The 72,089-nt window shown below is 42.1% G+C and overlaps 1 protein-coding gene across 1 annotated transcript; it reads left to right on the forward strand.

The window, feature by feature from the left end:
* The first annotated feature begins 14,975 nt into the window (after positions 1 to 14,975).
* Positions 14,976 to 35,517, forward strand: LOC116420285. Its single transcript, XM_031944695.1, has 4 exons — positions 14,976 to 15,008; positions 15,553 to 15,679; positions 15,920 to 16,416; positions 33,299 to 35,517. The coding sequence occupies exons 1-4, from the start codon at positions 14,976 to 14,978 to the stop codon at positions 33,485 to 33,487; spliced, it is 846 nt and encodes a 281-aa protein (XP_031800555.1). The 3' UTR covers positions 33,488 to 35,517.
* The last annotated feature ends 36,572 nt before the right edge of the window (positions 35,518 to 72,089 follow it).

Here is a 72,089-nt window from a genome sequence, read left to right on the forward strand (position 1 = left end):
CTTGCAAACAAGGTTATGATGTCAACCCCTGAGGTTATAATTACAATTTAATGAGGAATGTTGGAGGGGATGTGGGGAAAAAAGGGACACTGATACATTGTTGGTGAAATTGTGAATACATCCAGTCATTCTGGAGAGAAATTTGAAACTAAGCCCAAAAAGTTATCAAACTGTGCATACCCTTTGACCCAGCAGTGCTACAACTGGGCTTATACCCCAAAGAGATCATAAAGAAGGGAAAGGGACCTGTCTGTGCCAAAATGTTTGTGGCAGCCCTCTTTGTAGTGGCTAGAAACTGGAAACTGAGTGGATGCCCATCAGTGGGAGAATGGCTGAATAAATGGTGGTATATGAATGTTATGGAATATTACTGTTCTGTAAGAAATGACCAGCAGGAGGATTTCAGAAAGGCCTGGAGAGACTTACACGAACTGATGCTGAGTGAAATGAGCAGGACCAGGAGATCATTATATACTTCAACAACAATACTATATAAAGATCAATTCTGATGGACGTGTTCCTCTTCAACAAGGAGATGAACCAAATCATTTCCAATGGAGCAGTAATGAACTGAACCAGCTACACCCAGCGAAAGAACTCTGGGAGATGACTAAGAACCATTACATAGAATTCCCAAACCCTATATTTTTGCCCACCTGTATTTTTGATTTCCTTCACAGGCTAATTGTACACTATTTCAGAGTCCGAATTTTTTTGTACAGCAAAACAATGGTTTGGACATGTATACTTATTTTGTATTTAATTTATACTTTAACATATTTAACATGTATTGGTCAACTTGCTATCTAGGGGAGGAGTGGGGGGGAAGGAGGGGAAAAATTGGAACAAAAGCTTTGGCAATTGTCAATGCTGTAAAATTACCCATGCATATAACTTGTAAATAAAAAGCTATTTAAAAAAAAGAAAAGAAAATACTCACTTCCATCAGAATATATCTTCATACAATATTGTTGTTGTTGAAGTGTTAAAAAAAAAAAAAAAAAAAGAATGGAAAGCGGCCCGTATGTGTAAAAATGTTTGTGGCAACCCTTTTTATAGTGGCTAGAAACCGGAAATTGAATGGATGCCCATCAATTGGAGAACGGTTGGGTAAATTGTGGTATATGAACGTTATGGAATATTATTGTTCTGTACGAAATGACCAGCAGGATGATTTCAGAGAGGCTTGGAGAGACTTACGTGAACTGAAATGAGCAGAACCAGGAGGTCATTATATACTTCAACGATACTACATGATGATCAGTTCTTATAGATTTGGCTTTCTTCAACAATGAGAGGATCCAAATTAGTTCCAATTGATCTGTAATGAACAGAACCAGCTACACCCAGAAAGAACACTGGGAAATGAGTGTAGACCACAACATAGCATTTACACTCTTTCTGTTATTGTTTGCTTGCATTTTTTTTGTCTTCTCAGGTTATTTTTACTTTCTTTCTAAATCCGATCTTCCTTGTGCAACAAGGTAACGGTGTAAATATGTATACATATATTAAACATATACTTTATCATATTTAACATGTATTGGTCTATCTGCCATCTAGGAGAGGGGGTAGAGGGAAGGAGGGGAAAAGTTGAAACAAAAGTTTTTGCAAGGGTGCATGTTGAAAAATTAGCCGGCTAGACTGTTTGAGATGATAGTCTCGTCTAGCCCTGGGATCCATTGGTCCCAGTATTTCTCTCCATTTAATAAACTATTGAATTGGTCTCTAAAAAAAAAATTAGCCATGCATATGTTTTGTATATAAAAAGCTATAATGACAAAAGAAAAGAAATAAGGGGTGAGGGATAGATGGATGGAGAAGCAAAGGATAAGGGAAGAATGATAAGTGAAGAATCCCTGAGTAGGGAGAAGTTAAGGAATTGTAAATCAAAGTATAGAGCAGAATTTAATGAAAGAGTCAAAAGGGATAAGAAAGACATGTGTATCTGGGGATGGGGGAGAGGGAGAAGAGAAGGAAGGAAGGAAGGGAGGGAGGGAGGGAGGAAGGAAGGAAAGAAAGAAAGAAAGAGGGAAGGAGGTGTGTGTGAGTATGTGTGTGTATGTATATATCTACATATGTATACATTAATACATCTTTTTTTAACTGTAGCTTCCTTGGGTTTGGGGATGGGGGAATGAAAGGGAGATATATTATGTATCTATGTGTGTGTGTATGTATGAGCATCATATCCAGCATATATGTATAGATATGCTTTATGTATATATCTGCATATGCATATATAAATATATGCTTTCTTAATTGAAACCTGCTTGGAGGTGGTGGGGGAAGGATAGGAGGGGAAAAAGAATAAAATAAAGAAGGTGGGCAGCAGAGAACAAAACAATTTACAAGGAAAAAAAGAAAGACAGACTCTCACGAATATAATTTCTTATACTAATATATACATCACCTATACTTTCTTAAATTGGTATTTGTTGTCATATATTTTGATTCCTCCATGATGTTCTGCTGAGTACATAATAATGTTCTCTTTTGTTTCATTTTGGTTTTGCATTACTTTTCTGTCTTTCTGTTTTGATTATTCTGTTTCTTCAAACACAGTAAATTTGGGGGGAAATATTTTGACATACCATTCTGGTCTGAGTTATTGTTCAATTTTAGGATCCTTTTTTGTTCCAGTTTGGTTCAGTTATGGGAATGCTAATCTGACACAAACCTCAGTTCTATATTAGGAAAATCGGCAAGAGATCATTTTTCTTTGGGATCTGTCAGATTACTCTCTGATTCATCTTGTCAAATCGTTGTTTTGCTGTAACCACAGAACTTGGGGGGACAAGGGAGTGGATGGAGGATCCTTCTTTAACAAAGGACACAAAAATTTTTCCCTCATCAATCATCATTATTTGGTGGTGGGGAGGAATTCCTCAGACTAATTCTGGTGATTTCAGTACAGATATCCTTCTTTAGATTTTTCAGTTTCTAGTCCATTTTTCACCAGTTGAATTGGGATCTGGTCAGTCTACTCCTTTTTTTTTTAAATTGTAACTTTTTATTAACAGAACATATGCCTGGGTAATTTTTTACAACATTATCCCTTGCACTCACTTTTGTTCCGACTTTTACCTTCCCTCCCTTCACCCCCTCCCCCAGATGGCAAGCAGTCCTATACATGTTAAATATGTCATAGTATATCCTAGATACAATATATGTGTGCAGAACCGAACAGTTCTCTTGTTGCTCAAGGAGAATTGGATTCAGAAGGTAAAAATAACCCGGGAAGAGAAACACAAATGCAAACAGTTTACATTAATTTCCCAGTGTTCTTTCTTTAGGTATAGCTGCTTCTGTCCAGCATTGATCAATTGAAACCGAGTTAGATCTTCTCTTTGTCGAAGAAATCCACTTCCATCAGAATCCATCCTCATACAGTATCGTGGTCGAGGTATATAATGATCTCCTGGTTCTGCTCATTTCACTTAGCATCAGTTCATGTAAGTCTCTCAAGCCTCTCTGTATTCATCCTGCTGGTCATTTCTTACAGAACAATAATATTCCATAACATTCATATACCACAATTTACCCAACCATTCTCCAATTGATGGGCATCCACTCAGTTTCCAGTTTCTGGCCACTACAAACAGGGCTGCCACAAACATTTTGGCACATACAGGTCCCTTTCCCTTCTTTAGTATCTCTTTGAGGTATAAGCCCAGTAGCAACACTGCTGGATCAAAGGGTATGCACAGTTTGATAACTTTTTGAGCATAGTTCCAAATTGCTCTCCAGAATGGTTGGATGTGTTCACAATTCTACCAACAATGTATCAGTGTCCCTGTTTTCCCACATCCCCTCCAACATTCTGCATTATCTTTCCCTGTCATTCTGGCCAATCTGACAGCTGTGTAGTGGTATCTCAGAGTTATCTTAATTTGCATTTCTCTGATCAATAGTGATTTGGAACACTCTTTCATATGAGTAGTAATAGTTTTAATTTCATCATCTGAAAATTGTCTGTTCATATCCTTTGACCATTTATCAACTGGAGAATGGCTTGATTTCTTTCTTTTTTTCTTTTTTTTTATTATTTAATAGCCTTTTATTTACAGGATATATGCATGGGTAACTTTACAGCATTAACAATTGCCAAACCTCTTGTTCCAATTTTTCACCTCTTACCCCCCACCCCTCCCTAGATGGCAGGATGACCAGTAGATGTTAAGTACATTAAAATATAAATTAGATGCACCATAAGTATACATGACCAAAACGTTATTTTGCTGTACAAAAAGAATCAGACTCTGAAATATTGTACAATTAGCTTGTGAAGGAAATAAAAAATGCAGGTGGGCATAAATATAGGGATTGGGAATTCCATGTAATGGTTTTTAGTCATCTCCAGAGTTCTTTCTTGGGCGTAGCTGGTTCAGTTCATTACTGCTCCATTAGAAATGATTTGGTTGCTCTCGTTGCTGAGGATGGCCAGGTCCATCAGAACTGGTCATCATATAGTATTGTTGTTGAAGTATATAATGATCTCCTGGTCCTGCTCATTTCACTCAGCATCAGTTCGTGTAAGTCTCTCCAGGCCTTTCTGAAATCATCCTGTTGGTCATTTCTTACAGAACAGTAATATTCCATAATAATCATATACCACAATTGATTCAGCCATTCTCCAACTGATGGACATCCATTCAGTTTCCAGTTTTATAGCCACTACAAAAGGGCTGAATGGCTTGATTTCTATAAATAACAGTCAGTTCTCTATATATTTTGGAAATGAGGCCTTTATCAGGACCTTTGACTGTAAAATGTTTTCCCAGTTTGTTGTTTCCTTCTAATCTTGTCTGCATTAGTTTTGTTTGTACAAAAACTTTTCAATTTGATATAATCAAAATTTTCTATTTTGTAGTCAATAGTGATCTCTAGTTCTTCTTTGGTCATAAATTCCTTCCTCTTCCACAGGTCTGAGAGGTAAAGTATCCTATGCTCTTCCAATTTATTTTGATCTCATTCTTTATGCCTTAAATCATGAACCCATTTTGACCTTTATCTTGTGTGTATGGTCTTAAGTGTGGGTCAATGCCTAGTTTCTGCCATACTAATTTCCAATTTTCCCAGCAATTTTTGTCAAATAATGCACTCTTATCCCAAAAACTGGGGTCTTTGGGTTTGTCAAACACTAGATAATTAAAGTTATTGGCTATTTTGTCCTTTGAACCTAACTTATTCCATTGATCCCCTAGTCTATTTCTTAGTCAATACCAGATAGTTTTAGTAACCCTGCCTTATAATATAGTTTTAGATCTGGTACAGCTAGGCCACCTTCATTTGATTTTTTTTCATTAATTCCTTGACATTCTTGACCTTTTGTTTTTCCATATGAACTTTGTTTGTTATTTTTGTAGGTCATCAAATAGTTTTTGGGAGTCTGATTGGATAGCGCTAAATAAATAGATTAGGTTTAGGTAATATTGTCATCTTTATTATATTTGCTCGCCCAATCCAAGAGCATCTAATATTTTCCAGTTGAGTTAGATCAGACTTAATTTGTGTGGAAAGTGTTTTGTAGTTTTGCTCATAAAGTTTCTGATTTTCCTTGGCAGATAGATTCCCAAATATTTTATACTATCAGTAGTTACTTTAAATGGGATTTCTCTTTGTAACTCTGACTGTTGGATTTGTTAGTGATGTATAAGAATGCTGATGACTTATGTGTAACTCGGGCTATATTGAGGGACACAATAAAAGATCTTAACTTTTATCAGCTGGCTGCGATTTTGGGTGGTTATTTACTTATAACTGAAACTAAGGCTGCCTTCAGAAAACCTCCCAAGAAACCCTCTCCCAGAGAGAACCATTATATTTTAAAGAAGAAAAACACCAACAGAGGTTATCAGAGCTGTTGAGTTGTTTGATTCGCTGGGTAACTATCTGTGTGGGTCAGGATTGAAATGGGGTATCTTTCTTGTATGGTTGCGGGGTTGGGCAATGGTATTGTGTTGGAATCCTAGTGTCAACTCAACTTGAAACAAGGTGAAAACTCAAGGTGATGTCAGAATCCTGGTGTTAACTCAATAGAATTGCTACAGTGCTTATTGGTGAATCCTTACAAGGTGATAAGTTGCTAATACTGATGGAAACAATGCTTGTGTTCCATCTCTAGAGCTCATAATATCTAAGAACTCAATGGAGTTCACATGTTTGGGAGATTTCAGAGAGCATGCTGGAGATATCCCACAATCCCACTCTCAGAGAAGTAGCATAAATTCAGTTCCTATGAGCCACTGGAGGGAGTTCTAGGAAACTTCGACTGGGGTTGGAGACAGAGCACTCTGGGAGATACAGAAGGGTACTTGCCTCAGTTGGAGATTGAGAAGCCACGAGTCGGAGCTGGCTGGAGGCTGAAGAAAGCAGAGGCAGAAGCCAAGGACAAAGCTGCAAGATCTCCTGGAGCCAGGCAGAGAGATGGCCTCAACTAACTGGGCTAATTTTGTAAGGAGAAATAAACGCTTGCACTTTTATCAGCTGGCGTGATTTTGGAGTAATTATGTATTTCAACTGAGACTAAGGCTGCTTCCAAGAAACCACCACAGTATTGTTAGGTTGGATTTTATTTATTACTATTTTAGTAGTTTTGGAAGTTATTTGAGGTCTTTAATTATATGATTAGGAGAATTAATGTTATGGAGACTATGAAGGACAGGAAGTAAGACTTAATAAGCCCCTTTTGGGCAGAAGTAGAGGCTGAAGACATGGAACTGTGTCATCTGAGTCAATATGCAGGGAATGCCATTGGGCCATGAGAGACAGCCATGCTCCACAGATGGGTTTCAAGTGTTTTCAGATCTTCAAGCTGAAGGAGAAGTCCTCTCCGTTCTCTCCTGTCCATCTTCCCTCTCACACTAAATCTCCCAGCCTGATGGCTTGAACCCGATGCCATTGCGGTTCCCTTCTCCTAGGTAGGCTCGGGAAGCTGCACTTGACATTCACTTTTGCATCTCTCGGCCCAAGCTACTGCGCCATCTGTTTCCACCTCGAGCTCGTCAGATCGTCCAGAGCGTCCTGCCTGCCTTCCAGTCTCCGGCCTCCTCTCCTTCCTCTTTTAAAAGCGCCAAGGGCCTTTCCTAATGGTCTCTGCAGAAGTGACTGGAAGCGTCCCCCAGCCGGACACGCTGCTCCTGTTCCTTCTCCCTTAGAGATTTCTGAAGATTCCTGCAAACTCATAGAGGACCTGAAACTAGTCTTCCCCTGGACCCTGAAAACGCTTCCCTGAAAGGGAAGGAAGGTGAGAATTGTCTTGTCCTTCTTTCCTTCACTCTAGTTTTTCTTGCTTGGGACTTCCACTGGTTTTTTCAGGTGTTCTTTAACTAACACTGGATGAGAACTTAAGGCCTAGTATTTCCTTCCGGGTCTCTTTGTAACTCTGTGGGCCCCTGCCAGCGGGAGATAACTTCTCAGTCAGCCCACAGGCTACTCTGTGGGCAATGGGGGCATTCAGGATTGTTGGGTGTGCCTCGGCATCCTCAAGGCATCCACAGAGGTGCCCTGATGCGTCTTTGGAAAGGTCCCTTCCCAAATGCCACCAAATCTCCACCCCGCATGCCCCCCCATTTGTACTAGCTATCCCCAGGAGAAAGACTCTAACCTGACCACCCCTGTTTTCTCGCTGGAAAGGACCTCATAGCTATCTCTTCTCCACACCATTGTGACAGGGCAGTACTTGTCACTGTAGCCTCAAAGTCCCTGATGTGGGGACAATGGCTTGTACCAATGCTGTTGTTGCCAAGGAGTGGAACTCCTCTCACACCTGATGCACTTTCACCTCGGCACCATGTACTAGCTGGACAGGTGGGTCAAGGGTAGCAGTGCCTATGGCGATGGACCACCCTGAGCAGTGATTGGAGGGTCCCCATTTCAAGATGACCCTGGCATGCTCACTCTAGAAGAAAGGCTTCTAGATCACCTTCCTTGAAGCATCTTCCTCCTCCTGAGAACCAACCTGGCCAATGTCATGCCGTCCTCCTCATCCTTGGGGCAACTAACTTGGGGAGTTACTTCAAAACTTGACCTCAGGTACCATCTGTGCACCTAATAAGGGAGATGCTTTTCTTTGTGAAATGGGTTCTACTTCGGTGTTCCTGAGGGACCCGTTAAAAGGAGCGCCTCTGACCAGAGCCCTCGCCAGGCTGTAATTGTCTCTACTTTTTTAAACACTATGCTGTTTGCAGCACTCTAGGTCACCTGAGCGCCCCTTTCACTGTGTTTAACATGGTTGCTTCAAGTCCCTGGAGGAGATAAAAGGGGGCATTTGGGGGGAATGTTCTTTGGCATTTAAGGAAGGGCACAGCATTGCTAGTTCCCTCAGACCATGAGGAATATCCTCCAGCCTGACGGCCAACAAACCAGCTGGCCTATGGAAACTGCACCTCTCTCCGAGAGTGCCAAGAATCTCTGGACTCTCTTGCTCACAGGTTGCAGACAACAGGTTGGCCTTGGGTCCTCTTCTTGCCTCCAGGAGAGGTGTCTGTGCCCTTGTCAGTACCTCCTGAACTGCGTCCATGACAGCTCAGGGACAGCTGAGCTTCTACTGAGAGAATCTCAGAGAAAGCTGGCTGGATGCAAGACATTGATGAAAAATCTCATCATAACCAGGCTCCTCTCTCCACTCGCCCACCCCCCTCTGTCTTCCGCTAGATGGGGTTTCCGGCTATGGTCTCTACTAACCCTTATATGAGTCCCACTTTTAATCATTCCTGTCTGCTCATCTTGGGCCCCTGCGTTTTTAACCGACTTGTGAGACTTGTTTCCAGCAGGCTTCACGTGACCGACTTCCAACTTCTCGTTCAGGCTGAATGTCGAGGGTTGCCTGACTCAGACATGCCCTAAATGTTGCTGCTGCCATCTTCACATGGCGCATTTCCCCTCCCGGTCTGACCCCCACGAAGTAGGGCCAGCTCTAGGCGCCCTATCAGCATGAAGCAGCTCCACAAGATGAGCCCTCTGTCCCTTTGTCCCAAATGAATTTGGGGGGGTGACTGCTTGAGAGTGAAAAGGATGTAACATGATGTTGTGGTCCCCTGATTTTAACAGTAAGTCAGTAATCCTAAATCTTCTGGCTTTAGAGTCTGCCTCAGGGACTTGCCACAACTCCCACTCTGAGAACAACAAATCTTGTCTGATTTTGAATAGACTACACCCCAATTCATTGCTAACTGATAATCCTGTCGGAGGGAACCCAGTTACCAAGCCACGCCTCAGTGCGTGGCTGACCGATGATCTGGTCAATAATCATCTGGTCAGCAAGAGCCGAATTCCAGAGACCACTTTTCTGCCCTATCTCTGGGCCATGGAATTAGCGTGTCCAGGACAGAACGCTGGATAAAGTCGTCCTCTGCCTCTTAGCACTCTACCAATTCCTTTCTGGACCCTAGCCCACTGTTTTCAGTGATGATCTACCCCTTGCCATTAACTTTTCACCATAACTGCGACACCGCCCTGGGGACCTCCAAACACTGTTGGGGTGCCTCGTTCCTCAGCAGCTATAGATACATAGACACAGATATCTATGAAGCTACACATCCGTACTCATACACATGTAAGACCATATTATTGTGATTTCCAGTTGTCACCTGTTTCTCTGGAGTTGGATAGCATCTTCCTTTACAACTCCAAGTGTTTCCATATTTTTCTAAATCAACTGAGCTCATCATTTCCTACACCTCAGCAGGATCCCCACTCAATCACATTCCATCCGAGAGACAACAGTTCTTCCCCTCTTCCCCAACTCCAGTTTTCTGAATCCCTTCTATTGTTGACTGTCTTGGTTTTATTTATGTGAGAAAATTTTAGTTTTAGGTTATTGGGATTATCACTTTTTTACATATTAAGCATGTCCTTCCTATAATATAGTTGTCAGGTCTGATACTGATGATGAATCTCCTCCCTTTACGTGTTCTTCCACTAGTTTCTTTGAAGTTCTTGAGCTTTTGTTTTTCCAAGTGAACTTTATCATTTTTTCTAACTCTGTAAAATAATATTTAACTAGATGGCGTTTAATAAATAGATTTAGCTAAAATTTCCTGTACAAAATCATATTGGCTTTACCTCTCCATAAAGGATAAATATTTACATCAACCATTTAGATCTGAGTTTAATTATATAAAGATGTTCTGTGTTTTAGGCCCATATGGTTCCTGTGTCTATGTTGGCAAGGAGACGCTCTGGGATTTTATGCCGTCAAGGTGTTTACGTGATCTAAAGCAGTGCTGAATACCATTGCTGACACATACTGTAGTTCCCTTCCCCTCTTGCCTACTTGATTAAATCTATTTTAACTTTACCTCGGTCTGACATAACAGTAACTATCCTGCCTTTTCCCTACAGACTAAATTCTATCGCTGCCCTTTACTATATCTTTGTGTGGTCAAGATTAAAAGACACTCTGCTTTCCAGAGCTAAGGTCCAGCAAGCAAGCTGTGCCCTGAGCTTTGCGTAACAATAACCCTGAGCACTGACCTTCTGGAACTGATAGACTCTAAGGACCAACAGGCCCAGGCACAAAGCTCTGCTATGAACAGGATACTTTGTCACCAGACAGCCTTGACTCCCTGTTACTCTTGTGCCTCACGGCTATTGCTGCACTACACTGACTCTTGTCTACCCACAGGTAAAATCAAGAATCGGCCAACACCTGTCTCCTCTCCCTCTCACTTGCAAGCCATTTCCCTCAGAAATTAAACTCCTGTTTCATTCCTGACTCTCCTACTTCTAGCCTGAAATATTTGGCTCCCGCCACCCACAGGTTAAAGGCTGGTTCTGTCAGTTTGTTACGATGTAGCTCTGGTTTTTCCAGCGTTACCTGAAAGCAAGATACTACCGAATTCAACTTTTTACTCTGCTACCCTGTTTTGTGGGTAAATCCATCCCATTCACATTCTAAGCCGCAATCACTCCCTCTCTCCTAATTTTCCTCACTGTCTTTCTCATCCTGCAGATGAAGTGACCCTATCCCTCCTCATTCTTTGCTTTACTTCTGCCCTCTACATTACCTTCCTAGAGTCCTTCATCTACCCATCCCCATGGGAATCCCTCCCTTGTCCTCTCTCCTCACTCCATCAAGAGGCGAAGATCAACGATTAACAAGGGGGGAGATGCCACTAAGACAGAGGCAAGTCCCAGAAGAAGGGGAAAGACATGCTAAGATGGGCAGTATCTAATGAAGCTGTGACCCTTAGCAGGTGAGCTCACCCCGAAGGGGGCTGGCAGAGAAGTGGAGCTACCCACAGGTTCTTTTAGAGGAGGAAAAATAACCTCAGGGGTTGACATCATAACCTGGCCTTCTGACTGGACACAGTATCTATGGAGTCTGGATAATTTGGTTTGTCCGCAAGGAATTTTAAAAGATAATCCTGTCACTTCTCCTCCCTGCTTACATGGAGTAGCTGTGGAAATTCAACTAGCTAACCATGGTGTCCATGGCAACTAAGGTTCATTGAGGGGCAAGATAATCCCCACCCTCTGGCCCCATCAGCCAGCACCCTGAGATGCTCGCAGGGATATGCCCTTTTGCTGGGGTCTTATTCAGCCCCCCTAAATTTCATGACTAGGTACTCGAAGTTGGGTTTGCAATCCCCCACTTTCAGAATATACCCTCAAATGTGACATAATGCATCCTTTATCACGTATGCTTTAGGAAAATATTTTATCTAAAAAAGAAGATTGTATCTCCTGGTTTTGAATAAAGTTGCAACCTTTCCTGTATAAAACATACATTTGCTTGTCTATGTATTTATTCTGACTTCTGATGAGGAAATGAAAATAAACTTATGAGGAGCCAAACTTGCTTTGTTGTTGTTGTTGTTTTGTTTTGTTTGGATTTTTTTCCTATGACTTTGTCTTGAGCTGCCATATTTTCCAGAAAGAGTGAACATGCAGGAGGCCCTTGATGGGAAGCTCAAGCCAAGCTGTCCTCTCCCTAAAGCTTTTTAGATGAAGAAATTGAAACTATTTCTAGTCACATGAAAAGATGCTCCAAGTCATTATGAATCAGAGAAATGCAAATTAAGACAACTCTAAGATACCACTACACACCTGTCAGATTGGCTAAGTTGACAGGAAAAAATAATGATGATTGTTGGAGGGGATGCGGGAAAACTGGGACATTGATGCATTGTTGGTGGAGTTGTGAACGAATCCAACCATTCTGGAGAGCAGTTTGGAACTATGCTCAAAAAGTTACCAAACTGTGCATACCCTTTGACCCAGCAGTGTTGCTACTGGGCTTATACCCCAAGGAGATACTAAAGAAGGGAAAGGGACCAGTATGTGCCAAAATGTTTGTGGCAGCCCTGTTTGTAGTGGCTAGAAACTGGAAAATGAGTGGATGCCCATCAATTGGAGAATGGTGGGTAAATTGTGGTATATGTATGTTATGGAATTTTACTGTTCTGTAAGAAATGACCAGCAGGATGAATACAGAGAGGCTTGGAGAGAATTACATGAACTGATGCTAAGTGAAATGAGCAGAACCAAGAGATCATTATATACGTCATCAACGATACTGTATGAAGATGTATTCTGATGGAAGTGGATTTCTTTGACAGACCTAATTCAGTTTCCATTGATCAATGATGGACAGAAGCAGCTACACCCAAAGAAAAAAAAACACTGGGAAATGAATGTAAACTGTTTGCATTTTTGTTTTTCTTCCCGGGTTATTTCTACCTTCCGAATCCAATTCTCCCTGTGCAACAAGAGAACTGTTTGCATCTGCACACATACACTGTATCTAGGATATACTACGACATATTCAACATATATAGGACTGCTTGTCATCTAGGGGAGGGGGTGGAGGGTGGGAGGAAAAAATCGGAACAGAAGTGAGTGCAAGGGATAATGTTGTAAAAAAATTACCCTGGCATGGATTCTGTCAATTAAAAGTTATTATAATAAAAAAAAATTAGCTTGTGTTCTTGTTTTCAGTTTACAAACTTTACTGGCATTTAAGAGGCATGTTTGGTACCTGGATCCCCACTTTAGGCATAAAAAGGAAAGCACTACCCAAAAGAGGCTTCTGGGATTTCACCTAACTTCGGGAGCCTCATTTGACAGGCTGATCTCCACAGCCCCTTTTATTATGAGATGCTATGGGCATATATTGATGAATCAGTCGTCACTTTTATTATCTAGCCATACATCTTATCTCGACTTGCAGAATATATTAAGTACCTCTTTCCATACAGCTTCCTCTTACCCCAACCACTTGATTTTTTTTATGAATTCTAAAAAATATATATCATATACTTTTCAGTCTATTAAATTTTGTTTCTAAACATACGTTCTGGGGGTGGGGAGATGGACCATACAAATACATTTTACTTGAGGAGTTCAGCATCCTTCCTTGAAGGCTAAGTGATCTGAATGCTACTGAGGTGGGAGGGGAAGCTAAAACAAAACAAAACAAAACACCTCTTGTCTGCCGGTCTTAAAATAAGGAGAGAAAAGAATGGGAAAAAAAAAAAGGACACCAACCACATTCCAAGGCACATCAAAGCAGGTATGATTTGGTTTAATTTGGCAAGTGACTTCTGAACTTGCCTATAAAACTATGAAGACTCAGGTCTTAAGTATTTATTGCCATAAGTTAGCTTTTTAAAACAAGGCTTTGGATCAACACTTTCACTGTCATTTATTCCAAGTTAATTGTATTCACTGAATGTCTTTTCATCAATATTTTCAAGTATAAGAGACAGTGGGGAAAACTCTTTTCCCTTTCTCCCCATGTCTTATCTCCTCAGACAACAATTTCTAATTTGAAGTGAATCAATAGGCTCAAAACTCTTCAGGTTCCTATTGGAAAGAGAAGAAATCGAATTGTTTCTGACTAATTATCTTAATTCGCTTTAAGGTTTAATGAGGAAGACACTGAAAGTCTTGACTGAGTATTAAGCACAGCCACAAATTCTTTCCCGTCTTCTCCTGAATAGTCTGCATGGCCAAATTCTTCTGGCCTGGTAGTATGTAAACAGAGAAAACTTTCAAATAAAATAAAACCTTACACCTGCTTAAAGCTCAGAGCAGAGTAAAAGGCAACAGTGAGAGAGGAAAAGTAGAATTGCCAGGAAAAAGCTTCTAATAATCATATTAAATTTAACAAGTAGTTGTTTTTGGAGGGGTAGGGGAGGGAGAGTGTGTGTGTGGAAGAGAAGAATCCTGAGCTCAATTCAGCCATTCCTTCAAATGATGGCTGATCGTTTGGATAGTATTTCTTAAATTTGAGGAAATATCACGTTTGACTAAGATTTTACCAGTGTTAAATCAGACATGTAGATGAATGCTTGTTTACATGCCAAAGGCTTAAAAACATCTTAAGCTTAATTTTTTTTTGAATACTGCAGGATTCAAAGTCAGATAGTAAGTGAGGTTACTGCTGTAGACAATGTACTTTATAGTCAATCTGGGATTCTCTTTTGGTGCTTTGAACTTCACTGTGTAGATAGATAGAGATATATAGCTATAGATATATGTATATATAGAGACATAGAAATATATAGACAGACATAAATATAAACACAGATATATAAATATACATACATATGCACATATATACATGCATATACCCGTATAAATATATATGTACACACACATATATGTACATACACACATACACATATACCTGCATATACACACATGTATGGCTGATGTAGACAACAGCCACTAGGATTTTGATTAGGAAGTAGAGAGAAATTTCATTAGCCTTAAAGGAGGAAAGGTTATTTCACGATGGAAGTAGGGGGAGAGCCCGGACGTCCCAATAAAAGATTTCGCAGATCTTCCCCGGTATACAAAAGCAGAGCGTACCCTTTTGTACATGAAAGAGAACCTTGAAAGACGGCGGTGCAAGCACAGCTTTCAGATCAAACCGGGAGCTCGCCTCCACTAAAGGCATTTCACTCTAGGTTACATTCTCTCCAACCAGTAGTATTTCTTATAGGACACTTTCCAAAATCACAATGGAAGAAATCGAGCGCAATACTCTCATAATAGTGAGGATTTTAAACACGGAGCCCAAAGAAAACTTGTTGCCAGGCCAAGGGCCTTCATCTATCTATGTGAATGAGAGAGAAACAAAAACGTTTCATCCGTCCCCTCTTCCCCAGGCGTACTTGGAGACTAGTCTGGGCGAATTAAAATCGGGTCGCATTCCCAGTCACACAACAGCCCCTTATTCTTGCTGTCTCTGAGCATTGTGCCTGGGCTATTGGGTGGGGGAGGTGCGTGGCTCCTTACAAAGCAGGATTATCCGAAGGAGAAGGCGGGAGATGATGGGTATTAGAACCAAAAGAGGGTTCCTAAGGGGTCAGTAACAGAGAAGGGGCGAGTGCCTGCTGGCCCAGGCTGTTTATCCGTCTCTATGCGGCTAGGAGAAAGAGAAGGGGAAGAGCTTTTCTACGTCCTCTAGAGCCCTCCAACCCAGCTCGTCTCAGTTTACGACCTCCAGACCTGGCACGGATGGGGAGCGGTGCCTCTATGGACCGCTGGAAGCACTGCACCACCTTATCCTCCCCCTCCCCTGTCCCGTCCTTGTAGGGAAGCCCAGGGTGCCTGGACGGGTCGCGGACTGGCCAGGACCGGCTCTCTCTTGCGGTTTACTGGCAGCAGCGGGCGGCCAGGGCACCCCTCGGGCACCCGCTGCTGCAGGGAGCGCGCCTGCCACGCCTTCCCCGCGCGCTTTCAGATTCCGGGGGAGAGGGGGAGGCGGGGAGAGGGGGAGGCGGGGAGAGGGGGAGGCGGGGAGAGGGGGGGAGGCGGGAGAGGGGAGGCGAGGGAGGGGAGGGGGAGGGGGAGGCGGGAGGGGAGGCAGGGGGAGGCGGGGAGAGGGGAGGCGGGAGAGGGGAGGCAGGGGAGAGGGGAGGCGGGCCCTGACATTTCGAGTTCAGCTGCGGTCCGCGCTAAGCCGACCGGTTCGAAGTGAAAGACTCGAAGGGCCGTGGAAAGCCCTCCCTGCGGACTGGTGGGTTCCCCCAGCCCCCTGAGCCTGGGAACAGCCGACCTGCTGCATTTCGGGGGCCACGGGGCTCCCCAAGCTGCGAGCTCTTCTCACAGAAGAGTCCGTCTCTATGGAGACTCGGCTGCGGGGGCTCCACTGAGTTCTCGGTGGCTGAGCGGGTCTCTCCCTCCCCTCGCGCCCCTGCTGCCTACTTCCGGTCCCTCGCCCCCTGCCCTCCCGCCGTCGCCATAGCGACCACCTGCCGTGGAGGGATGGGCGAATTCGGCGTTCCGGAAGCAGACAAAAGGCAGGATTCTGCTGGGCGCGCTAGCCCGTCCCCGTGGCCATGGTTACCACCACGCTTAGCCGCCGCAGAGCTTTGTCTGCCCAGCCTCTGCAGGTTTCCGTCCCAAGGCTTTACCTCGCCCCGGGAAGGAGAGTTCTCGGACTTGCTGTCGAGTCCGGTAGGTCGGCCTGTTGGCCAGGTAGCTGCCAGCCCCCCCCCCCACTGCCCGGGTCCGTCCTCGTCATCTGCGGAGGCTTTGCTCCTGTTTCAGAGTGGTCATTTCGGTCCCCTCTTCTCCACCCCCTTGTGGGCCGGGACTCCCCCCTCCGCTTGCTCGGACCGCTGTCGGGGCCCCCCGGCTCCCCGGGTTGTTCCTCACCCCCCCCACCCCCAGCCAGGACCTCTCCTCTGCCCTTAGGCTCGACTCTAATTCGGGCCCCACAGGAGGGAAGTAGAGTCCCAGCTGAGGAGGGCGCCCCGGCGGGCGGAGGGGGCACCTACGACCCCAACCCTGGCCTGCCTGCTTGAGGGAATAGAGACCGGGACAGTGTGTGAGTGTTATCCTGGGGACTCAGGGGCCGAAGAGGGTGGCGGGAGGGTGCAGCAAGCCTCAGCAGCGCTCCTTCGCAGACGGAGCCTCCTCCCGCTCTCCTCCTCTCCCCCTCTCTCTCAACCTGCAAATGAGGAGAAGGCCCTAGTGGAAATCTTGCCCTTAGCCAGGGGGGGTTCGCGCACTTAGGGCTACAAGGCCAGGGAGGGGCTGGTCAGGGCTGGGGCGTGCTTCGTGTCTGGGCTGGGGGCGGTGCTCAGGCCTAGGCCTTCCGGGCTGGGGGCGGTGCTTAGGCCAGGTCTGGGTTGGGGCGGTGCCAATGGTGCCTCGGAGGACCGCCTCCCCGGCGAGCGCATTTTGCCTTCTCTGCTGCGGCATTTCTAGCCTTGCCCTCGATGCCTGCTGAGGTGCGGGGGCGACACACCCCGGGAAGGACGTGGGAAGGACCCGAGTCCCCAGCGTCGGGATGCAGGTCTCGGCCTTGGCGCCATCTGTCTCTGGGTTAGGCGGTATCTCTCCCCGGGCCCTGCCTGCTGGGAAGGGATGGGCGGGGTGGGGCAGCGGGCGGGGGTCCGCGTGTCAGCCATTCTGGTCGTGATCGGGGTGGGGGATCTGTCGCCACCCAGTTTCTCTGGCAACGTTTCCGCCCGAAATCCTCAGGTGAATCATTAGCCAATCTTGGGGTGAAATGGTCCTCTGAGCCCAGGGAGGGAGGTAGGGGAGTGAGGGCGGGGGCGGTGGAGCTGGGGCTGGGGCTGAAGGAGCATGGAGGAGAGAGAAAGATAAGGAGAGGAGTTGGGAGGGGATGAAAGGGCCGTAGTGCAGCAAGCCAGAGTTGGAGAGCCTAGGCCTGGATGACGTCACTTGGGCCTGACAGGAAGGGTCCCAAGTGGGAGCACTGTGCTAGGAGAGAGCTCTGGCTCTTGAGAAGGAGCAAGTCCGTGTGGGTTTGGGGCAAGGATAGGAAGGTCCCGCCCCAGCCTTCAAGTTGGGAACAGACCCCAGAATTGCATCGAGACTCAAGATGGATTGGCCTGGTATGTGGTGTGAGTGTATGTCTGTATGTGTGTGTGTCTATGTGTGTGTGGTGTGTGCCTGTGACTGTGTGTCTCTGACTGTGTGTGACTCTGTGTGTGTCTGTGCGTGGGATCACATGACTAAATCTGAGCCTAAAAACACATATATTGGCACTATGTGAGGTCATGACAATATGGCTCCTCTATCATCAACATTTTCCTCATCATCCCAGCTAGCACTTCTATAGTACTTACTATGTTCCAGGCACCATGCTAAGCACTTTATAGTTGTCATCTCATTTGATCCTCACAACTACTCTGGGAGGTAGGTGCTGTTATTATCCTTAGTCTACAGTTGAGGGAATGGTGGCAAATGGAATTAAGTGACTTGGCCAGGGTGAAGAAGTGTCTGTGGTCAAATTTGACTGCAGGCCCAGTTTATAGTTTATAGTGCCACCCAGTTGCCACTAACTGCAGAAAGCTGTCAAAAGGGAGATGGCAACTCATGCCTCCATATAGACCATGTGGATACATGATTGAATAAATCATAAAAATCACAAAAGTTCAATATCTTGCCAAGTGTGCTAATAAGAGACACAGGTCTCTGAAAGATACAGATACTGAAAGATACAGATCTTGGTATTTTCACTTTCATTGAATCCCAGAATGGCTTTCATGTAATTCTTAGTGGGACCTTAGTGGGACCTAAAATGTCCCACTCAACCTACTTAATCTTTTAAAAACAATTGCTTGTCTTGTTCCCCTGATTACGGCTCTCAATTTCCTTTAAAAAAAAGTTTCACTGATGTCTTTGGTACTTTAATGGTTTTACTGTTTCCTTCTCCCTCACTCTTCCAAAGAGCTTCTTAATTTTAGATGATGAAAATTGTCCATTTTACTTCCTGAATCCCTCTATCTCTTGTCTAACCCTGAAATCATCTCTCTCTATATAAAGTAATTTCTTCAGCACTCTTCTTTTTGTTGATGTTGTCACTCTTTATTACATATGTGTCTGTGTGTGTGTGTGTGTGTGTGTGTGTGTGTGTGTGTGTTTGTAGTCCCAATTTGATTGATCCTTACTTGGTATGTAATGTGAGATGTTGTTCTTCATCTAGTTGTTTCTGGCAGACCATTTTCCAGTTTTCCCTGTGGTTTTTTTTCCCTGAAATGTTGAGTTAGTGCTGCAATAGCTATGATCCCTTGGTTTATTTTACATTGTTAATAACTACGCTGATTTGCTTCTGTATATTGTGTAACTAATCAATTCTACTGATCAGCCTCTTTATTTTTGTTATTCTTCAGTCATGTCCAACTCTTTGTGACCTCTTGGACCCAACTTTCTCATCTTCTGCTGCCTCCTCTCTCTTTTGCCTTCATCCTTTCCCAGCATCAGTGTCTTTTCCAATGAGTTCCATCTTCTCATTATATGGTGGAAAATATTTAAGTTTCAGCATCAGTTTTTGAGCTTCCAATGAATAACTTGAATTAATTTCTTTAAGTATGTACTGATTTGATTGGCTGTCCAAGGAACTCTCAAGAGTCCCTCATCAGCACCACAATTCAAAAATATTGATTCTGCTGTGCTCATCTATTTTTTTTTTTTTTAACAATCCACCTCTTACAGCCATACATTGTTACTGGAAAATCCATAGTTTTGATTACATAGAACTTTGTTGGCAAGGTGATGTTTCTGTTTTTTAGTATGCTGTCCACATTTGCCATAACTGTCCTTTCGAGGAGCAAAAGCCTTTGAATGCCATGACAACATCACTTGCAGTGATCTCTGAACCCAAGAATACAAAATTTGACACTGCTCCCATTTCTTCTCTCTCTATTTGCCAGGAAGCGATAGAACCAGTTGCTAGGATTTTACTTACTTTTGACTCTTTCTTCTTTTCCTCATCAAAAGGTTTCTAATTTTCTTTACATATCATCTGCGTATTTGATATTGTTGATATTTCTCCCAGCAGTCTTAATTCCAGCTTTTGATTCATCCATCCTAGAATTTCACAAGGTACAGTACTCATATTTTATGTTAAATAAACGAGATGATAATATAGAGCCTTGTTATACTGCTTTTCCATTCTTAAACCAAACAGTTAGTCCATGTTTGAGTCTAACTTGCTGCTTGGCCCACATACACGTTCCTCAGGAGACAAGGTGATCTGATACTCCCGTTTCTTTGAGGATTTCTCACAGCCTTAATGTAGTCAATGAAACAGATGTAGATTTTTTTTTCTAGAACTCCCTTACTTTCTCCATAATTCGGCAATTGACAGCACTTTGGTCTCTAGTTATTTCAAAAACAAATTTACTCTTCTAATAAATCTCAGTTTACATATAGCTGAAGCCTAACTCGCAGAATCTTAAGCATAAGCTGGCTGGCATGTGAAATGAGAGCAATTGTTTGGCAATTTGAACATTCCTTGTTAGTGCCCTTCTTTAGCAATGAGACAGGAACTTTTTTCCAATCCAGTGGTCACTGTTACATTTTCCAAATTTGCTATATATTGAGTGCAGCACTTTAACTGCTCATCTTTAAGGATTTTAAATAGCACAGCTAGAATTCCATTACCTCCATTGTCCTCATTAGCAATACTTGGCAGGCCTAAGGCCCACTTGACTTAATTCTCCAGGATGTCTGGCTCTAGATCATTAGATCATCGTGGGTATTAGTGATGTTAAGATTTTTCTTGTATTTTGTGCATTCTTGCCACCCATTCTCAATCTCTTCTGCTTCTGTTAAATTCCTACCATTTTTACATGAAACTTTCCCTTGAGTTTTCTAATTTTCTTGGGTTTTTGTTCATCCCATTCTATTGTTTTCTTCTATTTCTTTGCATTGCTCTTTTAAAGAAAACCTTCTGATTATCTCTTCTCACTATTCTCTGGAATTCTGCATTCAGTTGGATATAGCTTTCCCTTTTCCTTTCCTTCTTTATTCCACTATTTATAAAGCTTCATTTTACCATCAAATTGCTTTCTTGCTCTTTTTCTTTGCAATTTTATTTTTTTTTTATTTTTATTTTTTTTTTTTTTTTTTTTTTTGCTGGTGCTTCCTGTACAACATTGCAAACAACTCTGTAGTTCTTCAGGCACTCCATCTACCAGATCTAATCCCTTAAATCTATTCATCACCTCTACTTCATAATCATAAGGGATGTTATTTAAGGTCACACCTATATGGTCTGCTGGTTTTCCCTACTTTCTTCAATTTAAGTCTAAATTTTGCAATAAGAAGTTCATTGTGTGCTACATGGTCAGATCCAGGTCTTTGTTTTAACTGACTGTAATTTCTCTACCTTTGGCTACAAAGTATAAGATCAGTCTGATTTCAGTATTGACCATCTAGTGATGTGCACTAGATATGCCTTTAGTGTTGTTGGAAAAGAATATTTGGGGAGGGCGGAAGAGAAAGAATTTGGAGCTCAAAGTTTTTAAAACAAATGTTAAAACTTATTTTTACTTGAAACTGGGGAAAAATAAAATACTAAATAAATAGGAAAAAAGAAGAAAAAAAAAAAAAAGAAAAAGAATGTTTTTATGACCAGTGAGTTATCTTGACAAAATTCTGTTTCTTACTCAGGAATAGATTGCTTTTAAGATTATGGCTATGCAATATTGTTTGAGGTAAGATATCGTCAGCCCTAAACCTTCCTTTTTTTCCCCATTGATTTCCTTGATAATATCTAACTTTTATTCCTCCACATACTATGTTTTCTAGCTGTATAAAATTTTAGTTTGGAAGTTTGATATGGCACTGAAAAAAGAAATTTAATTTTGGAAGTATACTCATTTTTATTATAATTATTTGGTCTAATTATTTAGAGCTGCCTTTATTTGTGTAAAGAGTATTTTGTAATTGTGTCCATATGTTACCGTGTATCTTAACAGGTAAGTTCCCCAATATTTTACTCTATCTGTAATTATTTTAAATGGAATTTTCTATCTTTCCCAATAGGGAATCATAAGTGAATGATTTATATAGGTTTATTTTATATCTTGCAACTATGATGGTTTTATTTCTTCTTTCTCTTTGCTTTATTACTTCAATTTCTTTTTTGGTGTTTGTTATTACTGCGATAACTAGAACTTCCAATGCTCTATTAAATAATGTGATAATGGGAATCTTTGCTGCATCCAATTTTATTGTATATGCTTTTAGTTTGTTCCTATTAAAAATAATACTGTCTTGGTTTTAGAGAAATTCTATTTATCATTTTAGAAAAGTTTCATTTATTCCTATGCTTTCTATTGTTTTTTTTTTAATAGGAATGGGTATTGTATTTTGTCTAAAGCTTTTTTAGCATCCATTGAAATAATATTATTTTTGTTATAAATCTAGTCAATTATGCTTATGGTTTCTTTGTACAGAACTGGCCCTCTATTCCTGGTATAAGTTCTGCCTAGATATGGATATGATCTTTATGATATGTTATAGCAATGTCCTTGCAAGTATTTTGTTTAATTTCTTTTGTATCAATATTCATTAGGAAAGTTGTTCTATAGGTTTTTCCCTCTGTTTTGGCTTTCCCTAGTCAGATATCAAAACTGTATTTGTGTCATAGGAAGAATTTGGTAGGGTTCCTTCTTTTTCAATTATTTTCAAATAGTTTATGTGGTATTAGAATTAATTATTTTTTGTTTGGTTGAATTCACTTGTAAATCTCTCTGGTCCTGGGAGTTGTTTTTTCCCCCTTTTGGACTTCATTTGACTTGTTCAATTTCTTTTCCTAAGATAGTTCAGTATTCTATTTCCTCTTCTTCCAATATGAACAATTTATTTTTTGTAAATATCCATCAGGACAAAACCAATGGAACCAAGATTAAAAGGGAAATACAAAGCTGGGGGAAAATATTTTTATAGCCAATGTTTCTGATAATCTAATTTCTAAAATATATAAAGAACTGTGTCAAATTTATAAAAATATGTCATTCCTCACTTGATAAATGGTCAAAGGATATGAACGGACAGTTTTCAGATGAGGAAATTAAAATCATCTATAGTCATGTGAAAAGATGCTCTAAATCACTATTGATTAGAGAAATGCAAATTAAAACAACTCTGAGGTATCACCTCACACCTCTCAGATGGGCTAAAATGAAAGGAAAAAATTATAAATGTTAGAGGGTATGTGGGAAAACTGGGACATTAATGCATTGTTGGTGAAATTGTGAAACGATCCAACCATTCTGGAGAGCAATTTGGAACTGACCAAAGGACTGTATAACTCTGCATACCCTTTTTGACCCAGCAGTGCCACTAATGGGTCTGTATCCCAAGAAAATCACAAAGAAAGGAAAAGCACCCACATGTACTAAAATGTTTGGAGCAGTTCTTTTGGTGGTGGCAAAGAACTGGAAAATGAGTAGGTGCCTATTAATTGGGGAGTGGCTGAACAAGTTGTGATATATGCAGGCAATGGAATATTATTCTATTAATGATGATGATCAAGCTGATTTTAGAAAGACTTGGAAAGATTTACATGAACTGATGCTGAGCAAAACAAGCAGAACCAAAAACACGTTATATAAAATAATAGCAACAATGTGCAATGATCAGCCATGAAAGATTTGATTCTTCTCTGTGCTTCAGTGATCCAAAGCAATCCTAATAGACTTTGGACAGAAAATGCCATCTGCATCCAGAAAAAGAACTATGGAAACCGAATCTAAATCACCAAATGCTACATTCACTTCTTTTGTTTCTGTTGTTTTTCATCTCTCCCATGGCTTTTCCCTTTTGCTCTGATTTTTCTCTCCCAACATGATTTATAAATATCCATCAGGTTGTCAGATCCGTTGGCATAAAATTGGGCAAAGTAGCTCTTAATAATTGCCTTTTCTTTTTCTTCACTGGTTGTAAGTTCACTTTACTCATGATAGTAGTAATTTAGTTTTCTTCTTTCTTTACATCAAGTTAACTAATGGCTTATATATTTTTATAGTGCTGTTTAAAAAACAGATCTTAGTTTTATTTATAAATTTAGTGGGGGGGTCTTGAAGGAGTCGTGTAGTTTTTCCTTTCAACTTTGTTAATCATTCCTTTGATATTTGAGATTTCTATTTGGTGTATTCTGTTGGTTTTCTAGTTGTTTTTAGTTACATTATCAATTCATTGATATGCTCTTTTTTTCTTTTATTGAGACAAGTATTTAAAAGTAGAAAATTTCCCCTAGGTACTGCTTTAGCTACATTCCATAAATTTTGATTTGTTCTATCACAATTGTCATTATCTTTAATGGCAAGTTATTATTGTTTCTATGATTTGTTATTTGATTCCCCTCATTTCTTAGGATTGTTATTTACTTTCTATTTAATTTTAAATATTTGTTTTAGAGATCCTTTATTATTATTTTTATTGTTTATGGTCAGAAAATCATTTATTTTATTTTTCTTCAGTTTGAGAAATTTTTATGCCTAATACATGGTTGCTTTTTGGTAATGATAGGTTTTTATTTTCCAATGTACATGCAAAGATAGTTGTCAACATTAATTCTTGCAAAAAATTGTGTTTCAAATTATTCTTCCTTCCTACCCTTCTTCCCCCTCTCCTAGACAGCAAGTAATCCAATTTAGGTTAAACACGTGCAACTCTTCTAAATGGAATTCCATATTTATCATGCTGTGCAAGACAAATCAGATCGAAAGGGGAAAAAAAAATAAGAAAAAAAAAACATAAGCAAAAAAATGAGCAACAAAGGTGAAAATACTGTTCTGTGATCCATATTCAGTCTCCATAGTCCTCTCTCTGGTTGTGGATGGTACTTTCCTTCCCAAGTCTATTGGAATTGCATGGCCAGTTTTTTTTTTAAAGGTTCCACACACAGCTTTCTGTTTCCACTCCAGTTTCTACAGAAGTCTGCTATATCTAACTTTTTTATAATTCCATGATTAGATTTCTCTAGGGAGTTAATTGAGGTCCTTCACCATTATAATTTTACTCTCAGTTTTCTTCTGTAATTTGTTTATTCCTTTAAGAATTTAAATGCTATAGCATTTGCTGAATATATATTCACTTCTTCTTCTGTGGTTTTTGTTGTTGTTCAGTTATCTCAGTCATGTTGGACTTTAGATACTGGAATGAGTTGCTATTGTTTGTGATAATTTTTTAGCAAAATGTCATTTTTCTTTCGACATCTCTTTCATTTAGGTCTAAAATAGACCTTTTGTCTTGTCTGAGATTATGATTGCTACCCCTGCCCTTTTTATTTTGACTGAAGCATAATCAGTTATGCTTCAATCCCTTATTTTAATTCTATGTATATCTTTCTTTTTTTTTATAAATAACTTGTTGGATTCTAGTTTCTAATTCACTCTGCTTCCATTTTTTTATGAGTTCATCCCATTCAAATTCATAATTTAGATTGCTATGTATTTCCTTCTATCCTGTTCTCATACTTTTTCTTTTCTTTTCCTCCTGCCCACTCTGGGGAAGTTGGTGTCAACCTTTTCTCTGTCCCTTCCAGGGAAAATACGGTACTCCTAAACATAACACTTTGTGTGTGAGGTAATTTTCTCCATTCTTCTATTCTCTTCACCTCTCTCCCAGTGTATTCTTTTTCTCCCTCTTTCCTTTTTTCTTGTGAGATTATCCAAGCATAGGCTGTATGTCCCTCCAAGACCTCTGATGATGATAGATATCCAAGGGATTACATGTATCATCCTTCATGTAAGACATATAAGCAAGTTAATCTTCTTTCATTTTTATAATTTCTCTCATATTTCTCTTTATATACTGCTTTTGAGTCCTGTGTTTTCTATGTCAGATTTTCACTTCAGCTCTGTTCTTTTCTTCAAGAATGATTGGAAGTTATTTCAAAAAAAAAAAAAGGAAGTTCTTTATTTCATTACAATTTTTTTTTTTTTTTGCCTTGGAGGGTTATATACTCAGTTTTATTAGGTAGGTTATTATTGGCTATAAGCTTAAATTTTTGCCTTTTGGAATATTATTTCAACCTCTTCATTTGTTTAAAGCAGTTAGCTATTACATTTTCTATGATCTTGACTATGGCTTCTTGGTAGCTTGATTCTTTCTTTCTTGCTGCTGAGAGCTCTGCATTTTGGTTATAAAATTCCTGGGAATTTTCATTAATTACTTTGTAGATTTTTTTCAATTTTTACTTCTAAAAGATCTAGGCAGTTTTCTTTTATGATTTATTGAAATATGATGTCTAAGCTCTTTATTTTTTTTTTGTTTGTCTTTCAGGTAGTCTAGTGATTTTTAAATTATTTCTCTTCAATCTGCTTTCCAGGTCAGTTGTTTTTCCTACATTGTGTTTCATATTTTTCCACATTTATTTAGATTTTTTAAACTTTTAAAATTATTTCTGATCTCTCATGGAATCCTTTATGAACTATCATTTGGCTAATTTTTATTTTCAAGAAACTATTTTTTTCCAGTAAGGTTTTAGACCTCTTTTTCCATGCTATTAATTTTTCCCCTATGATTTGATTTTTCAAATCTCTTTTGCTCATTTGAAAAACAAAACAAACCAGAAAACTTTTTCTAGGAATTCTTGTTGGACTTATGTCCCAGTTACATTTTTCCTTTTGCTTTTGCTTATGTATTTAGGTATTTATTTTTGCTGAGGCAATTGGGATTAAGTGACTTGCTCAGGGTCACACAGCTAGGAAGTTTTAAGTGTATGAGGCCGGATTTCAACTCAGATCCTCTTGACTTCAGGGCTGGTGCTCTATCCACTGTACCCCCTAGGTTTTAACCGCTTCATTTTCTGAATTTGTATTTTGAGCTTCTCCATCATCATAGAAGTTCTTTATGGTCAGGTGTCTTTTCTGTTGTTGCTCCTCTTTCCACTTTCCTTTCTGACTTTGGACTCAATGTTAAGACTTGGCTCTGTGTATTCTGGTGGGATCTAAGGGAAGGGAATGTGTGGCCTGGGCTTCTATCATCTTCCAGCTTTCTGCTGCTTTCATGACTGGTGAGATCTGAGTCTAGATCTGCTCCTTGCCCTCCTGGTCTGAGCTCTGTTGGTTCCCGATCCAGGTTTGAGTTTATTGACTTGTCCCTGGTTGGGAGTTATAGCAGACAATTGCTGGACTCAGTCCCTGTTAGCCCATTGGGAGGCTCTCCAGGTTCGGAATGACTGGACTTCTGACTCCTCTTTAGGCTGGGACTTCTGCCCTGATTATCCTTTCGCAGGCTCATGGTACTGAGGGAAAGGTTACTACCGAATCACCTCTCTGCTCCAGGAACCAGAACCATGCTGTTATGTCTCAACTCTCTTTCGGACATTTCTGTCTGTCTCACTAAGCTGCTCAGTCCTAAAAAAAATGACTCCCTATGACTTTTTCTGACTTCTTCCATCAGAATTCTGACTGGTGTATTTTTTAAGTACTTGTGCAAGAAGAATGCTGGGTGACTCAGGCAAAAATGTTCCCTGTCACTCCATCCTCTTGGCTCTGTATATTTACATAGTAGTTTCTTAATGGTCTTTCTGTTTTTACTTTCAGTTGTTGTCCTGTGCTCCTTGCTTGTGTATTTGCCTGCCCTTCATGTGTTTCTGTTGTCAGGAGTGTTTGAGAAGCAAATATGTCTTTAGGTTTGGTTTTCTATCTAAAAATATTTTTAATTTGGCTGTAGCATTGGACACCTGTGGGGTCCTGATTGGTAAAAGCCAGACTATTGGCATGAAAGCCATTCTTGGAGGGAGGAGACACTGTGCTTAGCAAAGAACCTTGTGAGTGTCTACAAACTTATTCAGACTGACCAGCACGTGGTCTTGTGAGGTCCCTATTGAGCTGTAAGCCATAACAAGCATATAGCAACCAGAACACAAATCTTCACTGTTCCTACCACATAACCTTGGATGTCTGGGCACTCACCCAAGCCCTGGGACCCAGGCCCCAAATTAGAACTGCTTGCTGAGCATACTGCAAGCAATCTCCAGTGATATTGGAGCTCCTCCTCCTCCTTTTGTCTGATTTCTATAATTACCAAGGAACTTTTTAGAGGTCTTTTTGGAGATCCACTGAATAGTCTGGCCACTGCCCCAGACACTTTCTATGTAAGGAACTCATTATGATTATTAAACCACTTATATAATTATAATTGAGCTCCCTGTCTCTTTCTTTGGTCCAATTAGTTGGGTCTTTGCTTGGGTGAGGAGGAAGAGGCTTGGAGTTCCCTTAATTGAGCAATTCCTGGCCCATAACATACATCTATTTGTTTCTCCGCAGGTTCAGATTTGCACCACATCTTGAGCTCCAATTCTTTTGGGAACCCATTATTCTACTCCCTCTAAGTAAGAACAAGTCCTAGGCAGCAATGTCCATAGATTGCTGAATGTGGAGTCAGGAAGAGGAACAGCCTCAGACACTTTTTTAGCTATATGACTCTGGGCAGAGACTTCACCTATTGCCTGCCTCAGTTTCTTCATCTGTAAAATGGGAATAATAGCAGCACCTAACTCCCAGGATCGGTCTGAAGATCAATTTATTTGTACAAAAGAGCTTAGCATAGTTTCTGGGAACACAATAAGGAATGCTTGTTCTATTCCCTTCCTTTCCCCCACTTTTGTATTTTCTGGTGGGTGTAGTCTCGTGTCACTTGAATTTCTTTTCAATTGGAAGACTTTTGTTGTCCCTCAGTACAGTTGTTAAGTTTAAATAATATGTGTCTGGAGTTTTTAGCCTTAGGGGTTTTTATTGGGGGACACGGTGGGAACTGTCTGCAGATTTTGAATGGTACTTTGTTGATTTGTTGATGCTTCCTTTAATTATTTTCACTTCAGTCCTGGCACTTATATCATCAGTGCCCTCTTTCCCAGGCCCACCTTCCTCTTTGTGGAGAGTGGAGAGCTCCTCCTAGAACTTCCATTTGAAGAAGAGGCTCAGGCCAACAATTTCCTCATTTCCCATTGAGCTGTACTCCTTTGGACTTCTCCATTATACTTTTGAGGGATACCTCCCCCTTACCCCTTTCACTTTCCTTTTGTATGTTGTCTTTTTCCATTGTTGTGAGTTCTTCAAAGGGATAAGGTATTGAAGTTCAGAAAGAACCCCAAGAAGTTGAGGGTCACAGAATGGTGTCATGAAGCGTCTCAAGAATTTGCAGGCCTGAAGCCATCTCCTAGTCAAGGGGCAACATTTACTGTAATTGGAACGCCAAGCGGGCCAAGTTCCAAAAGGATTTAGCAAAGAACCAGGAGCAAGGAGCCAAATTTTTCCAGTGCTTCATGTCATGGATAGGCTAATTTTATGGCCCATGGGTAGAACTGAGAAGTGGTCTTGGGAACTTAGTTATCACTGCCTAGCAGATTATCTGGCAGTCAGCAATGCTTATAGGACTATGGCTATAGTATTCCTAAGGTCAAGAGACTTTAGAATCATTGACAGACAGAATGTTAGAACAAAAGCCCTCTAAGGTCGGGGGCCTCTTACTGCTCTATTTCCCCTAGAGGCTGCACCTTATCATTGCCCTCTCAAGCAGTCCAGACTCAGATTCATTTGGGACAAAGGGAAGAAGATCTCATCTTCTGGAGATGTTTCAGGCAGACAAGGGGCATAGAACTTGCCCTGCCCAGTGGGTGCCAGACTGAGGAGAGGAGACAGGTAGCGGCAGCAGCATCCAGGGGTTCCTGAGTGTCAGAATCGGGTATCAAGTGATATTGAGGGTGACCAAGTAGCTGGAAGTTCATGGCTTGGAGTTCTGAAGAAATAACTTTCACAAGTAGATTAGAAATGGAGGGGCCAAAAATGAGCAAAAGACCAAAAGCACAGTTGGTATGGGGGTTCCTAGGGACAGTGACCAGGAACCGCCCCAGAAGAAGACCGGGGTGAGTAGATGAGGCTATAACGAATGTCTCTCATCCAGACAACTTTTCCTAAGGTAAATCCCAAAGAGCATTTTCCCACTTTCCCTCCTTTTGTCTCCCCAAAGGCGCAGGGTCAGTGGGTGGGACAGTGGCGTTATACCCAGTGAAAGGAGTGCTCAGGTGGCCTAGGGTGCAAGCACCATGATGCTTCAAAGGCATTAACCATTGGATGACAGGCAGAGTAGAGATGATCATTAATCATGGGTTTGATCTCCTTTAGCCAAACCTCTGAGCCTTTTCAGTCTTACAAGGGAAGGCTTTTCCCCAATTAGTAAAGGTGACGGGAAAAAAAGCAGTTTGAAGTTCCTGCAAAGGGGCATGTGTGTAAAATCAATCGGCCAGTCCTCCCCCAGGTATGTATGTACTCCTCCCACAGACATGGGAAGTTTAAAAGCCCTTTTCAAGATTTACTTGGGCACAAACTGGGCAGGCCTGGCAGACCTGTTGAATTCTCTCCCAGCTTGGGAGCAGCGAAAACAGTTTCCACAAGGGATTGGAGAACATTTTCCCCAAGGGAGTAGCTCGGTTTAGGCCAACGAGAAGTTTCCACCGGCTGGCCTCTGGGATCAGAAGTTGCTCCAAGGGTGTTGGAGACCAGCCAGAAGGGAAAAAGGTTTACCCCATTCTTTAGCAAGGGCTTGTTCCTGGGAGCTGCATGAGAGTGCAGGAATCGGGGCCTTAAAGATGCCATGGTCGGGGGCAAACAGGCAGCAGCATGGGTAGCTGAACCTGCCAGCCTGTTTCCCTCGGCCTGAAGTGGATGCCCCTTCTGGCGTCCTTTCCCCAATAGTAAAACTCTGGTTCTGAACCTGGTGGGGAGTTAGAACCTCCAATGGTTGGCCCAGGAGAAGCTGGGGGGCTTCCTCAATCAGAAGGGCTGGGGCAGGAGGGTCACCCCGGAGACACCGAGTTTCTTTAACAAAGAAGCAAGAGATCTGGGATCGGGTCCCAGGGACTGAGTCGAGACCCCTAGGACCTGGCCCTGGCTTTCATAAAAGGCTCTAGGGAGGGCTAAGGTGGAGGAGAGGTCCGTTTAGCTTTCAGGGTCTCAAGAGACTGATAGGCAATGTGGGCCTCTAGACAAAGAAACTCCATGGCCCTGGGAGGGGCTAGGAAGAAGTTAGGGGATTTTTATGGCTGCAGCCAGAGAAGCCTCTGGGGGGGGGGGTCGGATCCATTTATCATCCATATTCGGGGTAGCCAGGGCCTGTCCAAATATGTGGGGGCCGTCACGCCCTGAGGCGGGACTGGCCATGTGCATTGGTGGGGGTTTACGTTCCCCTGGATTTCTCCCTTTAAAGGCAAAAAGAAATTGTGACTTTATGCAATGGTGCACAAAAGAAAGCATCTTTAAGATCTAAAGTAGGAGACCATCGTGTGTCCCCCCGGATACTTGCACTGGGCTCAGGGCTTCTACCGACCATTTGCTCCGGTTGTAGAAATTTGCTAGAAGAGGGAAAGCAGGGACCTGATTATAAAAGCATCACAACAGGTCCTTCGGGCTTCAGCCCGGTAGCGCACACCTGACAGGATAAGGCATCCTTAGCTCTGATCGACAGCCAGTCGTGCGGTAATGATTCCCCCTCACAGACATATATCCATATATTCAAAAGATTGGAAGCTTCCCAATCACGTGGGAAACAAAGAAACAGAGCTGGGAAACTGAGTCAGAAGGCTCTCACCTTGAGCAGAGGCTGAGTTTGTCCCTCCAGCTCTTGCCCAGATAAGACGCACCCCTGTGACAGTTCGGGAAGGCGTCCCTCTGAGGAACTTATGGCATCTCTCTCGAATGGAGGGTTACCCACTTCATGATCGGGCGATCAAAGGCAAAACCCAAAAGAACATCGGTGACCAGCCCAAGAGCTTTTCTCCCTCATAGCAAAGTCTGCTCGTCCCAGCTTAGAGCTGGCTACTTCATTGTAAAAGTTGACCGGGACTCAAACCTACGAGGGATTTTGTTGAGCACGTTGTGTATGTTTAAACTTATCCTGTGCCAAGGACCAATCATGAAACAAGCTTGGAGAGATTCCTAGGAAACACATTTCTTTTTGAGGAACTCTCCATCCTAAACAGGCTCAGTTCTCAGGGCTGACGATGGCAACTGGCAAGCTGACCAACGAAGGGGAGTCGACAGAGACCCCAGGGAAGGGCTGGGCTCGCTGTGGCCCACCCCAACTACTCTGTGTGTTCTTGTGGGCTGTGCTGTTTGATCCCCCCCCCTCCCCACGAAGGGGAAAAGCTGCTGCAAGTCTCATACGTGGAGGTGAACTGGTCCCCTCCTCCGTCTTGTTCCAAACACAGAAATGACCAGTTTGGGCTTTAACATGATGGCAATAACGCCAAATAACTTAGTTAACACTCTTAGAATTTTCCTGATTGCCAAATTAGTCTTAACTGTAGTTCCTGCTCCTTTAAGTAAGTTTCCCTTTTGCTTTGGGGAGAAAACAGGTCGATCCTTCCAATTGAGATGGAACAGATTTTAAAATGGACTTGACGAGTTCATGAGATTCCCTAGATTCTCATTAAATCTTCCAGACAAACTGAGCTGCCATTTGGTTATTGTCCAATTCACACAGACCGTTTCTCTTCTGTGCGCCAGGGAGGGGGTCAGGTGCCGGTTTGTACTGCCAGGGCCCTCAGAAGTCTGACTCTAGATATCTCAAAAGCAGGCGGTTTGTACCCAGAGTTTTTAAAGTAGCAGCGAAGCGCTTTTCTGTTTTCCCGAATTTCCCCAATCCTTAAACCTTCTGTTACCACTATGAGTGCAAGTGGGTTCTAAGTGACAGAGCCCTTTCGTGGGCTTTAATTAGAGCTCCTTTGAAGTCGCTTTTGCTCTGATATTTCAAAGAGCAAGTTTAGAAATCATTTATCTTGACGTGGTACGTTGCTCCCATCTAAAAGCCTCTAAACAGGAAGCGATGACGCCCGCTAAAGCAGTCAGCCTTCAGCCAGCATGTTTTGGGCCGAGGACTTTGGCAGCCACGCGATCTTCACCACAATTACCCTTTCTCTTTCCAAAGCGGAAAACTGGCCAGAGATCAAGTCAGTTGCCATAAGTCACCTACCAATACACTTCCACGCCTGAAACCGAGGATGGCGGGTAACCCAGAGTGGAGGGTGGCGGGTAACCCAGAGCGGAGGGTGGCGGGTAACCCAGAGCGGAGGGTGGCGGGTAACCCAGAGCGAGGCTGACCCGCTTTCTCCCCACACGCTGCCACGCTGGGGCTGCCGGGAGCACCTGGATCTTTCCCAGGCAGCCGCCGGACAACCCGCGGCAGGGGCTGGGGGGGTGTGGGGCCGGGGTTTCGGGGCCGGGTTGCGTGGGGTCCCCATGGCTGTTGCTGCTTCCCCGTGTCTACAGGCGGGGCACAATTTGCGTTTCCCTACAGTCCGTTAGCGTTCTCTTTTCTTAATCTGATCTGAGGTGAGAGGAGTTAGCAGACAGAGGGACTCGGGCTCTTGGTAGCACTTCCTCTCCCCCGAGATACACCCGGGACTCCCGGAGTGGAGCTTGCTGAGGGATCGGGCTCGTGGAGAGGGTCCCTTAGTGCCTTCTGGGGTGCTTCCCCCAAGGAGCAGAAAGGGACCCCAGGGAGCCAGGGAAGGGTTGGCCAGAAGTTGCTGTTCACCTCATTTTTCCTTTTGCTTTTCTCCCAGAATGGGCTGAATTCCTGCAGTTCTCCCCAATGTTTCAGGAACTTTTCGTGGACTCTTCACATGACAAATGAGCAGACTCCCTCCATCGTTGCTCTCAAACCCCTGAGAACCTGCCAAGATGCCGTGTTGGCAGTCGCGGAGTCAGAATTAGCCGTTTATTTCTGTAGCCCCCAGGCCGGCCAGAGCTGAAGCCCGCAGGAAAAGGTTCGGCTTTCAAAGGGGGGCGTCCTAAGCTCTAACTGCAACCTCGGGGGCTCTTCTGGCTGCGTTTGAAGCAGGGCACAGAATGGAGCTCACAGAACAGACGGACACGGACATCGTGCACAGAGACGCGGACTCAGACAAGTGACGGGGAACACGACTGTCCCATCTTTGCCCAAAGCCGTCAGATTTCTTTGCCCAAAGCCATCCTGTGGTCCTTCCTCCTCCGGCGTCCCAGGGAGGGTGAAAAGGTGGCAAAGGTTCCCAGTTTGGGCGTCCACAGTCCAGGAAAACTTGCTGAGTGTGGAGCTCCCCATGACCCAGACGAGCCTTCTCCCAGTGCTTTGGGGGTCCCAGCTATACGACTGAGGGGGAACAAAACGGGGGGGCTCACCTTGACAAGGAGGAAATCAAGCCAGGGGAGGCTGGACTCCCTATATCGGGTCACCAGTTGTTGCGGTCGGGAAGGGACCCCAAAAGGTGAGGGGTCAGAGACCCGTGTCAGGAGGTGTCTCAAGGCTTGAAGCCATCTCCAAGTCAAGGGGCAAAGTTTATTGCAATTGTAATGCCAATTGCTGCGGGCTGAGTTCCAAACCGGTGTAGCAAAGAACCAGGAGCAAGGAGACAGATTTATAAGACACTTTGCATAGAGTGTACAGGTAGGTTTGTGGGGTGGTCTGTTCATTATTGTCTCAGGAACCTAGTTATCCCTGCCCAGCAGATGGTCCATCTGACAGTCAGCAGTGTGTGTAGGACTATCCTAAGACCAGAAGACTTTAGGACAGATTGTTGGACCAAGAGCACTCTAAGGTCAGGAGACCTCAGGATTGCTGCTCTTTCCCCTAGAGGCTATCCCCTATCAAAGGGACTGTCTTTCTCTTCCTCTTTTTCATATTCATATTCTCAAAACTTAGCATGGAACCCAGCACTTAGTAGGCACTTGACACGTGGTGCCTGGTGAGTATCACTTCAAATCTTCGGATATCACTGTGAGAAAAAAGAAAAGAAACAAAACCATTTAGGCCCAGTGACCTTTAGGCACATCAGGCCTTAATGTGCTAATCAAAGATAATAGTGGGTAAAAATGTAAACTCTGTAACAGACAAATCTCTGTAGCAAAAACACAGGTTAGAAGATATGAATTCAGGTCATGTTATATTTTTAAGGAACTTTTTAAACCTGCAGATGAGCTGTTTAAATACTGGTAATTATATATACCTCACGTGTCACAGTAGGATAGGAGAAGTAGCAGCCATAGAACAAGATGGAGCTAAATGCAGAAAAACCACTTTATTGTTGATTACATCTATAATTTCTCCCACACCCAATGTAGCATGTAAGTTATTTAGGGCACATCCTCTTTATTGATCTTTCTGGTCAGTAACAAAATCTTGTTTTGGTCAAAAGCCATCTCTCTAGAAGATCCCTACTGGACCGAGAATCCTTTCTCAAAAATACCTCATGGAGATCATTTGCTTGAGTGAAAGGGAGTCCATTCCATTTGGGCCCAACTCAAAAGGATTAAAAAGCTTTTTGTTTTTATCAGGCCTAAAACAATCCCTCTGAAGTTTCACCTGTTTTATCTAGTTATGCTGTTTGAGGTGAACCAGACTGAATTTTCATCTTTCTTCCACAATGACAGCCCTTCACATACTTGAAGACAGCCAAAATTTGGTCCTTTTCAAGTCCTCTTTCAAGTCTAAATATTCCCGGTTCTTCTCACCATTTTCATTGCTGCCTTTGGAACAAGCCCCAGCTTGTCTTTCTCTTCTATAAGATATAATGCACTAAACTGAACTCTCCATATGTGCCCTGACCAAGGCAGAGTATATGTCTCTCATTTGGAAAATATGTCTTTCTTAATTAACCTTGTATAGCATTAGCTTTTGAGGCTTCCATTTTGTTTGCAGATAACTAAAACCTCTAGTTCTTTTTTTTATAGGAACCATTTGTCTATTCATACCATTTGTGTCCATTAAAAAATTCCATTTTGAAAATTAAACTTTATTTATCTGTTTTTTTGGGGGGGGGGTGGAATTGACTTCCGTGAATCACCTTTTTTAAAAATCTTTTTTTGGGGGGAAAGGGGAAGTGAGTCAATTAGGATTAAGTGACTTGCTAGGAAGTGTTAAGTGTCCGAGGCCAGATTTGAACTCTGGTCCCCCTGACTCCATGACTATCCACTGGACCCCAAGTGTATAACTCTTGATTTATGTATTACATTTCACTTTTTTTTTAAATAGATTTGGCTATCATTCTAGCTCATGGAGATCGTTTTGTAGCCTGATTCATTAACCTGTAAACTGTCCATCTTAGTTTGGTGTTAGCCACAGAGTATTCCTTCTCTGTCTTTATCCGAATTATTCATAACATTAATGTATAGCACAAGGCCAATGACAGAACTCTGTAATACTCCATTGGAGAACTCCTTATATTGGCATTGACCCATTAATAGCTCTACTTTGATTTTAGTTATTCAAACAGTCCTAGTTAGTAAAAGATTTGCCTCATTTGACCTGTTCTTTCATTCATATATATATTTCATTAAATATTTCCTAATGACATGTAAGAGATTTTAACTTTCATTATAAAAAATTTTGAATGATAAATTGTTTTCCCCCGTCTCACCTCTTCCCCACTCTGTGAGAAAACAAGCATTATGATATCAATTATACATGTAGAATTATGCAATTCATATTTTTATATTAGCCGTGTTACAAAAGAAAATACATAATACACACATTAAAAAAAAAAACAAGAAAAATTTAAACATTTAAAAAGTATGCTTCAATCTGCATTCAGAGTTCATCATTTCTCTCTTTGAAAGTGAACAGCATTTTTCATCATGATTCCTTTAGAATTGTCTTGGACCATTGTCTTTATTAGAAGTCTTTCACAGTTGATCTTCCTTACAAAATTGCTGTTGCTGTGTACAATATTCTCCTGGTCCTGTTCGCTTTCCTTTGTGTTAGTTCATGTAAATCTTTCCAGGTTTTTCTGAAACCTGATGGTCATTTCTTATAGAACAGTAATAATCACAACCATATACCACAACTTGTTCAGTCATTCCCCAACTGATGGTGTCCCCTCAATTTCCAATTCTTTGGCCCTACAAAAAACTGCTGCTATAAATGTTTTTGTACAAATAGGTTCTTTCCCTTTTTCTTTGATCTCTTTGGGATACAAACCCTAAATGTGTGCTGGGACAAAGGATATGCACAATTTTATAGCCTATATAATGCTTTTTGGTGCTACACACACACACACACACACACACACACACACAGAGGCATATATAGGCCACCTTCCTTAACATTTTTTTTTATTAATTCACTTTTGTTTTTCTCAAATTTTGTTATTTTTCTAGCTCTATATGATAATTCTTTGGTAGTTTGATGTTGCAGTGAATCAAATTAAATTAACAGGTAAATTAGCTTTATTTAATGAGTAAATTAATTTAAGTAGAAATGCCATTTTTATTATATTGGCTCAGCCTATCCATAAGCAATTGACTTCTCCAATTGTTTAGATCTGTCTTTACTGTTGGAAAGTATTTTGTAATTGTGTTCATATTGTCCCTGGGTTTCTCTTGGCAGGTTGACTCCCTTGTTTTTAATAGCATGACCCATTCTTTATCATATCCTACTAACTTTTGGTAATCACTGTTTCCCTTTCTAGGTTCTGAACAATTATCTGTTTAATAATGTTTCCCAGAATTTTGCCAGGAATGGAAATGGAGTCTACTGGGGCCTGGAGTTTGCATGTGAGACCTCCTTCCATACTCCTCCCTTTCCCATTCCTCCCCAAGGGAAAGAAAGAGGAAAGCAAAACTCTTGAAACAAATATTCAGAGTCAAGCAAAATAGTTTTACGGTTTTTTGTTAAATATATTCCATCATGATTTTTATAAGTTTTAGTCCAGAAATCTAAGTTCCTTTTCTCATATCTTTGCTGGTTAGAGGCAGCTATGTGGTACAATAGATAAAGTGCTAAGGCTGGAGTCAAGAAAACCCGAGTTCAAATCCAGCCTTAGACATCTAACAGGCTATATGACCCCGAGCAAGTCATTTCACCTCTGTCTGCCTCAGTTTCCTCTTTGGCAAAACGAGTATAACAATAGCACCCACCTCCCAGGGTTTTTGCGAGGATCAAATGAGAGAACTTTTATAAATGTTGATAGTAGTTACATAATAAATGTTTATTTCCTTCATGCCCCATCTGCTTAGCAAGTCAATTTCTAAATGTTTTTCTCTTGTAAAGTCCCAATTTTCAATAGGGAGTTCACTTGTACCTCTCCTGAAATCTATGGTTTCTTGCTTGGGAGTGTGCTATGCTTTTCTAGATTCTTTCTGATGGGACCATTACTATATTAAGCCTCAGAAGTGGGTAAGTAGTTATAGGAAAGTTCTGGTAAATAAATGTCCAATAACTGTTCTCCCGAAAAACAAGTGCACGGGACACATTTAAGTTAAATCTGCATTTTTCTTTTTTTGCTTAGGCAATTGAGGTTAAGTGACTTGCCCAGGGTCACACATCTAGGAAGTGTTAAGTGTCTTCCAGATTAGAACTCAGGTCCTCCTGACTTAAAGGCCAATGCTCTATCCCTTTCAACCCAGCTACCCCTAATCTGCATTTTTAACACTTTCTCCATCACTTTGCCCAATCTAGTCAAGCAACAAATCCATCCAGCCCAGTTTGTGGAGTTTTGTAGCTGATTTCTGAGGTGTAAATGCTCGTGCTGCAAAGTGACCAGCTAGCTCTGTGTAGTCAGTTTGAGTTGGGTCCAGCACACCCCGAGTGGATGTCATTTGACTAGATGACAAGTTGCTGGCCAGTGCTCCGTCACATCTCAGTTGTCTGCTCCAAGAAGACAGTAGTTTATGTCTCGGTTGTTAATGTAAAGTCTACAGATGGTTCAGCAGAGAGCCATTAGACAGAACATCTAGTCTATTCTTATTCTGACCATTGCTGAGGGACATGGCACCTGATAATAGCTTTAGATCCAAAGCATCCTTCCTTGAGCATAAGCCTGTTTCCTTAATAGATGGCCCAGTTCTGACCTGTCTTATTAGTTTCAAAAGTTCAGAGGTTCCTTTCCTTCCTCATGTCATATTCTTCTACCCTCTAAAAATAGATAAGAATGACCTCGATCTCTTCATGTCCTTTTGCCTTTTTCTCTGACTTGCTTTAAGCCTTTCATTCATTCTTTTTTTTCTTTTTGTAAATTTTTTTATTCATTTAAAACAAATAAAAAACAAGAAAAGAAAAAAAAAACCTTTCACTGTACACAGCAAAAGATGAAAGCATTCAATATAAAATAATTTCCATTTCAAGAAAACCTATATAATAAATATTACACATTATTTTCAAAGCTACCCAGCTTTTCTTTGCATTCTTCTAGGTTTTCTTTTATTATCTACTGTGAACATTTTTATTTTTTTCTCTCTCTCTCTTCCCCCCTAACCCCACCCTAGAGAAGGATACAATTAAATGTGGACATATAAACATATCTCTCTCTCTCTATAAACATAGATATCTATAAACATGCATATATTTATGCATATGTACGCATACACACGTATGTATGACCATACTGTGCACATTTCCACTAGTCATCTCTTTCTCTGGAGGTTGTTTGTTAGAAACACACTTGACACTAAAATTCAGGTATTAAGGAAACTTTATTACATAGCAGTTCAGAGGAATTGGATGTTTCTGGCCAGAAACAGTGTCCCCCCTTCTTTAGGAAGAGGAGCACTGGGTACAGAAGATGAGTTTTATGCCATTGGTTTGTCATGCCATTGGTTTGTCGCAGTTCACTTTCTTCAGTTCTGAGTCTTTGTAATTCGCCCATTATATGCTTCCCCTAAATATGTATAAGCATGTCCTCTATTCCTTGTCATGCATCCCATGTTCAGTTAATGAGGCTCTAATTTTATGCAGGGTGTGTCAGATAATATGTAATAATAATAAACACAATAAAGAAAAGCCTTCTTCCAGTCATTGATCCTGGCTGGTTTAAGCCAGTTTCTAGCGTAGACCTCTTTATCAGACTTTTGTAGCTAAGTTACTCTTCCTAAAAACTCGTTGGTCAGTGATAGTTATTATCTTACATGACCTTGAAGCTTTGCAACAGTTTGTGGAAATCTAACTTTTCAGTATTTCTCACCAAGAACATTTCTCATATCTCTCATACAAGAGGAATAGCATCTTCCTTCATATGTCCAAGTCTTTCCATGTTTGTTTTTTTCTAAATCAACCAGTTCATCATTTCCTACACCACAATAGTATTTCAACACAATCACACTCTGAGAAATTGTCTCTTTGAAAGTTTTTTTCCACAATTTTCTGCATTCCTTCTATTGTTGACTACGTTGGTTTTAATTATACAAGAAATTTTTAATTTAAAATAATAAAAATTATCCACTTGACACTTCAACAATGATCTCACTTTATAATATAGTCCAAGGGCTAATACTGCTGAATCTCCTTTCTTTACATTTTTTCTCCCTAGTTTCTTTGAAATTCGTGACTTTTTGTTCTTGCCAGTGACCTTTTATTATTTTTTCTATTAGTAAAATACAGTTAGTAATTTAATAGGGATGCCATTGAATAAACTGATTAGGTAAATTCTCATTTTTAAGTATATTGATTTTGCCTAACCATGAACAATATATATTACTATAATTATTTAAATGACTATTTATTAAAAGAAATGTTCCATATTTGTGTTCATGTAGTTTTTGCATGTTTTGGCAGGTATACTCAGGTATTTTATATCTTTTTGGATAACATAACATAAACAGTATTTCAACCATTTTAAATGGTCCCAAGCAATACTGAATAATATTGGTGACACATAGTATAGTTTCCCCATTTTTCTCTTTTAATTATTTCTGTTTTAGCTGAGATCATGATTACTAGTACTGCTTTTTCTAGATAATAAATTTTACTCCAACCCTTCACCTTTTTGTCATTTTGTTGTGTTTTTTGAAAGCAGGATATTGTTGAATTTAGATTTTTAGTCCGCTACCCATTTCCCTTTTATGGTTAAATTCATCCCATTCACATTCTAAGCTATAATTACTTGTGCCTTTCCCTTCTTCCTATTTTTCCCTCACTGCCTTTCTTACCCTATTTACCCTATCCCTCCTCACACCTCTAATTTATTTCTACCAGCTGCCTTGTCCTCCTACTCCCTAACCTGACCACCCCTCCAAGACTCCCTCCCTTATCCTCTCCTCTAATCCCCTGATTTCTTATACATTTCTGGCCAAATATGTTAACCCATTTCCAATGAGGGTAAGGTTCTAGCACTTCCCACTGGCCCCATCAATTACTTCTTCTGTATGAATTCTTCATTTCATATCTCATGCAAATGAGGCATGAGATAATTACTTCTTTTCATCTCTCTACATAGTTTTATTTTTTGTATATCATATATCGCTCAGTCTGTCTTTCTTTTAAGCTAAATAATGTTAACAGTCATAAGAATACTGATCATGTTTTCACATATGAGAAGTAAAGACTTTATTGAGTCCCTTAACATTTCTCTTTAATGATTCACCTTATGATTCTTCTGGATCTTATATATCATTTTCCATTAAGTTCTACTGTTTTTGTCACAGATACTTGAAGTTCTTTCAGTTTATTAAATGTCCATTTTTAAAATTCAGGATTATAATTAATTTTGCTTTGTAAATGACCTTTGATATCCAGTTCTTTTGCTCTATGAAATATAGTATTCCAAGATCTATGGTCCTTTTAATATAGTAATTGTTAGGTCTTGTGTCATCCTTACTGTAACTCCATGGTATTTAACTGTTTTTTCTTGTTGCTTACAAAATATTTTCCTTATCCTGGAAGCTTTGAAACTTGGCTCTTGTATTCCTATAAATTTTCATCCTGGAATCTCTTTCTGGTGGTGATTGATGCATTTTTTTCTATTTCTGCTTTGCCTTCTTGTTCTAGAATTTCAGGCTATTTTCATTGATAATTTCTTGTGATATTGTGTGGTTTTCTCTTCTTTTTTATAATATATGATGGTTCTCTGGGAAGCAGGTTTCTTGGGGAGGTTTTCTGGAGGCAGCCTTAGTTTCAGTTCCGAGTAATAATCACCCCAAATGCAGCCAGGTGTTGAAGTAGTTCTTTATTGTTTCTTCCAAAATAGCCCAGTTAGCTTTCTTTGGTTCTGAGAGCTCTTGTTGCTAGCTTCAGGCTCTCTCTGAATCTTGGTTCTGCTCGACTGCAGATTAGCTTCTCAATCTCCCGAACTGACTCTCACTCTGTCAGTCTTCCAAAGTGACTTCTGGCTCTAGCTCAACTCCGACTCGTGGCTTCTTCTGAACTGACTCTGACTGACTGACTGAAGCTCTTTTTATGCTTGGTGTAAAAGGTTGACTCCTCCTCCGAGAGTGGGATTATGGGAGGTGTGAATTCGCAAAGTTACAAAGTTAACTTTGTGTATCTCCCATACTTGTGAACTCCAGTGTATGAGCTCTAATGTGTAAACACTTAAAGGTGCAAACCTAAGCACACAAGCATTGCTTCCATCAGTTCCACTTAGTACCTTGTTTCAAGTTCTGGCCCATAAGATCTCCTGTAGGATCAGATCAATCATACTGAACCATCTAAATTAGATAATTATCGTCTTTATCAATTCTAATGACTTAACACTTTGTAAGGATTCCAACAATATTGTATCAAGATTTTTTTTATTCTATCCTTCAGATAGTTTGACTATTGTCTTTCTTGACTATTATTGTCTCTCCTTGATTTGTTCTTTAGATCAGTTGTTTTTCTGGTGTTTCACATTCTTTTCTATTTTTTCATTCTTTTGATTTTGCTTTATTATTTCTCGGTGTCTTATACTATCATTAGCTTCCCCTGGCCCAAGTTTACTTTTCAAATAATTATTTTATTCCTTAAGTTTTTGATTCTGTATTTCCAGTTAGTTGGCTTTCTTTTCATAAGCTTCTTATTGTTCTTAGATGGCTCTTTCCCTCCCTAATTTTTCCTCAATTTCTCTTATTTGATTTTAAAAGATCTTTTTAAGTTCTTCTAGGAAATCTTTTTGGGCTTGGGACCATATGATATTTTTCACTGAGAAGGGAGCAGCTTTTTTAGTTCCATTATCTTCCTCTGAATCTAGATCTTCTCTGTCCCCTTAGTAGCTTATCTATAGTTGGATCCTTTCTCCTTTTCTTACTCGTTTTTGTTTTGTTTTTAGCAGCTGTTATCATAGTCCCAAGTTGTGGGCATTGACGATGCAGGATTTAGGTTCTTCTTGCTGTTATTTTCTGCATTCTGTCCTGGGTTCTGTCCTATTCATTCTGCTTCACCCCTAAGCCATGACAAAAGCCCCCCCCCCACGAATACTCTCTCTTTTGGTCCCTCTGGTGATTGCAAACTACAGCTATCCTCTGCCCTTCTACTCTCCTGCAAGTGCCCACAGTCAGTAGGGTCTCTGCCCCTCCCACTTTAACCCTAACCCTCTGACTCTGTCACCACTCTCATCAGTCATGTGTTAGTTCCTTCTACAGGTGCAGCCCAAACCTGTACAAGACAGCACAGCTGTTCTTAGGGTCTTTCCATCTTCTCCTACTCAGCTGTCCAACCCTCACACTGTCCCTGAGGTAAAAGTTCCTGAGGCTGAGGCTGCCTTCCAGCCCAGTCACCCCCAGGATTTGTTTGTTGATTCCACAAGTGGGCTTGAAGGTGTTCAAGCTTCACTCAGACTGATAATCATAACTACCCTGGGAGGTAGATGCTGTTACTATTCCTATTTTACAGATCAGGAAACCTAGGCAGGCAGACATGTGAAGTCACTTGCCCAGGTTCCACACAGTAAGTGTTTTTGAGGCTGAATTTGAACACAGCTATTATGATTATTATATCATATATCTATCTCATATATATCATATATTAGCCTGTCACATACACTAAGTGATCTGAATAGCCCTGAATTTGTAAGTAATAACAACCTGTGCTTTTGCACAGCTTTGACTCTTTGACCTTGTGCCAAACATGTGAAGAACCTCCATCCCTGGACTGGCCGTGACTTTTGGCTGACTGCGGTGGCCTCGCACCAACACCCACTTCTGAAATCTTTGATTGCCGATTCAGATGCTCCCCCAATTTCTGGTCCTTATTTGAAAACTCTTCCACCTGAATCCGATGTTGTTAGATAACCCTGAGGATTTTCCTCACGTCCCTGAGTCCAATTAAGGACTCACCTCCAACATTTGGTGCTCGTTACCTGTTCCTACCCAATGCTACCGTTACACTATAAAAGTTCCCTGCTCCAATCTCATTGTAAGCATAGGTATTCTCCCTGAGCTTTTAGACATTGGAGACAGTTTCCTCACTTACGTGAGGTGGCCAGATTTCCGTCTGTGTGGTCATACGGTGTGTGTTGCTTTAATTTTTGGCTTACTTGCTGTATTGCGTGGTAAGGAAGCGCACACGCATGCTGTCTTTTTTTGTAAATCCTCAGCCTTGGGTCTTTGTTCCAAGCCGTGAGGCCATTAGAGAAGGTTTTCCTGATTCCAGTAGTGTGTTGTCCATAGCATCTAGCTGCCTGGGCGCTATGTGCTTTGTAGGTAGTGATCCACATTGTCCACCTTGAGATCACAAACAAAAAAGCTTAAATGAAGAGGTCTAAGACACAGCTTTGAGAGATATCCCCACAGTTATTTAGGATAACTTGGCTTGAGGTTCCCAAAGAAGACTGATATAGAGGAGACTTGGGAGAGAGTTTTGTTATAAAACCTTGCAGAGAAAAGAGTGCCCAGAAGAGGATGATGACAGGGTCAGAGGTTGCAGAGGGTGCAAGGGGGTGGATTGAGGATTAAGAGATGAAGCCAGAGAGTTAAGAAGACACTGCATTGTCTTTCCACCTAAACTCTTTCTTCTGAACTTTCTTATTGCTGTCAAGGTCACTGCCATCCTCCCAGTCACCCAAGGTGGCAACTTAAGGGTCACCTCTGACTCCTCATTCATTTTCACCTTTCCCCCAATATCTATTTCAACATCAAGTCCTTTTGATTTTATCTTCCTAATCTCTCTCTGCCCCTCCTTTGCATCTTGTTACTGTCACCACTCATTTCGGGCCCTCATTACCTGATGCTCAGATGTTGGGAACAAAATTCTGAACCCCCACAAGGGTGTAGTAACCTCAAAATGAGTGAATCGGTTTCACCTTTGAATAATGCTCCCGCAGAAGCAGGTGTGGAAACTCCATATGAGTCTGTACATACAGAAGGGGAAACAAGCTTTTATACCCCAAAGTTAGTCGTCCCCCTCCCTTCACAGTTCTGATTGGCCTGAGCCTTTCTGCCTTACAACTTTCCCTACTCACCTCTTCTGTGTTGCTCCTAGACATGTTCCCCATCCCTAGTCACACATCCCTGTTCAAAAAGAGCGATATCCTGCCTTTGGGTATATTGCTTAATATGTGTGCAGCTTCATTAAGCATGCATGCTTTTAGAAAGCTCTTATTTCGTCATTGGCCCTGGCCAGTTTTAGCCAGCTTGAAGCGGGAGCCCTCTTACTGGAGGTTAGTTGGGGTTAGCCGGTTCCTTGACTTACAAAAGGAACGGTTGCGTGTGACTCAACAGGATGGTTTATTCCTCTTTGTCCTCCTTTGCAGCATTTGTGGAACCCCAATCCCCAGTTTTTCCATTAGACCACCGCAATAGTATGGTCTCTGTGCCTCAGGGCTCTTCCCACTCTAGTCCATCCTCTATTCAGTAACTACATCAATTTCCCTAAAGCCCGCCATGTTGTGTCTCTTTTAAGTAAATCTCTGCCCATCAAAAGTCTTGGCAACTCATCTCTTCTCCCACCTTTCCAGCCTTCTCTCGCCTTCCTGCTTCCCACGGACTCTGTGATTCCATGACAGTGGCGCCCTTGTTGTTCCTCACATGCAGCCTCTGACTCCCTCATACCTACGAGGCTCTCTGTCCTCATGGCCCTCTGTCTTCCTAGGCTTCCTTCCGGTCCCAGCAACAACCCTTCCCTCTGCAGGAACCGTTCCTTTCCTGATCTCTCTTCATGCTAGGGCTTTTACTCAGTTCGTTATGCCCAATTTATCCTGTCTGTAGCATCATTTGTACTTGGTCGTCTTTCACATTAGGTGCATTGGAAACAATGACTGTCTTTTGTCCGTTTTTAATCCTCAGTGCTTAAGTTCATGCCCAGAACATAGTAAGCACTTAACAAATATTTATTGACTAACTGATAGGGCAAGAGTGTAGACAGTCCAGAGACTTTGAAGAGAATTTGAAGGATCGGTGAAGTAATATGGATGACAGAATGATATGCTACCTTGAAAAAGATTGAAAAATTGAATAAGATTCAGGGAAAGATTGGAAATTAGTGAGGGAACGTAGATGCTAAGGAGGGGTAATCTGCCAGAGAGAGCAGTATGGACCGAAGCTAGGTGGTATACAATTGATTTCTATCTATGATGGTCTGCCCACAGCACAGATGAGTATGAATAAAAGCACAAAATCAATATTAGATAGGTAATCCAAGCCTGGGGCTGGGGGGGGGGAGAGAGAGGATCAGTGATAGGATAACAGGATCAAGGGCCAAGGGATTCAGGAGAAGAGGATTGTGTTGAGTTGAACTTGTTCACCTCGGGATCAAGATGGGGAGGGGAGGAATGTGGAGTTGGCGTGGGGCCAACTGTACTAAGGGGTAGAAGGGTCATCAAAGGTCCTAGTAAGAAGAAGAATGGATTTGGGGAAGTGAGTGCCAACAGACTGTGATCAGAAAAGAGAATTGATGAAGATGGGGGTGGTACAGTTAAGGATGCAGCTAGCTCCCCTAACCCTCACACAGATTACTCCCTACATACAGTCCCAAGTCTTTCAGCCCCAGCTTCTCCCGTGGCTTTCCTTCCTACCGTTGCAGAACTTGGGAGGGAACCAGGTCTCGGTGTCAGAAGATGGAAGGAGTAGAAAAGGAAAAGATTTAAGGAGAAAGCAGCTCTGGTACACATTGAGCACGTTTTCCAAAGGACACCAGGGTAGGGAGCTGGGAGGCAGAGTATTGTTGGAAGGCAGTGGTAATAAGGAATCAGGCAGAAAGAGATGGGGAATGAGGTTTGAATAATAACCTTCAGAATCAGAGCTCAGATCGCTGGGGTGGGGAGGATACATATGACCAGTGCCAAGCTTATTATTCACCTAGGAACGACTTTCAAAAGGCTGTTAATGTCAAAAGTGTTATGACCTCAGGGCGGAGTTCCTTCAGGGCCTGGGGCAGTTCAGACTGGGGAGCAAGAACCTGGAGAAGAAAAAAGAGCACTCTTGCCCCTCTCCCAAGACATACCTGAAAGCTGATGGAAGGGATCCCTCTCATTTCAGTAGGAGGAGACTGGTGCTGCTTTCACACAGGAGGCTGAAAACCAGTATCAAGAGACTTGCGTGGCTGGGATGAAATGGCTACGATGGTGCCTTCTCACCTCATCATATCAGCAGGAGACTCAAATCTTGTCTTCCATTGGAGGCTGGAGATCAGACGAGATATTCAAGGCCTGATGGTAAGGTGCCCTCTTCTCCCCTTCCTACCCCCACCTGATGTCTTTAATTTGAACCTCTGAGAGTCAAGTGGCTTCTGCTGAAATAGCCCAGGCAATAAAATTCAAGACGGCCATAGTAATTCCTAATTTAGAAATAAATTTATTTGTAACTGGCCTAGATGGTCTTCATGAGCAGGACGGACCTCCAGTAGAATTCTGGCATAGTTCCATGCCCAACTGAAGTAGGGACAGCCTTATAAGCATTTCTGTTTGGCTTGTTACATTCTGGCATTAAACAGTGACTCCACTTTACAGGACAAAAGATACAATGGCAGATGTTTTAACATAGATAGGGATCAGGGTTAGGCACCACCCTAACAGATATCCTTCTTGGGAGCTTTATTGATCTGGCATTTTGAAGTGCAAGAAAAGTCCCCTAATCTAGCTGAGCAGACCTTTCTCTGTGAGCCCCAGGCCCTTTAACCTAAAACTGAGGGAGGGGAGGGAGGCCAGTCCTTTGTCCATTTCACTGCCACTATTTAGCAGAACTGCTAGGGGCACTGGGGTGGTGGAGTAGATAAAGACCCAGGCCTGGAGTCAGGAAGACTCATTTTCCTGAGTTCAAATCTGGCCTCAGACACTTCCTAGCTGTGTGATCCTGGGCAAGTCACGTCAACCTGTTCACCTCAGTTTCCCCATCTGTAAAGTGAGCTGGAGAAGGAAATGGCCAACCACTCGAGTAATTTTGCTGAGAAAATCCCCAAATGGGGTCCCCGAGATTGGACAATAATGACAGGAGTAAAAGAGCTCAAGAATAACCCCAACAACATGTGTTGAGGGCCACAGTGCTGCGTGATTATGCTAACCCTTTGCCTTTGTACTTTCCAGGGATGAAAGGATGGGCTCTGAGTGTCCTCACCCTGTAGCTCATTATAGCACAGCTCTTGATTCAGTGTATATACTCCTTGGCTCAGTGAAGTTCATTGGCTGAACTCTCAGAACCTTCAGTGCCTCTCTCTGTACAAGTCCTCCTGAAAATGAAAATGCACTAATTATCCATTCAACACCCTGGCAACTCGCTAGGAAATCTTGGTGTCATCAGCAAGGCTCATCACCTGGTCCTATTTTTAATGCTGTTGCCCTGCTGATGGGGGAACCTGTAAGGTGGCAGATCTGGTCTGCACTGATTATGCCCGTTACAAGGCGGCAGACCCTCCAAGAGAACACCGAGAAACCCCAGAATGAGAGACAGTCCACAGCAGCATGAGTTTGTATCCGAGCGGGCTTCTTATAGTTTATTGGGTTGATCGGGGGCATTTACTCCCAAGAAGCCAGCAGTAGACATCCAAGAGGGCCTAGTGCCAGAGATAGCTCCTGGTCATGTGTAAGTTTTCCCATGGGATAGAGCTTCTTTTGCTGTTTACATTCATTCCAGGTGGTTTACCTTAACTGTGGAGTAGTCATAGCTCACATTCTCCCACTCTGCCTCCCCCATACAGAACCTTGTGGCTGTAGTTTACTTTGGGAAACCTCACTGTGCTTCACATCGCTCTCAATGAGACCATTTCACTGAACTCCAACCTCGTTCTATCTGTTGATGGATTCTGTCAAAGTAATGAAGCCGGGACCCTCCGTGCTAACTAAATTCCGTACTCCATAGGAAAAGGATTTTCCCGGATCGTTACTAGGATGATCCAGAGTCGGCGAGTCGGCGAGTCGGCTCATGTACTTGGGTTGCTCCTTGAGCACATCTCACATCCCACACGCGTCATGAGAACATCCCACTTTTCTTCTTTTACTGCACCTGTCTCATCCACCCATTCTATTTTTCAGGTAGCATAGAATTAGCCGAGTCAAGCGCCGAAGGGCCGGTGCTTTTTGCTGTCATCAGCCTGCCTCTATTCTCCTGTAGACTTCTGCAGCAGCTGGCCCGCACGGTCACAGTATGTAACAGATCTTGGCTTCTTGTTTGTGGTATCCCTTAGAGCCACCTGAAATTGGTTCCAGTTGGTTATCCTGTGTGTACCAACGAGCTCCTTGAGAAATTTCAAGCTTACCTTGATGTGCCCCAGATAAAAGTAGTTTGGGGCAATCAGTACTCCCAAGTCCAAGCCCTTTCGATGGCTACTTTGAAAAAAGACATTACGAACCTTCACAGTCACTTTCCGACCATTTTGAGTGCTTTGTACGCAGTAAACACCCAAAATGGCTTTCTCATTCATTCATAAACAAGGCAGCCTGGTCAGTGATGCAAAAGATGATTAGCCTTTATTATTACAGACACATTGTAAATAAGAATAGACATAAAGCAGACTCTGAGAAGCCACTGGTACAAGATGGAGAGATCAAGAGATTGGGGAGAATGGGGGTCAAGGGAACAAGGAGCAAGAGAGAAGATAGGCTTGGATCCAAGTTATCTGAGCAACAAGGATACGGCCACATCTCAGCAGAGAAGCTTTCTAAGGTAGCCTGCAGCTTGTGTGTGATGAAGAAGAGCTCTCCATGAATTTGCAAAGGCGGGGTACACAAAATTCTTGCCCCTTTCATTCTACCTCTTCTCTTAAAGAAACTGGCTGAAATTTGAGGGTTTTACAGAGGCTGCAGTCTCACTCCAGACTATCTTATTAGTTTCCCGTCTCTAATGTTTCAGGCAGGGAGGCACCAGGGATTGGCCAGCAAGACTCGTGTTACCTTTTGCCAGAGATGGAGGCCTTAAGAGAAGGGGTGGGGCAGGGATGCCAGGATAGCATCTTCACAGGAAGCCTTCTGGGTACCAGCCTGGGGAGCTAAAAGAGGAGCCCTAAACCAGAGATTTCTTAGACTGCCATAGTCCCAGGCTTATTTAGACAGAGGTTTAGCTCTGTTATGCATTACAAAGGTAAGTGCTATCCATACATTTCTTTATACTAGCACATTGACTATTAAAAATTACTTGGCACTGATTCATACTGAACTAAGCTCATCTGTGCTTTTCTGGGAAATTTATTTTTTATTTTACTTTACTTTTTGGTGAGGCAGTTAGGATTAAGTGACTTACCCAAGGTCACACAGCTAAGACGTATCTGAGGCCAGATTTGAACTCAGGTTCTTCTGACTTCAGGGCTGGTGCTCTATCCACTGCACCCTGTCTGGAGGTCAAGTAGACAGAACAGAGCATTCCAGGCATGAGCATAGCCAGGGAGAATATCCACAGCTGAGAAATGGAGGCTCTTGTTCATGGGACAGCCAGGAGGCCAGGGTCACTAGATACAATAGTATATTTTGGGGAGTCAGGTGTTAGAAGAGTGGAAAAGTGTGTGTGTGTGTCTGTGTGTGTGTGTGTGTGTGTGTGTGTGTAGGATAGGTTTTAAAGGGCTTTGAACGCCAAGCAAAGCATTTTATATTTCTTCCTGGAGGTAAGAGGGAACCAAGAGAAAGTATTAAGCAGAGGTGTGGAGGGTGACGTGATGAGATCTGCATTTTAGCAAAGTCACTTTGGTGTCTGAATGGAGGACGAATTGGACTAAAGAGAGACGTGTGGCAGGCAGACCCCGCCCCTAGCACGCTATTACCATAGTCTGGACATGAGGCGATGAGGGGCTGTCCCAGGGTGGGGGCAGGGTCAGGGGAAGAGGAGGGGATGTATCCAAGAGATGCTGCAGAGGTGGGACGGACAGGCCTTGGCAACAGCCTGGATCTGGGGGGCGAGAGGTAATGGGAGGATCCAGCACAACTTCTAGCTTGTGAGCCTGAGGGGCAGGAGAAGGGTGTTGCCCTCAGTCATCGGGAAGTTGGTCTGGGGAGGCTCGAGGGGAAAGACTTCCATGCTGGAGCTCCATTTCCGATGGCTGCCGGCCATCCAGGTGAAGCCGTGGGAAAGTCAGTCAGAGCCGAGGGAGTGGAGGTCGGCAGAGTTAGGGGGAGCATGGGTAGGGCTGAGAATCATCAGCATCCAGAGAAGAAGGGAATTTCTGGGGGTTGATGAGCCCTCCTAGTGAAGGAGTGGAGAGGGAGAACGCAGAGAGCCCAGGGCAGAGCCCTGAGGGACACCTACAGTTGGGGGAGTGATCTGGAGGAGGGTCCAGTAAAGGAGACCGAGAAGGAGCAGCCCGAGAGGGAGGAGCAGACCCAGAGCAGAAGGCTCCCAGAAACCTAGAGAGAAGAGGGGATCCAGGAGGAGAGAGAGTGTTGGAGGCTGCAGAGGGATCAAGGAGAAGGAGGACGGAGAAAAGGCCCGTGGCTTTGGCCACTAAGAGATCACTGGTGACTTTGGGAGGGCACTTTTAGTGGCACGGCGAGGTCAGAGGCTGCCCTGTAAGGGGTGAAGTGGATTGCAATGCTCACTGGGCATGATGATGTTAGTCTTATACATGTCTTGAAAGACTCCTTGGTCAAGGCTGTGGCTCCCAAATCTGTGGCTTTCCTTTCTTCCTAGCCTCTAGTGCCTAGACTTGATCTTCCCCTTCTATAAGATCAGGCCCCTGAAAGTGGTGGGCTGCCTCTGGGACCTCAAATGCCTGTGGCACCCCCTGGAATGGTCTTTGTTTCATCTGAAGATATTCTTCCTCGCCTTGCTCCAGGCTTCCTCTGGTAACCCATGTGCATAGTGATTGCTGCAGCCGGTCCATAGATGACGGTAACTGGTTCAATAAGGTGATTGAGAGACTATACCCCAGTTTGGGTTACAATTGTCTATCAGTAGTGATGGGAAGACTCATTCCCCAGGCAGGAAATAACCAAAGTAATCTATAAGGTGCCCCAAATTCACCAGCACTTTTACTGAACTCTCGTCCCCCTCAAACAGTTAAGAGAAATAATGGTATCCAGACAAATAAGCTGACAAATGTGGAGAAATCTGTGGAGGAAACTGATGCAGACAGGGTGAAGTATCCATGTCCTAAAGGGAGACAGTGCAGTCTTAGGCTGGACACTTCAAGCAAGTCACTAATGGAGTGTCCAAAGAGGACAGAGGGAAGGAGTGGAAGCTGACAGGAGTTTGGGAATGCCTGTCTCCCTCATGTGGCTAGCTTCCGGGAACCAGTTACAGAAGGTCTGCTCATACATCACAACCTCTTCAAGTTCCCTCCACTCTGTACTGTTACAGCTCTCTTAGAAGCGAGTTTGTAATGTTCTTGTTGGTTTTCTGGAGGTCTTGGAGCAGCCTTCCTTTCAACAGATTCATCACCATGAGAATAGCCAGGTGTTAAAGTCCCAAAGTCCTTATTGTCTCCTTCACAATCTAGTTTCCTTGCCTGGGGCCCAGCTAGCTTTCTGGAGGTGTTTCAGGAGTCTTGGTCTCAGTGGGGGAAGTGCAGGGGGCCCACCACGGTGGTGTGGAATGAAGTGAACAAATCTGGCTCCGAGTCCCCGGGCTTGTGCTTCAGCCTCCAGCCACCACAAAGGTGGACGCTGGAATGAATCTGTCTCTCGTTCCCTGCTGCCTGTTATATGCTCTGTTATAATTACATCATCATAGGTGTGAATCTTGTGGAACTATAATTAAGTACTAAGTACATTTCCTGAACTAGAGAACTATTAATTGCCATGCTAAACTAGATAACCATTGTCTTTCAATTCCACTTAGGACCTTGTAAGAATCCTTGCTTTAAGTACAAGAGTTCTGGCCCATAACACGGGCTCCCCTAAGCTCCCTCAAGCAGAGAAAATTGATTGCAAACATTCTGCACATCTAACAGACCCCCCCCCCATTACACAAGGAGAAAATGACCTAACATAAGGGCAGTAGGGTTCCTTGGCCTGCCACTAACTAGAAGCCTTCAAATAGTCGCCAGCAGACTTCTTGTTGGGAACGTGGTGGAGGAGATCCATAGTCCAGTGGGCCTGAATGAGATGGACGGGCCCTTCCAACTCAGAGATCCTGGCCCCTCTGGGCAACACTCATTCCTCATTTTGTTGTTCAGTTGTTTTCAGTTGCGAATGATTCCTCTTGACCCCATTTAACATTTTCTTGGCAGAGATACTGGAATGGTTTACCATTTCCTCTTCCAGCTCATTTTACAGATGAGGAAACTGATGTAGACAGGGTGAAGTGATTCAGCTGGGGTCACACAGCTGGTGTTTGGGGCCGGGTTTGAACTCAGGAAGATGAGCCTTCCTGACTCCAGGCCTGATACTCAATGCACCACCTTCATCTTCATGTACTTTGTCCCATCTCTGGTAACAGCGGCTAGACTGATCTCTCTTGAGTGTCCGTGGGCCTCGTTTCCTAAGTGGTGCCGTACTCTGAGAATCTCTTCAGTTATCACAAAGTGTCCACATGGAGGAAGGAGTATCACAAGATCATCCCTGTCAAGAGGGCATCCCTTTCCTAGTGAAACTTTGGGCGGGACATGATCCCTGGCTCTGGCAAATAACTCTGAGGCCCCTTTTGGTTTTCCCCACTCACAGGATCATTGAGCAAAATCATCTCTGCGAGCAGATCCATCATGGAGTCTTATGGACCTTAAGCTGTACGTGGAAACGACTAGTGTGAGGGTAATATTGAAGTCTTCCAAGTCAAATTTGAGTGCACGTTTATGATAGACTAGGAAAATGAGCAGGAGAGGCTTGGCTGGGATTTTTCTCTTGATAAGGGGCAGGAGATCCAAGGGAACAAAGAGTACTTTTTCTAGTCAGATCCTCTTCTGAGCCCCCACTGCTCTGCCTCTACATCTGACTGAACTGCCTCCTTCCCAGTGGGGGGAAAACACTTTTTGGCTGGGGACATTGGGAACCAATTCGGTGCAAAAAGGCTGAAGAGGAACCCTGAGATCCAGTGCAATGGGCTAGAGGAAAGCACTTTGAAAGATGGGGGCTGCTCTCTTGGAAGCTATGTTCCAAGGTACCATTCAGTTCTGACATACTTTGTTCTGTATTCGAAGGTCTTTTCAGCTAATAATTCTGAGACCCTATTCTACTCCTCCCCACAAACCAGATGAGCCAGAAGGACACCTGTGATGGTCTTTCAGCTGCATCTTTCTTGAAAATTCAGTTTTATTTCAGTTCCAAGTTCTTTTTCTTTCCCTCTGCCTTCCCCAGCTATTGAAAAGACAGGAAAAAATAGAACATATTACAAATATGGGTAGCCATGCAAAATAAATTTCCACATTAGCTCTGTTCAAAATAAAGCAAAAAGAAAGAAAATATACTTCAGCCTGCACTCGGAGTCTTTCTATTCCCTTTCTGTATGGAGATAGCATGCTGATTGGATCTTACAAGAGGATGAGATTTCTCGATGTGTTTACCGAGGGCATGGTAGAGAAGGTGTACGTGGCTACAAGGAGCGCAGCAGGGTGGGAATTTAGTGCCATTTGAAGCAGGCACTTGCTAAGCAGTGGAGATATAAAGAAAAACCCCACTCCCCACCCCCAACCAAAAAAAGTCCCTGCTGGCAAGGAGGTCACCACTAACTGGGGGAGCCTACAAGGAAGCAATCACATAAAAGCCAAATATAGGACTAAATTGGGGAGGGTGCCTCAGAAGGAAGGCTCTAATCTTAAGAATTGTGCCATTTAAGTGAGGACTAGAAATCTGCTTTCATGGAGTAAAATAAATGATCCTGTTGGGTTTTATTGTTCTCCATCAGTAGAATCTAAAACAATACATTCCTATCATAATCAAGTTCATATCAATCTGCTGCCTTTAGGAGTTTCCCTCAGTACCATGTATAAGAACCTTTGTGTGTGAGAGGCAGCTAGTTTGGTAGAGTGGATAGGACACCAGTCCTGAAGTCAGGAGAAGCCGAGTTCAAATCTGATCTCAGACACTTAACGCTTTCTGGCTGTGTGACCCTGGCCAAGTTATTTCACTCCAATTGCCTCAGCTGGAAAAAAAAAAAAAAAAAAAAAAGAACCTTTATGTGTGAAAAGCAATCTGGCAAATTCTTTGAATAGAATTTAAAACTGCCTTTTTTCTTCCAGATCATATTTGAGCATACATCTTGATAGATTCTAGTGAGTGTTTCCTATAATTCTTGTTGTTTCTATAATTGCGTAACTCCAGTTGGGTTGGTATTGCTATCATTTGGTAGGAAAGGACTGTTTCAAAATCTATGATCTCTCTCTTCTTGCTGTTTTGCTTAAAGGATGTTTCCAGAAAAGTCCAGGGGGAGGGGGAGGGATTGAAGACAGGCAGAATAGCACGGTGCCATCTTTAGGGAAAATTAGAAATTTTTTTAGCTTTGGGGAGTCCACTGCTTTATTCCTACTGGGTTTGTATCATTGCCTATCTATGGGATAGCTCCATTGCAGTCTAAAGTAATGGAATATTGCAACTGAGAAGCAACACTTAAATCCAATTCAGTTCATCTCACACCTTCGTTCAAGAGCTAGTGGAGATCTCCACTTCATGGCAAGTGACTGTCTAGAGGAGAAATCCTTAAAAACCTTCAGTGAAAAAGTACCATAATATAATCTTTGGGATCTAGCTTCTAGTACATTTCTTGAATTAAAATTCATGGTCCGCATATCCCCTTGTTTATATCCACAAGGTTGCTATTTCTATCAATTGATTGGACATCTTGAATTTAAAAAAAATTTCATTAGGTGTCAGACTGCTGAGAAGAGGGGTGATTCCTGAAAACTCATCAAAAAAAAAATACAGTGACATCTTTACTGGATGTCTTTTTTCAATATAAGACAATGGAATGGTCCAACTAGGAATCAAGATATTTAAATTCATTTCTATTCTTCAAGAACCTTATCTAATTAGAGCCCATTCGTGTTAGATTTTCATTCTAAAAGGAATCTTTAAAACTCATGAGGAAAAATATAGTCTATCACCAGGATCGCAGCTACGTGGACCATAAAATAATAATTTCCTTGAAGTAAAAAGATATATAATCTAATAATTCATATTGTTTAATCAGTTTGACTGGTACTGTTCAGTTGATAGGCTATTAATTTCACTTGAAGGAACGAAAGCTCCTGCTTGTAGACTACTGTAGACTTCTTTAAAAACAGGGCACATACACTATTGGTTTTTATTGTCTCAGTTAATGGGAGAACCTTTGCTATCTGAAGCAATATATTTTGAAGTGGAAAGCGGAATTTAAATTTATTCAATTCTTTCAAGAATTTTGAGCTAGTGGTCACTGGAAACTTGAATTTATTAGATTTTTGTTATAGGAAGAATATTCAAAGTGTGGAGGAAGAATAGAGTATAATCTGTAGAAGTTAGGTCTATGATCAATAATATGCACATTCCTTGAATAAAAACATCTTCCAAAAACAGTTTACCCTTTGAATTGAAGGTACTGATGTCAATAACTTAGTTCTGTTTCAGTCTCATGCAATGAAAGCTTTTCTGGTATTCTATAGGGTGAGTTGGGGTTACCCTATGTAATGCCATCTTTGAGCACCTACCAGTTGTATTTCCTTACAGTTAGATACCACAGATTAGCAATTGTTTTTGAGGACTTCCATTTCATAAAATTACAACACTTGAAAAACAGATTTCATGGCCTTTCCACATGAAGATATACAACCTATACACTTAGAAAGGAGATGGAAATGAAGTTCTTAATCTTTGACCTAGGCTGGCTCTATGTTAAAGATTCCCTATGGGTACAGATTCTTCCTGGGATACCTTTCTCCACTCTCCTCCCATTCTGAAAAGTAATGCTTAGTTAACTCAGACACCAAAGGAAAGAAGGCTAAGAGAAGATGACTGAGGACGATGCTTTCTGTGACCCCAGTGCCCAAACTCAAGAGTTCTTTTAATTGCATCACAGAGAATGGGTCAATAGCAGAGAGATTTGGGGTGAGGGAGAAGGCACTTATCCTCAAAAATCCTTCATAGAGAAACTGATTCGGTCTATGTGTAAGTTACCTTAGACATGAGCTTCATTGTTTCTGCATCAGGATCCCTCTTATGTCATAGAACTGGTTTCAGGAAATGAGTTCAGCAACTTACTAGTTCCCCACAGTCTAAACGGATGAACGCGTCAGTGCAGAGAATACTCCGGAATCTTCCCGAATAGGAGGCCAGGGGCCTTCACCTGTAAGGATGGGCTGCCTTCAGCCACCTTTCCACGTCTGCTCCTTCTTCAGACCAATACGTTTTTGAAAGTCAGAATAAAGACTTATTGAATCCTGTGAGCAGAAATTACTTTGATTATTGTACTTCTCCCCAGCATTTAGAAACCGCCAAGAACATAGGAAGTCTTTGATAAATACTTAGGACTGGACTGAATTGGAAAGCAGTTATTGCTTGGTCAGAGGAAGAGATGCCTATAGCCACCAGATGGCAGTGTTAACTGACCCAAATATAATACACTCCTGTATCCCTGGTCTAAACAAAGCTAACATTTTATAACACTAGGTGTCAGACGGCAGTGTTACACGTGTTTAATCCTCATTTCATTAGGATGTAGGAATTAGTAGTATTTCATTTTCTGCATGAGGAGCCTGAAGAGACAAAGGTTAAATGGCTTGATCAGTTCGAATTCTGAGGCTAAATTTGAATTTGGGAAGATCTTCCTAAACCAGGTCTGGAGTCACCCACTATACCATCGAGCTGCCTTCTAATAAGTTAACAAAGTCAAAACATTCATTCTTGGTGGGAAACCTTTTCTGGATGCATTTAATGAGACTGGTCAGTAGAGATGGAGCTGGAGCTGATCAGAAACTCTTAATCCAACCCATTCATTCTGTAAACTCAGGCTTAAAATATCTTCTCCTCTATACTCCTTCATTGGGTGGTCTATCAACTTGGCGTGGATTCAATTTGGGTCTTTAGGCAGTTGTCCAGATCTATTTGGCCTCTGTAACCTGTCTTCTCATCTCCAGTCTAGCACCTCCACTTACTTACCCCTTCAGATCTCAACTGGATATCCTAGACATACCCCAAAACAAATTGTCAACGTTCACAACCTTGATTCCACTTTCTCCTTACTCTGCATACCTAAACCATTGACACCGATGATTTCTTCCTTCGAATGTCTCTTGTATACATTTCCTCCCTTTCACTTAGATTGCACAATCCTAATGGCAAAATCTTGCACCATATGGAACTTTTGTGAAAACTGCCATATGCTAGGTATAAAATTGCAAATGGAAAGGCAGGAGGGTCAAGATATCCTTTATAACCATTATGCAAAAAGAATAGAAAGTGTTTCCAACTTCCCAAAGAAAAGATAGAGACCTAAATCGAGATTGAACATGAAATCCCTCAAAAGGAGTAGATCAAAGAACAAATCGAGAAATACAATATGTAAAAGAAAAATGAATGATGAAACAATATGCCAGAATTTTAAAATAGTCCTTAATGAAAATCATATCCTTATAAGAATACATTAACAAAATAGAAAAGAGAAGACCATGAACTATTGTATTTTAAAATTAAAGAATCAACAAATAAGCAAACCGAAAATAACACAAAAGAGGAGAAATTAGGAAATGAATGGGAAACCAAGGGAAGTGATATATCTAACTTTATAGTTGGTGCTTGGCAAAAACTCATGAAATTGATAAACCTTCACAAAGCTAATATGAATAGAAAGAAGAGAGAGAAAATCAAATCAAGGGATAGATATGAGCAAGGTGACATCAAGCCAATACTTGAAGAAATTAAAAGGTTAATAGGACACATTATGTACAGCTACATACTGAGAATACAAAAGAAATAGAAGAATACCTTCCAAAATATAAAACAAGATTATCAGAAGATGAGATAAAGATTTTAATACCTAACCTCAGAAAAGAAAACAGACCTAGCATTAAGGGAACTACCAAAGGAAAAAATTCCTAGGCCTGAAGGATCCTGTATTCTATCAGACTTTAAAGAACAGTTAGAACTCATGTTCACAAATTATCCTCAAAAGTTGAGAAAAAAAGCACCTACCAAACTCCTTTTATGGAGAGAAAGTATTATCCTTTGGCCAGGAAATTTAAAACACAGAAAGGAAATTGTAAGCCAATATAATTAATAAATTGTCTCAAACTTTTCAACAAAATCTCATTGTAATAGAGTATAGTGATTTATCTAAGAGATCATCCAATATGACCAGATAAAATATAAGAGAGGTATGAGAATGGTTTGAATCAAGGAAATAATTAAATAATTAGTACAGTGTAAAAATCACATGGTTATCTCAAAGATGAAAAAAAACTTCACAAAATATAAATTACGTTTATATTAAAAAAATCCTCAAAAGTAGAGGGACTTTTTAAAAATATCATAACAAGCACTTTTCTAAAACCAAAAAGAATTATGTTCTTTTCTAATATAAGACTGAAGCAAGAATGCCCACTTCTCCCACTAGTCATCAATATAGTTCTGCAAATGCTAGCAACAGCAAAGGAATTCTTGGTTTTTCAGTTGTGTTCAACTATTTATGACCTTATATAGGGTTTTGTGGCAAAAATATTGGAGGAGTTTGTCCTCAGCTCATTTTCACATGAGGAACTGAGGTAAAGTGTTATAATATTAGGTCACAACTAGTAAGAGTCCAATGCCAGATCTGAAGTCAGGTCTTCCTGATTCAAGATCTGGAACTCTACCGATTGTGCCATCTAGCTCGCTGTGTATGATCGTATGGGGAAAATGGTCTAAATCAGTTCTGGATTAGAGAATTGCACCTTAAAACAACAATGAGATACCCATATCACACCTATTGATTTAGCTAATATGACAGAAAAGGAAAATGATAAAAATGGAAGGGGATGTGGGAAAACTGGGGCACTGATACATTGTTGGTGGAGTTGTGAACTGACCCAACCCTTCTGGAGAGCAATTTGGAACTATACTCAAAAGTTATCAAACTGTGCATACCCTTTGACCCAGCAGTGTTGCTACTGGGCTTATATCCCAAAGAGATCATAAAGAAGGGAAAGGGACCTGTATGTGCACGGATGTTTGTGGCAGCCCTTTTTGTAGTGGCCAGAAACTGGAACCTGAGTGGATGCCCATCAGGTGGAGAATGGCTGAATAAATTGTGGTATATGAATATTATGGAATATTATTGTTCTGTAGGAAATGACCAACAGGATGATTTCAGAAAGGCCTGGAGAGACTTACACGAACCGATGCTGAGTGAAACGAGCAGGACCAGGAGATCATTCTACATGGTAACAGCAAGATTATTATGTGATGATCAACTGCAGTAGACTTAGCTCTTCTCAGCAATGTGGTGATCCAAGACAATTCCAACAGACTTGGGATGGAAAATGCTATGCACAATCAGACAAAGAATTGATGGAGTCTGAATGCAGATCATTTTTTTTACTTTATTTGGGGAGGGAGGAGATTGTGGTCTGCATTTCCTTTTACAACATGGCTAATATGGAAATATGTTGCCCATGAATGCACATGTATAACCTCATTAATAGCCATTCCCAAATAAGTGATCAAAGGATATGAATGTCAAAACAGAGGGAGAAGGAAGAGGAAGGATATGTAGTGTAAAGCAGCATTGAGAACTGGTGCATCAGGGGTTAGAAGGGCAGCTACTTTTTGACAAAGTGAATCTGATGGGGGAGATTGCTCAGAGTGGCCCTGAACTCCGATATGTGCTCAGGAGCCAGAGCCTGGTGAATCCTGGCTGCTGACAGAACTGGCGGTGCCGCATCCCGACAAGAGCAAGGATGGGGATGCAAAAACAGAGACCCCTGACCTGGCAGACTCAGAATCCCCTCATGAAATGATAGGAAACCGGTGGCCTTTTGTCCGTCTTCCTTGTCCCCCACTTCCTCTGCTCCCCACACCTTTCTTTCCCTTCCTCCCTAGCCTTTCTCCTCTCAGTCCAGCTCTTAATCAGTTCCCTCCCAGTTTATGCATATACAAAATTGGGGAGTGAAAGCCTCCCTTAACTACCCCTTGATCCCAGCAGAAAGTTAATTGGAGAGTTTGGGTGAATCTGGGTCTAAAGAGGCAGAAGGATAAACCATAGAGCCCAGGGATTTGTCCCTTCTTATTTCAGTCAAACCAGTCTCCCCGTTCTCTGTTGTCTTTGTCCTCAGCGGTTACTGGCTGCCCCATTTCCTGGACAAGTGGTTAAAATCCTCCAGATCAAAGATGCCCCTCTAGCTCAAAGTGCAGATATAGCCATGTCACCCCCTTGCTTAGTAAATTCCAGTGGTTCCTCATTATCCTTCTAGAAACAGACAAAATCTTCCATCCCTAGCTCCCCCTTTTTAGAAATTGCAGGAAAGCAATTTAAAATGAGATTAACCAAAGCCTTTGGACTAATCTGAAAGAGAAATCTTCACTGTCTGTTCTGAACCAATGTCCTACTCTCTGATCCTCCCTGTAAGGAGTCCTCACGGGAAGTAATTAATGAGGGTCATGACCAGGCAAGGGCAAGGAGCTCTTGATTGGGCCACCTAAGAGTAAAACAAAACAAACCAAAACCCTCTTTCCCCAGGACTCAAAGGGATTTGAGTAAACCCTGGACCAACTGGAAAGGAATAGCCTGCAGTGAGTGAGTGGTCAAGACCAAGTGCATGGTTCTGAGAAAATGATTCTCCAAGTGTGTGTGAAAAGTGACTATTTTGTTTAATGAAGCAATCTGTTACTTCATCTCGGGACTCTTGCTCGTTCTTGGAGATCATTCCTTCTTCCAGAACCGTATAGAATTGCACATTGAAATGTCTCACGCTGAAGAGACATGTATGAAGACATGGGTAGAGATCTGTCAAGTTTGACCATTTCTCACCCTGTAAACTGAAAAAAAGGGTAGAATTAGGACAAACGAATAAAAAAGGCATCTGGTACTGCTCACTATGCAGAATACACAGTTATTTCTTTGACATCTCCAGGATCAAATATTAACTCTGCTGTTTAGCACTGGCAGCTCATTACTGCTTGGCCCCTCCACACACTAGGATCCAGCCACAATGGCAGACTTGTTGTTCCTTACATGCTGCAGCTCCTGAAGCCGTGCACTTGCGCTGGGCGACCTACATGCTCAAAGCACTTTCCCTATCTCCACATGGCCAGTTTCCTTCAGATTCAGCTGGCAACCCAATTTTGCCAACAGCCCTTCCTGGTATCCCACTGCCACTCCCTTCCCTCTAAATTACCTTCCACTTATATTGCATATAGCCTCTATGTACATAGTTAGTTGTATGTTGTATCCCCAGATAGAACGAACAAATACATGAAGGAAGCATTTCTTAAGCACTTCTAATGTGCAAAGCCTTGTATTGAGTATATATAAATGGACAAAGCATCCCAGAGAGCACCACCAAGAGGTGGATCACTTTAGAGTGGGATTGGGGGGAGGGGGAACAGCTGAGGTTAGATTCAGACCGGTGATATTAAGGGACTGGACAAAGGGGTCCTCAAACTTTTTAAATGGGGGCCAGTTCCCTGTCCCTCAGACTGTTGGAGGGCCAGGCTAGAGTAAAAACAAAAACTTTGTTTTGTGGGCCTTTAAATAAAGAAACTTCATAGCCCTGGCTGACGCGGGCCGTAGTTGAGGACCCCTGAGATGACCAGGAAGGCAGAATCATTATGACAGGGAAGGATATCATGCCAGAGGGAGTTTATCACTGAGGAATGAATTTACATAGACTTTGATTGTCCTTAGGGCTTTAGGGTGGAGTTCTTTTGGGGCCTTAGGAGGTTTGGGAGAAGGGAACAAGTGCTTACTTGTCCTTGCTTTCAAGATCCTCACGTGTTAATGAAAGAGAAAACACCTGTAAGAGAGTTCAGCTGCAAGTCAGAGGGAAAGACCTCATGATCAAAACAGTCAGGAAAGCAATTATTAAGTACCTACCACGTGCCAGGTACTATAGAGGCAGCTAGGGGACACCACAACGGACAGAGCTCCAGTCCGAGAGTCAGGAAGATCTGAATTCAAGTCTAGCCTCAGCCCCTTTGTGGCAAGTCACTCCATCTCCTTTTACCTCAGTTTCCCCACTTGTAAAATGGGAATAATAGTAGCATCTATGTCAAGAGCTTGTTAGGAGGATTAAATGAGATATGTGGGGGGGGGGGGCAGCTCGGTGGTACAGTAGATAGAGCATCAGCCCTGAAGTCTGAAGGACCCGAGTTCAAATCTGACCTCAGACACTTAACATTTCCTAGCTGAGTGACCCTGGGCAGATCACTTAACCCCAATTGCCTTAGGGGAAAAAAAAAGAAAGAGAGATGTGGGTTAGTGATAAAGCACTTAACCTAGTACCTGGCATATAGTAGGTGCCATACAAATGTTAGCTATTATTATTGTTTATTATTATTAATTCTTTTGTAAAACTTTCATTGATTCCTGCCATAAAGGGGAGCATCAGATGAGAGGGGCTGGTCACTCTGCTCTCTATAGGGAAAGGGGGCATTCAGCCAGAATGACATCTGCTCCCTTCAAAATTGTGTGAAGAACATTTTTAGGTGAAAACTGTCCTCTTGTACATGACTTCACAATCGAAATATCCGTGCTTCAATTCCTTTCTCTCCCAAAGATCAGTGTCATAACAAACACACAACACAAAAAAATGAATACAAACCACTGCCTAAACCAACAGTAAAACAGAAATCACAGAAGGTACATATGGGAAAATACAGCAGACAATGAGTGGATGAGTTCTCCTATGGGAAATGCGATCAACTCAACTGAGAGGGAGTCACACATCTCATCCAAGGAGAAATTCCCTGAAGTTTTAAGGTCTAGAATTGCCAGATTCTTCCCCACTTTTCTCTCTTCAGAAACCTAGAGAACCAAAAATTAGGCTTCTTCTTTGGTGAAGCTGGAAGTCAACAAGTCCAACATATCTCCTCTCCCCTAAGTAATCAATCGCTTCCAAAAAGGAAAATCCGGCACCACTGCATTTGAAAGGGCATGGAAGACACAGAGAATGGGTTTTGTTTTTAATATGGAGAGGCACAATTAAAAAGAGAATTTGTGAAAAAGAAGAAAGGAAGGGAAGCAGGAAAGAAGAAAAAAGAAAGGAGAGAAGGAGGAAGGGATGAAAGGGAAGGAGGAAAGGAAGGAAGGAAGAAAGGAAGGAAGGAAGGAAGGAAGGAAGGAAGGAAGGAAGGAAGGAAGGAAGGAAGGAAGGAAAGGAAGAAAGAAAGGAGGGAGAAAGGGGGAAAGGAGGGAGGAAGGAGGGAAGGAAAGAAGGAGGGAAGGGAAGAAAGAAGGAGGGAAGGAGAGTGAAAGTGTGAGGAAAAGAAGGAAGGAGAGAGAGGCAGGAAAGGAGGGAAAGAAGGAAGAAAGGAAAAGAGAAAAAGGACAGAGGGAAGGAGTAGGAAGGGAGGAAGGAAGGAAGGAAGGAAGGAAGGAAGGAAGGGAAGAAAGATGGAGGGAGGGAGAGAGAAAGTGTGAGGGAAAGAAGGAAGGAGAGAGAGGCAGGAAAGGAGGGAAAGAAGGAAGAAAGGAAAAGAGAGAAAAGGACAGAGGGAAGGAGTAGGAAGGGAGGAAGGAAGGAAGGAAGGAAAGAAGGAAGAGAAGGAGGAAGGAAGGAAGGGAGGGAGGGAGGGAGGAAGGCATTGGGAGGGAAAGAGAGAGGCAGGGAAGTCATCTGTATGCAGATGAATACTAAATTTTTTTTTCATTCTAAGTCTTCTGCTGACTTGTAACCAGTCTCACCCACTGCCTGCTATATACCTCCACTAGGCATCTCCAGACACGATTATTGGTGAATGAGATTCTCCATTATTTCCTCTCCTGTAAAATGGGAAGAACTATAGTATTGTGCTTTGCCATGTTGCGGGGGCCCCTCTGTAAACTTTGAAGCACGGGATATTGGATGCTCATTCCTTTATATACATCAGTCAGGTAACAGAATTGTCCATTGCACATGTCTACTCTCAACGTCTGCTCCCTTAAATAGGGCCAAGCAACCTAAAAAAGAGACAGTCTGGCTGGACAGACAGCTAATCATCAAATATGGACAAGTCACTGAATCCTCTGTGATCTTAGACATTTTCTAATTGTGTGATGCCGAGGAAGTCACAGCACTCATCAGTTCCTTCCCACCTATAAAAGGGGATAACAATGGCCCCGCCCTGAAAAGTTTGCGGTAAGAATCAAAATGCTTAGCCAGACATAGAAATGCAGGCAGCTGCTGGTACTGAAAACCTTCTCCCAACTAGTTAATGGCCGAGGTTTGGGAGGGGAAAAAATCACCGGCCGTGGCAATCTGAAGCGGAGGAGAAAGAGGCGTGGGTTAGTAGAGCTGGGCCAGCCAGGAAGGCCCAAGTAGCTGAGCTGCCAGAAAGGGTTTTAAAGAAGAACCTTTCCATTCCTACGCATTTTCGAAACAGGGCCAAGGCACTGCTTTGCCGTAGCCAGTCCTTTCGTGGGCCGCTCGCCCGGAGGAAGGAACAGAAATGAATGATGGAAGGCACAGATGACAGAGTAAGTGACATCAAAGGAGAAAAAGAGGAAGAAAGGAGGGATGAACAGATTTAAGTTGCCCCTCTCATCTATTCCTCTATCATCTCTATCTCTTTCTAATGGCATCATTTATTTTAATCTGTCTTTCTTCTTCTGTTGTGGGAAAATCTCAATCTAACTTCACTGGACGATCCTTGCTTAGTCACCTCATCCTAGAGAAATTATTCTCTAGGAATTCTGGTATTTGGGGTTCTCTCAAAAAATTCATATTGTGGATTATCCTACCCAGGACTAGTCATAAACCCATCTGTGTTTTGGATTCTCCTATGTTTTGGTTGAGTTGTCCTCTCAGTAAAATGTACGGTGTTCATGGGCACCCTTGTCTGAACCCTAAGTGCATAAAATAGGCTGGGAAAGGACCACACCTTCTTTTTCTTTTCTGACAAATGACCTAATTTCTTTCTAAAGGTATTTTGGGTTTTAGAGTCTGTTTGTGGGAGAAGATATACTCTCTATACCCAAATGCTTTCATCCTATTTTTCTCTGTGTCTGATTGTCCATCCTTCCAAACTGTTCCTATCATCTCTTTCTCTGCCAGAAATGTGACCCTTTCCCCCAAAGTTTTCCATTCACTTTAGCTCCTGTTCAAAGTCCCCTCTCCATGAAGTTTTCCTACAATCTGTACACCCGTGGTTCTGAAAGGACCTTCAGGATCATCCAGTTGTATTCAACTTACCAGTTAACTGGTGAAACTCCATGGTACAAAACCAAGCAAAATGGAAGGTGGTCCTGCCCTCAAGGAGCATGCAATTGAATGGGGAAAAGAACAAAACAACTATGGGTATAGACATATTACCCCTCCCCCCAAAAAAGGATGCTGGGAATTAAGAAGGGTTGGTAAGATGCAGGAGATGAGATGTTAGTTGGGACCGAAGGGAGTTAGGGAAGCCCGGAGGCCGAGATCAGGGGGGAAAACGTGCTCGGCAAGTGGGCTGGCCAGAGAAATTGCCTAGAATTGAGAGAGGGAGAATATATCAGGAGGCCAAGGGCACTGGAAACTTAGTGTAAATAGCAGAGAGTAAGTAGAGGCCTGAATGGGGGCAGGGCGGGGAGCGGCAAAGGTTGGGGCAAGGGGGGAGGGGAAGAACGACTAGAGTATGAAGGGCTTTGGACACCACAGAGTGGGTTTGGTATTTGATCGTGGAAATGAGAGGAGCTACTGCCATTTGCCGAGTCAGGGGTGACAAAGTCAGTCCCATAGTTGAGGAAAATCACTTTGGTAGCCGAATGGACGATAGATTGGAAGAGGGAGAGACTTGTGAGCCAAGGAGAATAATTGCTGGTGCAGCCAGGACTGGAAAGAGTGGCGGGAGAAGCTGCGCCATCAGGGGAGAGGCAGGTTTCAGTGATTGCTAGAAGGTGGGAAGGTGGAGAGAGGAAAAGATTCAGGATGAAGGCAAGTTCATTATCTCAGGAAAAGGCTTTCCATAAGGCCCAGGAGAAGCAGAGGTTAGAATTTGATTGGGATTGGGATGAGATAACAAGAGGGAGGAGTGAGGAACTGGAAGTGAGGGTGGGAAATAGGATTTGGAGGCCTTGGGGATTTAGAATCACTGGGATGTGTAAGAGCTCCCATAATTATCTAAGGGTGAAGCTAGAATTCAGTCCCAAAATAATGATGCAGGCGGTGTCAGCTCTTGTCTCCACTGACTTGCTGCTTCTTTTCTCCACAAGGGACAGGCACAGGCCTGCGATCAAAGCAAAGTCTGCTCCTCCTCACACAGGAGACTCCACATCGGGGGAATTAAATCGGGCTTGCAACAGAGCCAATGCAAGTTATCATGGCCCTTAGTAGCTTTCCCTTAGAGGTTAGAGGTAGGTCTGGGGAGATGAAGTTTTATCATTATACAAGGAAGAAAGGGCAGAGATTGGGTTCAGATTCAGCTATGGGTTGATGACCAGGATACTGGACATGTATACGAGCTGGGTGATCCCTAACAGTACCTTTTTATACCTTAATTATGACTGCTCTTTAGTGATCTCATTGGAGAGTCTCAGCCTCTCTCATTGGAAGAGTAGAAAATAATGCAAAGAATCCCTCAATATAGAGGACTTGGAAATCTAGACAACTAACTCTTCATCGCCCATCAGTTGTACCCTTTGAATTCAACTTCAGCATCAGCATACAAACCCCCAACTTTTTAGCTTGCTTTTGTGTGTTGTCTTTCCCTGTTAGCTTTTATAACCCTCACAGGGAGGAATTGTCTTTACTTTTCTTCTGTGTATCCTTTGCACTTAGCACAGCAGATGCTAAGTTTATGTGTATTGTTTTGAGTTGTGTGGTGCTGCATTACTCTGTATTGTACTATATTTTCCTTTATTCAGTGAACGGCCGCTCCCTAACTCCCTATCTTAGAATTATACTTGTGATCCAGAGCCAGGGAGAGTCGTCAAGGTCACAATAGTATTTTAAGTGGCCTTTATGTGGCACTTGATTATAGAAATGTTTTGCACAAACTGCACTCGAACTCAAAGTTTTAAAAAAAATGATAAAAATTATTTTTACATATAATAACAGAGGAAAAATGAAATACTAAATAAAAAGAAAACCCAGCCACCAAAATGGTTGACTTCACTTGGTTAATCACCTCCCAGTGACCCAATTCCTAGTTTGTTTTCTTCTTATGGCTCACACTGATGTAATATTATAATTAATACATTTATGCAAGAGCATAATTGCCACTTATTTGGGATGCAATAGAAAGATTCCTAAATATACTGTGACATATTTAACATGTATAGGACTGCTTGCCATCTGGGGAAGGGGGTGGAGGGAGGGAGGGGAAAAGTTGGAACAGAAGGGAGTGCAAGGGATAAGGTTGTAAAAATTACCCAGGCATGGGTTCTGTCAATAAAAAGTTATAATTTAAAAAAAAAAAGAAAAGGAAAGGAAAAAAAAAGAAAGAATTCCTAAGGAGCAATTTGCTTCTGTTCTTCTGTCATGTCAGTCATTTCTGTCTCTCTGTGACCTCATTTGGAGTTTTCCTCGCACAGATATTGGAATGGTTTGCTACTGCCTTTACTAGGTCATTTTACAAATGAGGGAAACTGAGGTAAAAAGGGTTAAGTGACCTACCTGCTCGTGTCACACTGCTAGCATCTGAAGGCAGATTGGAACTCGAGATGAGTCTGCGTCCAGCACTCTAGATGCACTGCACCACTTTATGCACTACCTTTAGGGCTACAGCAGCACTACTTGTGCTCATATGTTTTGGGGCAATTGGTTTTTTCCCCAGTTGTGTGAATGCTTTTTTTCTCATTATCCTCTCACAGTCTGATCCGGGAAGAGCACTGGCCTGGGAGTCAGAAGACCGAGATTCAGGGCTTGGCACCGATGTGGCCCTGACATTAACTCTCTGGGGCTGTTTTCCTATGGAACCAAGGAACTAGATGAGATGATGTTCAAAATCTAAGTCGGGTCAACTCCCCACGCTCTGTTCCTGTCTGTGTTAAGAGGCAGGAACAAGTACATGGCTTACCTTGTGCCATCCGGTCCCCATGAGCATTGACAGAGGGGTGCTGCTGTGACAGGAAGACACTGGGGGCCATTGGGGTCATCCTGGTTCACCTGAGGCATCCCGAAGATCTTGGGCTGAGCAGTGCATTCCTGATCAGCGAGACTGCCCGAAAAGTGTTCCCGTTTGAGAAGGGTAGGCACAGTCGTGATAGCCCTGTGCTGGTAAGCTGGAGGTCACTGCTGTTCTTGAAGAAAACTGCTCCAGACCCTAACCCTAACCCTCTGTAAGCATTTTCTTTCCTAAGACTGCAAGGGTCCTTCAAATGCAAACTAGGTGGGGAAAGGAAGCCCCTCTCTAACGAGATTATGCAGGGTAGCACTCTAATCCAAGGACCTCCAATACTATTAGACTGTTGGGCCTTTATGTACATGAGCCTTATGTCTTTTGGACTTCTTCTAGAACAAGGTATAAGAATAATCCCTGCTCCGTTTAAATATGCAAGCATGTATGAAAGAGGTCTCCCCATTTCCAAACCTTCCCCTCTTGACTTCCATGCCATCAGTGGGATACCACTTACTCAGCTATTCAGGCTAATAATCTGTTATCCTTTTTTTTTTCCCCACCAGCCTTAAAACTGGACCTCTGGTTTTGCAAGTTTTGTGGAACTTCCCCATTTTCTAACCATTCACTGCTCTTTGTTCCTTGCTCATAAAAGGGACTCACATCTTCAACTTTAGTATAAACTGAGGGAATCCATTGAATAGCAGCCATTTGCATCATCCTTCAGGCAGATTTCCTCAGTCTACTTTTTTTCTGGAATTTCATTCTTGTCACATCAAACCAGTTTGGTACTACATCAAAAATAGATATATACAACATATGCAAAAATCAATGAGCACATAAATACTGGGTTTGATAAATCCCCAAATCTCAACTTTTGGGTTAAACAAAGCTAAACTCTAAGGGCTACCAATGAACTTTATCACCCTATTACATTAAGTATACATGGGCTTTTACCCCTCTAAGGCATGCTATTTTTCTTACTTATTGATCTCACAAAGAAAGTTGGGTCTCTTCAGAGCATGAAAGTGTTGTTCTTCCTTTACTTCCAGAGTTCGCCACAATTTAATACAGATAGCAGGCCATTGAGTGATTACAGTTTCTTCTCACTTCTTTTTATTCTACATTTGCATTTTATTTTCTGCAAATCCTCAGATTTTTTTCTAAATTTGAAAATTACATAAAAAATGACTAAAAGAAGAAATGCCATTTATACATCATATAACAATATAGGGTTCAGTATAAGGTAATAAACTGCCATTTCAAGAAAACCTATACCACACATTATTTTCAAAGCTGACCAACACTTTTTGCCTCCCTATCAGTTTTCTTTCATTTTCTGCAGGACAACTTTTACTTTTCCTCCCCTTCCCCTCACCCTAAAAAAAGCCACAATTAAATATAGATGTACCTATACCGATAGCTACACATAGAGCTAAGCTATAACTATACAGAGACGTCTATAAATATACACATATACGATGATACATGTATAGATAAGCGCATTCTCCGCTTATTTGCAATGACATACTTCTGAACGTGGATATCATCATAACTCCAAATCTTTCCATATTTTTCCTAAATAAACCACCCTCACCATTTCCTACACCACAACCATATTCCAACCCAAATCCTATGCTGGCTGAGAAAATGCTCATGAAACGTTCTCTCTCTCCCCTCCCCCTACCAATAAGTTTTATTTGATTCTTGATATACCTATATCTAGCTTCATGCATATTAGCCATCTGACTCCATAGCATATTTTTTACAGATCTATATATCCATATGTATATCTATGTATCATTTAGAAGGAACAACTAGGAGGTGCAATTGATAGACTGACAATCCATGTACACTGAAGACCAAAAAGACCTGAGTTAAAAATCCAGCCTCAGATAAGAGCTGTTACTAGCAAGTTACTTCACCCTGTTTGCAAACCACTTCAGTAATTGTGTCAAGAAAACCAACAGACAATACCAACAAAAAAGAATCACGTAGGAAAGAGATAGCACTGAGCTAATCTTGACCTTACGCCACACACAAATGCTCAATCCTTAAAAAGAGAATGGATAGTAAATCTAATGACCACAGAGTCAGAATTTTTTTTAAAAATAGTTTTCCATGTAGGAAAAACATGCAATTTAAAAAAAAAAAAAGAAAGAAAGATGTATTTTCATTAAATATGCATGTTTTAAAATTAGAACACCAAAAAATAAACAAACCTAAGATAAGCACAGAAATTATTAAAAACTAGAGAAAGAAAAATAGAAATTAAAAAATCAATAGAAACAATAAAAAGCAGAAAAACTAGTTTTCTGAAACTAAATTTGATAAATTTCAGGTCTGCAACCCACAGCAATTATCAAAAAGGTGAAAATGGCGCATGTAATAAAACATTTTATACCGACTTTTTTTGTGTGTGGGCAAAGATTTATCATCGAGCTAGTTTCCAAGGGAATCTAGCAACGAGCCAGAAGCAAAAAGTAATTTTACAAGAGAAACAAAAATCATTTAAGGCACTGATATGCTAATTTTATGGCTTACAAGTACAATTGAAGAATGGTAAGGTTGGAGTTGCACTCATTACTGGTTTCCTGAAAAACATGTAATAGAAGGGAGCAACTCCCATTGAATTGTATGGCTTACTGAACAAGAGATTGTTTTCTGACAGTGAATTCTTTGGGAAAGCCCCCCAAATGGGACCGTGAGAAACATAATCTTGAATCTTGGTAGTTAGAAGTTTATTACTAGTTCTTCACTCCCTAATGCAGATGGCATTTCCACACCCCCAGATGTGCTGTCCTGAGAGACCCAAGACCTTGACAACCTGATAAGCTTCAAGAAATGCTGCCTTATTGCTGTCTGGGAATAACCCCTTAGAGTGATAACCTTTGCCTCCTGTTTAGAATAGAAATTCCTTTATTTTGACAAATGTATCAAGAAGCATTTTGATGTCTTTCTCTTCTTTCTATAAATATATGGCCCTGAGGCCACTCATTATTGACCCCTCCCGTGTTGGTGTTGGGGGATCAGTCCTGGCCAGTAATAAACGCTCTTAAAACTTCATTATTTTGGCTGCCCCGTTTTCTCTCACCTGGGCACTTCATTTGGAGGCTCCCCAGCAGATGGCCTTTGGCTCTATTCCGACAGCCAGTCCCTTTCCCTGGAGGGCAAAAGAGGTTACCATCTCTAAAGGGTGGCCAACGAGAGACGTTCCTCGGCCTCAGTA

Source organism: Sarcophilus harrisii, chromosome X, assembly GCF_902635505.1.
Source record: "Sarcophilus harrisii chromosome X, mSarHar1.11, whole genome shotgun sequence".
Lineage (NCBI taxonomy): Eukaryota > Metazoa > Chordata > Mammalia > Dasyuromorphia > Dasyuridae > Sarcophilus > Sarcophilus harrisii.

Bases quoted from the DNA above. Each gene is read 5' to 3' on its own strand.
- LOC116420285 (XM_031944695.1), top strand. From the start codon at position 14,976: ATGGAAGAAATCGAGCGCAATACTCTCATAATA. The intron at 15,009-15,552 runs GTGAGGATTTTA...CCGTCCTTGTAG, and splicing joins AGCGCAATACTCTCATAATA to GGAAGCCCAGGGTGCCTGGA. The intron at 15,680-15,919 runs GCCTTCCCCGCG...GTCCGCGCTAAG, and splicing joins GCAGGGAGCGCGCCTGCCAC to CCGACCGGTTCGAAGTGAAA.